The sequence below is a fragment of the Moschus berezovskii genome, chromosome 20 (assembly GCF_049115385.1).
Source record: "Moschus berezovskii isolate FMDL1 chromosome 20, NW_MosBer_1.0, whole genome shotgun sequence".
Taxonomy (NCBI): domain Eukaryota; kingdom Metazoa; phylum Chordata; class Mammalia; order Artiodactyla; family Moschidae; genus Moschus; species Moschus berezovskii.
Genome location: NC_142479.1, coordinates 5,093,606 through 5,165,694, shown reverse-complemented (window position 1 = coordinate 5,165,694; position 72,089 = coordinate 5,093,606). Strand labels below are relative to the sequence as shown.

General features: G+C 43.6%; 1 long non-coding RNA gene and 2 pseudogenes across 2 annotated transcripts; 1 reads left to right on the top strand and 2 right to left on the bottom strand.

Annotated features, from left to right (window-relative positions):
- Positions 1 to 18,517: 18,517 nt before the first annotated feature.
- Positions 18,518 to 26,430, bottom strand: LOC148774608 (uncharacterized). The gene is made up of 3 exons (XR_016035427.1): positions 24,615 to 26,430; positions 21,056 to 23,605; positions 18,518 to 19,905 (listed from the first exon to the last, which is right to left on the bottom strand). It is a non-coding gene; the product is annotated as an uncharacterized LOC148774608 (long non-coding RNA).
- Positions 26,431 to 29,382: 2,952 nt separating this feature from the next.
- On the bottom strand, positions 29,383 to 67,746 carry LOC129560655 (ankyrin repeat domain-containing protein 26-like; annotated as a pseudogene). Its single transcript, XR_016035425.1, has 13 exons — positions 67,199 to 67,746; positions 66,549 to 67,109; positions 63,478 to 63,574; positions 60,880 to 60,908; positions 60,712 to 60,784; positions 50,248 to 50,464; positions 48,889 to 49,072; positions 44,556 to 45,511; positions 37,298 to 37,467; positions 35,598 to 35,824; positions 32,740 to 32,844; positions 30,793 to 30,902; positions 29,383 to 29,788 (listed from the first exon to the last, which is right to left on the bottom strand). The product of XR_016035425.1 is annotated as an ankyrin repeat domain-containing protein 26-like (transcript).
- A 2,306-nt stretch (positions 67,747 to 70,052) lies between these two features.
- Positions 70,053 to 71,481, top strand: LOC148774607 (U5 small nuclear ribonucleoprotein 40 kDa protein pseudogene; annotated as a pseudogene).
- Positions 71,482 to 72,089: the final 608 nt, after the last annotated feature.

Sequence of the window (72,089 nt, the reverse complement as noted above, 5' to 3'; positions counted from 1 at the left end):
GACAGATTGACACAGATTTTTGTGTTAGTCTCTCTTCTGTCCACAGTGTTACCTTATATCTGTCCTAAAGACATTGTTTGGAGAGCTTTCTTTTTTGAAGAATAACATCAGTCTGTCAAAGTATTGTTTTTGGTCTGTAGGGTTGCTATCTTACACTTAGTATTTTGTTATCTAGGATAGTGAATGACAGCCGACAGGTCCTCCAGGAACCTGACTTTGCTCAGTCCCTCCTGAGGGATCCAGATACTCCTACCATAAGCAAATCCAGAGGAACTTCCACTCAAGGGATATCCACACATGCTCCTTCAACTCAGCTGGCCGTGGCTGATGACCAGAGAAGCACAGCAGGGAGTGTCCACAGCAAAGTGAGCAGCTACCATGGCAGCCTGCACAGGTCCCGTGATGGCAGGTGAGTTTTATCGGCAGCTTAGTTTATCTCATGTGCTAAGTTCGAGTCATACGGTGTCCAAAGGAAAAGCAGCCAATTCTGAAACAGGAGTTGATCTTGATTGACCTTTCTGAACTTTGCTAGGTTCAGTTGTCCCACCCAGATTATGGTCAGACTTAATGCCAGCCAGAGTTTAGACGCGATACAGCGAGCAACGTGGAGTCATTGCTCATGAGAGAGAAGGCAGAGTAAAAGTGGTTATTTTAGTGAGATTACCTTAGCAAACAATTATGGAATACCTATTATGTCAGACACTGTGTGAGTCTCTGGGGATACAAAACTGATTTAGACATGATCTTTGTTCTTAATAAGCTCAAGAAAAATAGGGTAGTCATTATTTGTGTTGTAGTTGAAAGCATGGGGTCTAGAATAATAAGCCTCAGTTTCCTCATCTGTAAAATGGAAATAGTAATAATATCTGTCCCTTAGCAATGTTGTAAAAAATAAATGAGCTAATATACCTAATGGCTCAGAACAGTGCCTATCTCAGTAAGTGCCTGTTATCAACTTTTATGATCAATAGGATAAGGTAATAAAGTAAAATGCAAATATCATGGTATAGTCCAGAGGTTGTCAAATTTTTCTATAAAGAGAAAAATAACTAATATAATAAATATTGTAAGTGAAATAACATAACAAATAACTTTAGGCTTTGTGGGTCACATGGTCTTTGTTGCCACCATTCATTTCTGCTGTTAATACCGTGAAAGCAGCCATAGACCGTATGCAGTCAAAATAGGAGTGGCTGTGTTCCAGTAAAACTGTTTACAGAAACAGGAAGGGGCCCGATTTGACCAGCTGGCCACAGTTGGCCAACCCCTGTTTGGTAGCATGGACGAGGAGGGGGTGATTAAATCTGGTGGGCAGGAGGAGGGAGAAAGCTTCACAGAGACTGTCTGAGCGTGGGCAGGATGTGCCTTCTTGTTATATTTGATGGTAGAGACAACATCTTAGGAGCTCTGCAGTAATTCAGTTAAGAGATGATGGAGGTTTATGAAAGAACAGTGACAGTGCCAAGAGAGTAATAGCTGATCTGAAAGATATTCAAAAAGAAGAAATGAAAAGATAGGAGTTGGTGATGGATTCAAAGCAGTGGGAGAGAAGAAATGTGCCAAAAGAAATTTTTCTTAACATTTCTAAGCCTGGGATACTGAAAGAATGAAAATTATGTTGCCCGAAATTCTCTCTTCTGTGTTTCCGTGGCTGTGCTGTATCCTTCCAGGCTCATTCCAGCCTTTCTTTCCGTCTTCCCTGTCCTTGTCATGTAGGATACGATTCCTCGACGTACTCTCTTTTTAGACCTTCTTGTTTGTCCTCTCAACTTGCTTGCTTTTGCCTTGTAACTTGGTCAGCGACTCTAGGTTTTGAAAAGGAGCCGCCTTTGACCTGTTTTCTATCTTGTATCCGTTACCTTTACACGTTTGCTAACTTTGATGTGTTTTCTCTCTTGTATCCATCCATTTCTTTTTATTTTCCTTGCGAGATTTTTGAAATATTTTGAATATTTCCTTTCTACCAGTTCCATCCTTCATTCTTTGTATTTCTGGTCTTTTTCACCTTCTTCCCCAACTGCTAACATAACCAATGACCTGTCTTAAAACCACCATCAAAGATCCTTTCTCTTTCCTGCCTTTTCCTTTCATTCAGCACTCCTAAGTGAAAAGCGTTCTTCTAGGTGCTAGGAACGCAGAGATGGAAGACAAAAGAGTAGTAGGTATGGTAAAATCATACACAGTGTGCTTTGGGTTTCCAAAGAAGAAAGCCTTTTAAGTCACTCTGGAAAGTCTCGTTCACAAACAAGGTAGTACTTTGATTTGACTAGGGTACAGAGGCGGCAGTTGGAAATCTCAGACAAGGAAAGAGCACGTGCAGAGGCAAGGAGGACGAAAAGGCATTTAGGTACCAGGGCCACCGAAGGAGATGAAACATGCTGAGGAGTTTGGGGTTTTTTTCCCCTAGAGCGATGAGAAACTATTAAAAGACTTTGAGCATTGGGGTGATAAAATCACATCTGCATTTTAGGAAGATCACTTTGACAACAGCACAGGAGAGGAGGTTGTAAGGAAGCCCAGTTGGGAAGTTTCTAGAGTAAAACTAGAGCTCTCAAGTTAAAACACTCATAGAGAGAGAGGAAACCAGAGAATGTTTCAGAATACCTGCCTCCATGAACTGCTAGCTCCAGCTGGCACGAGTGGTAAAGAAGCCACCTGCCAGTGCAGGAGATGTAAGAGACATGAGTTCGATCCCTGGGTTGAGAAGATTCCCCGGAGGACGAAATGGCAACCCATTCTTGCCTGGAGAATCCCATGGACAGAGGAGCCTGCCATGGGGTCACAAAGAATTGGACATGACTGACGTGACAGCATAGCATGGCTCCATGAACTGACTTTCAGCAGTATTTGATATTTGACATTATTAGCCTCATCCTTTTCAATAAGGAATGAACAGTTATACGACAGCTCTTATGCCTGTGGCATTCTGTGTGTTTAGAGATACACAGAAGAAAGCTCAAGTATAATTTCTGCTTTCCAGGAGAATAGAACCTTACGGGAAAGGTAGGACATAGACATGATAACCAATTAAAAATAGTTCAAGCTAGCATATAATTAAAACTGTGCGTGTTCGAGACGGTCAGTGTTATAGAACTTCAAATGATCAGATTGGCTCCCCTGAAAATATCTCAGGAGATAAATAGAGTGAGCAAATGGTAGTACAAGTTATGAGTTCATACTGAGCAGAGTTTCTGAAGGGAGTTAAATGTAGGAGAATTTTAGCTTCTGTAATCTAAATGAAATTCCAGTTTAGGTAAGAAAACTTTTAATCTTTAATGTAAAAGTAGTGGTAATTAAAAAGCTGCGGGATGGAATTCCTTGAAGCTGAATCAGAAAGGGCATACCAAGAACAAGATCATCAGTCATCATCAGTTCAGTTGCTCCGTCATATCCAGCTCTTTGTGACCTCCATGGACCGCAGCATGCCAGGCCTCCCTGTCCATCACCAACTCTCGGAGCTTGCTCAAACTCATGTCCATCGAGTCAGGGATGCCATCCAACCATCTCATCCTCTGTCGTCCCCTGCTAGGAGAAGAACAAGATAGAGTAATGAAAACAATCCAGTAAGAATAGCCTAGCATGTGATTCAGAGAAAATGCTTATAAACACATGAGGGTCTCTTTGAAAGTTTAGTGTCATGGAAACTAGGGGATCGCGTATGACCTCCTGTGATGGCCTTTCTTATCTCTCTGCTTAATTAAAATCACACTCATCCTTGAAGTCCTGCTTAATTCCCATACCATGGCAGCTAATTAATTGCTTTTTAAACATTCTTTGAGTGGGACCTATTTTCAGTACAGTTTGTTTTTCCCTCAGCTAAGTTTACCGTTTCTGGAGAATGTGAACTTGCTGACAGATATCTGTATATCCCCTGACAGTATCTAGCCCTCTGTTGTTCTTTAGTTGCTACGTCGTGTGGGGTCTTTGCGACCCCATGGACTGTAGCCTGCCAGGCTCCTGTCTGTGGGATTTCCCAGGCAAGAATACTCGCGTGGGTTGCCATGTCCTTCTCCAGAGGATCTTCCCAACCCGGGGATCGAACCCACGTCTTCTGCATTGGCAGGCAGTCAGATTTTTTATCACTGAGCCACGAGGGAGGAAGCAAATAAATCTGTCAAGCAACTTTAGAAATAATTTGGGCATGCCATCTCATGGATATTTCTGTCTGCGTCAGTCAGTGTTTAAGTGTACACGTTAGCACTATATTTGACCGTGGTTTTCTCATCATCTCATGTTATCTTGGCTGTAAGATTACACATATGCACACATATCTGCTTCTCAGTACTCACTCTGGTCCAGATTGCTTGATGGATAGTTACTGATCTCAGTGCTATGCAAAATAAAATAGACTTAGGTAAATATACCTACACATATATATCGACTTCAGAGAATAAGGAGTTGGTAGTTAGATGAGACGGAGAAGGCAATGGCAAGCCACTCCAGTACTCTTGCCTGGAAAATCCCATGGATGGAGGAGCCTGGTGGGCTGCAGTCCATGGGGTCGCTAGGGGTCAGACATGACTGAGCGACTTCACTTTCACTTTTCACTTTCGCACATTGGAGAAGGAAATGGCAACCCACTCCAGTGTTCTTTCCTGGAGAATCCCAGGGACAGGGGAGCCTGGTGGACTTCCATCTTTGGGGTCACACAGAGTCGGACACGACTGAAGTGACTTAGCAGCAGCAGCAGCAGTTAGATGAGAGGATATGGAAAAGGAAATGGATGAGTAACTGGGTGGAATTTGAGAATGAGTGGTCAGTTTGGTACGTGGGTGACATTTTCCTGTGTAGTCAAGTCCTAATTATCCACCTCAGATAAGGCAGCTCTCCACCTGAGGGGTGTCTACTGACCCCGCTCCCTGCAGCTGAGAGGCTCATCCTTCTGTGAAGGGGATCTGGTTGTGCATCCCCACAAGAGTTTTACATGGTACAGAATTCTGGTTGAAAGGCTTTTTTTCTCTCAACATTTAAAATATATCGTTTTCTGGCTTTTGGTATTGTTAAGGACTCTGCTGTCATTCTAACCGTTGGTCTCTTTTAGATCTGTCCCCTTTTCTGAGACTGTTTTTCATGACTCCTGTCTTTGGAGTTCTGCAGTTTCATTGAAGTGTGTATTTCTTTGTACTTCTCCTGCTAGTGGTATACAGTGCCTCCTTGGTCTGTGAATTCACGTGTTTAGCAGCTGTGGAAAACTTGTAGTCATTCTCTCTTGAAATATTGAGATTCTCTCAATTCCCTCCCTCCTGGGAATCTAATTATTGGGTTGGCTACAAAGTTCATTCAGGTGCAGAAAAGCCATACCGTCTTTCGGCCAACCCAGTATACTCCTATTCGACCTTCTCATTCTGCCCTCCATTTCTCTTGACATCACTTTCACATTTTCCTTGTCTCTCTTATGGCATTCTGGATAGTTTTATTTTCACCTACTACCAGTTCATGAAATTTCTCTTCAAACAGCAGCCTGAATTGCTGTTTCGTATTAAATATTTCAGGAGTTCTATCGAATGAGTTTCCATTTCAAAAATTATGTTTGTAGATTTTTTTAATCTGTTATTTCAAGTAATTTCTTGTAGATTGGTAACCTGTGACTGTATTTCCTATTTCTGTAATCATTACATACTTACCTATTCTGTCATTCAGTATTTGACCATTTCAGTATCTGCAGTTGTAAGTTTGATGCTGTGACTCTGTCATAGTGGCTTGTTTTCTCATGTGTTTGGTGGCTTTATATTTTGAGCTCTTTGGTGAATCAGTTAGTGGGAATCCTGGAGAAAGTATTGTTCTAGCTGATTGATAGGAGGCACAGCTAACCTGCAAACACGTCAGCCTATGGGCCTGGTGATTTAGGCTAGCGAGGGAGTTCCTGGCTCCCTGTCTCAACTTCCCAACTGGCCCAAGGCTCACCTTTCCCAAATAAATAGCAACCACACTTGTGTGACCTTTCCCATCTCATCCACCTAATAGCCCCTGCTTGATGAGCCCTAGCTCCTTATTGGGCTGGTCCCAATTCATAATAATTTTTGAAGTGGGGGACTCTTTGGAGATCTCCCCTCAGTCATGCAAGACCTGTGATATCTCAAATAGTGAGTTCTTTCCAGATTTAACTGGTTCGGACTTTGCTGTCGCTCCTACTCAGACGTATTGTCGGAAGTCATACTGTTGGAAGAAACCTGAGCATATTTATTTTCCTAATGCTCTACTTTAAGACAAACTGCTTAGCTCTTTAACAGCCTGAACAGTATGAATGAACTCAATGACCTTAACCAGTTACAGTGCGTGCAGTCACGTCAACCTCTTTGCCACCCCATGGACTGTAGCCTGTCAGGCACCTCTGTCCATGGAATTTCTCAGGAAAGAATCCTGGAGTGAGTTGCCATTTCCTCCTCCAGGGAATCTTCCCGACCCAGGGACTGAACCCATATCTCTTGCGTCTCCTGCACTGCAGGTGGATTCTTTACCACTAGTGCCATCTGGGAAGCCAAATTACCTTAACACATTTTATAAAATCACTGATAAAATATTTGTGATTCACTAGAGGGGTTTCTGGAGAAGGGAATGGCAACCCACTCCAGTGTTCTTGCCTGGAGAATCCCAGGGACGGGGGAGCCTGCTGGGCTGCCATCTCTGGGGTCGCACAGAGTCGGACACGACTGAAGTGACTTAGCAGCAGCAGCAGCAGAGGGGTTTCCCCAGTGGCTCAGCAGTAAAGAATCTGCCTGCAATGCAGAGGATGCAAGAGACCCAGGTTCAATCCCTGGTTTGGGAAGATCCCCAACCCAGTCCAGCATTCTTACCTGAAGACTCCCATGGATACAGCAGCCTGGCGGGCTGCGGTCCATGGGGTCACAGAGAGTCAGACACAACTGAAGCGACTGAACAGCCAGGCAGGCAGAGGAAATAAAATGGAAGGTTTCATATTCGACATGATCAGGTAGGTGGTTAGTAGTCTTTGGAATCATAAATACAATTCACACCTTAGCTTTATCACTTACTGTAAGAATCTAGATAAGTTGTATTTAATTATAAGACTCAGTTCCTCCTTTGTAAAGCAGAATACAACTTATTGTGTTATTTTGAGAAATAAAGGAGATGATGTGTGTACATTCACTGAGGACAGTACCTGAGGCACAGTACATACTTAGTAACTAGAAGCTTCTATGACTGTTACATTATGTTGTTTCTATTTTACTATTCCCATAAACTACTCAAATTTTTCCTTGAACTGGTGTGGTGTGACTTCAGAGACAACTAGAAATAAGATTTGTTGGCATATCTTTACTATAGTGATGCGCTAGAATTTACTTTATTGAGTATTTTTAATACCATTATTTGATAGAGTAAAATGATGATCCTCGAAAGCAGTAACGAGAATGAAACAGTGACAGTTTCCATGGGACCGAAAAGTGCCATAGGTCACCAACCACTGTAATGAAAGAATTATCAAAGGCGATAGAGACTAATGCTTGCTATAGTTCAGAAGCTGGCAGACTACAACCTACAGAGCAAATCTGCCCCAATTATGTCCCTGCACACAAAGTCATACTGAAACACTTCCAAGTTGTTCATGTATTGTCTGTGGCTGCTTTTCTGTGATTGTGGTTTCCATTGCGCCCAGCCTCTGACAGATAAGGATAAGAGGCTTATGGAAGCTTCCTGATGGGAGGGACTGACTGTGGGGGACACTGGGTCTTGTTCCCATTGGTGGGGCCATACTCAGCAAATCTTTAACCCACTTTTCTGTTGATGGGTGGGGCTGTGTTCCCTCCCTGTTGTTTCACCTGAGACCAAACAGTGGTGGAGGTAATGAAGACAGTGTCGACCTCCTTCCAAAGGTCTCGTGCATGCACTGGCACACTCAGCGCCTCCCCGTCCTGCAGCAGGCCACTGCTGACTCACCCCTCCACCAGAGACTCGTGGACACTCACAGGCACGTCTGGGTCAACTGTCTTGTGGGGTCACTGCTCAAAGCTATGGTTTTTCTGAGAGTCATGTATGGGTGTGCAAGTTGGACTATAAAGAAAGCTTAGGAATTGATGCTTTTGAACTGTGGTGTTGGAGAAGACTCTTGAGAGTCCCTTGGACTGCAAGGAGATCAAAGCAGTTAATCCTAAAGGAAATCAGTCCTGAATACTCAACTGGAAGAACTGATGCTGAAGCTGAAGCTCCAATACTTCGGTCACCTGAAGCAAAGAACAGACTCACTAGAAAAGACCGTGATGCCAGGAAAGATTGAAGGCGGGAGGAGAAGGGAACGACAGAGGATGAGATGGCTGGATGGCATCACCGACGCGATGGACATGAGTTTGAGCAAGCTCCGGTAGTTGGTGAAGGACAGGGAAGCCTGGGGTGCTGCAGTCCACGGGTTTGCAAAGAATTGGACCTGACTGATCACACGGACCACAGCCTTGTCTAACTCAGTGAAACTAAGCCATGCCGTGTGGGGCCACCCAAGACGGGCGGGTCATGCTGGAGATAGGAAAGGCTACCCACTCCAGTATTGTGGTATGGACTGTCCCAAACAGTCAGACTTTACAAAGAGACTGAGCGACTTTCACTTCACTAATTGAGAGGCTTCCCCACTAATTAAGGGGCTTCCCTCACAGCTCAGTCGGGCTTCCCTCACAGCTCAAGACTCTGCCTGCAATGCAGGAAACCCGGGTTCGATTCTTGGGTTGGGAAGATCCCCTGGAGAAGGAAATGGCAGCCCACTCCAGTATTCCTGCCTGGAGAATCCCATGGACAGAGGCGCCTGGCAGTCTTCAGTCCATGGGATTGCAAGAGTCGGACATGATTTAGGGACTAAACCACCACGCAGGACTTTGGGGAATGGATCGGATAGAAGAACGGCTGGTTCTGAGAGGGTTATAAGAGACAGCAGGAGAGATGGATGTGGTCAACAGCCCGGTCGAGGGTCACTGAGCACTGTGACCTGAGACGACAGGACTTGTAGGTACAAGGACAGGGGTGGAGGGGAGAGGAGCAGCGGGGGAGGGGAGGGAACTGGAGGGGAGGGGTCGCATCTCTGGAGGCTTCTCTCAGGAGCAGAGTCAACATCTGGCGGTCAGCAGGAAGAGCCTTTGGGTAAGGTGAGTTTTGTTTTGAACATTCAAGAGCACTTAGTCTGACACGTGGGCCTTTTAACAGATGGGGAAGCTGAGCCACTGGAATTAGGGATCAAATTAAAGGGCTTGTCTGAACTTGCAGCTGTTGGAAGCGGAGCCCCCAGTTGAACAGTTTCTTTGGTTGCAGTCTTGTATTCTTCCAACTTCAGGCAGTTACCTTACCTAAAAAGTTAGGAGACCACAGTGGTCTTTAAATTTCATGGCTGCAGTCACCATCCGCAATGATTTAGGAGCCCACGAAAATAAATTCTGCCACTGTTTCCATTTTTTCCCCATCTATTTGCCATGAAGCGATGGGACCGGATCCCATGATCTTCGTTTTTGAATGCTGAGTTTTAAGCCAGATGTTTGAGAGGGGTGGAGGCTTTCCATTATGGCCCCACGGGAAGAAAGAAAGGAGCCCGCAGGCACAGACACTGCCCACAGGTGCTGGCTTTTCAGACTGTGAGTCCATCTGTCTGTGTTGCTCAGACTTGAAGTGTTGGGTTTCCACTTTGGAAAGCGGCATAGTGGGGGTGCAGGAATCAGGCGTGAACTTAGAAGTGTAAAATCACTGGCTTTTCTGGGTCTTAGAGGGCGTCAGTGCACCTCTTCTTGCAGTCCTGGCTGCCTTTGGGGGCTGGCCACTGGGACAGCTGAGCTGGGTTAGACTAAGAATTGGTCTTGATCTGATTGACCCCTCACACCCTGGACGCACACATGCTTTCGAGAATCATTCTTCTCTGGCAAATGGTAGCTGGTTTAGAGCAGGGACTCCGCCTTCTTCATTCCAGAATCCCTCATGGTTAGGTGCTGTGTTTGGCAAATTGGAATGATGCACTTTATATCTTCAAAAGTCATCGTTTGAGTCTTTAGGAAAATTATCTTGAGTTCCCAGGGGCTTACAGCTGGAGGTGGGAGCACAAAATGATGCAATTCCCAGTGTGAATTTAAAAAATTTAAGTCTTAAAAAAATACATAAAAATTTAAATCTGAAAACTCGGTTGTATCTTTACAAGTTTATTTCATACTTGTCTTTTGTATCCCTGCTTATCTCCTAATCATGCAAGTTTCAGCTGTCCTTTAAAATGATATTTGTGATAAAAGGAATATTTAAGTGAATTCTAGTAAATCAGACTTTTCCATGATATCTTTTTAACCAGTTGATGAAAGAATAGGTAGAAGTCATGCTTTCGTTTTTCATTAGAAATCATTTCTTACATCCAAGCAGCATTGAATAGTGCAATTTTGTAGTTATACCCATAGCGCTAAAGCATTTTTTTGCTAATGCATTTATTTTGGCTTTAACAGTAGATGGGTCGCTTATTGTTGTTTTGTTTTGAGGTGGGTTTTTTTTTTTTTTTTTTTTTTTGGTTGTCATTGTTATAGCATTATTGGGGTTTTTTTGGTAAAATTTTTAATTGAAGTATAGTTTATTTACAGTGTTTCAGGTGTAGGGGTTGCTTGTTGACAGACATTGTGTAGCATTTATAAAATTTATAATTCTCATGCTTTTATCGTTCCAAGGGAATTTTTTTTAGAAATTTGCCAAAGTAGATAGCAGAAAAACTCTTTGACCTCTCTATTTTCTAGCCTAGCAATGTGTAGGTTTTTGGTTTTTTTGGGTTTTAAGATCCTTTTCCAATAAATAATAAGTAATTTACATGCTTTTGCCATGTGTTATGGCTTCTGTAGACTGTTGTTTTTTTTTTTGTCATTAGTTTTATGGAGGTATAATTTATGTACAACACAATACACATGTTAATAGAGTTTTCACATGTATACAATCCTTGTAACCAGTAACCCAACCAAGATTTCTGCTACCTCAAGGATTCCCTTTTCTCTTCTGTGGCATTGGCTACCTCCCGTCTGCAGCCTTAGGCAGTCAAGGATTTTCTTTCCCCTACGGATTATATTTGTCTTTTTTATTGTATTTCTGGAGTCAGCATGCCAGCAATTGCAAACTTTTCTGTACAGGACCAGTTAGAAGCAGACAGTGTGTACTCCTTTGTGTTTGACTTCTCGGTACAGTGTCTTTAAGATTATCCTTGATGATTATGTTGATTGTGTATTTTGTTTGTAATTCATTCCTTTTTATTTTTTTTAATTGTGGTAAACGATACAAAACTTAAGCGTTACCATTTCTAACCATTCTTCTGTGTCCACTTCTGTGGCATTAATTATATTTGCATTGTTGTGCAACCATCACCCGTTTCCAAAGGTCTTTCATCACCCCAGATAAACTCTATAGCTTTTAAGCAGTAACTACCCACTCTTCTCCCCACCTCAGCCTGGTAGCCTCTAATCTGCTTTGTTTCTATGAGTTTGCCTATTCTAGACATTTCAGCTAAGTGGCGTCATACAGTATTTGTCCTTTTGTGTCTGGCTTGTTTCACTAAGCAGTGTTTTCAAAGTTCATGTTGTTGTTATGTATCAGCACTTTTTTTGACTAATATTCCATTGAATGGACATACTTTGTATGAACATAGGTTTCCTGTTCTCTTGAGTGTGCACCTAGAAGAGGAATTGCTGGATAATATGGAAATTCGAAATTTGATTTTTTTGTGGACCCACAAGGCTGTTTTCTATAGGGCTGTGCCATTTTACATTCCTCCCTGCATTGGACAAGGGTTCCAGTTTCTCCTCATCCTCTCCAACACTTGTCATTCTAGCCATCTTAGTAGGTGTGGAAGGACCATTGGTTTTTCATAAGGTACATAAGCATAGAGTATTGCTAAAAACTTGGTGGGAGAATTAATGAGTGTAATTTTAAATGTTCCAGGAGGATGGATTGAGGCAAGTTCTGGAGGAGATGAAAGCTTTGTATGAGCAAAACCTACCTGATGTGTAAGTTGGTAAGTTGCTATTTTAAAACAGCGTAAGAAATATGATATTGATGTCAGGTCATCTTAACATTAGTTTTTAGGTATGGTTTTGTTGTTTTTTTTAATTCTCTGTGAGCCTGATCATACCCTAGCTATACAGAAGTAGGATTTGTGTTAATGATTGTTATGTCTCTAGGGACCAAATAGTGCTTGGCACATGGTAGGTGTTCCATAAATACTTCTTGTTTCACTGGTATGACTTGAATTAGGGTGGCTCCAAAAGAGATGACCCAGGAGCAAGTAACAGACCTAACGAGCGAAGTGTATTGTTTCCACTGCTTGTTTTCATCAGGTGAGGCCTTAGTGTGTTTAAAGGGAGAACAGGCAGTTTGCAAATTTAGCAGGAGCAGCAGTGACTTCCGAAAGCTTGAGTGAAGTTGGCTGGGAACTAGTGCTGCAGAACACTACAGCTTGGTAGGTTGGAGGGTTCTGGAGTTGCAGAGTGTTTTGAGCCAAGCATGATAGTTGGCACAGAGGAGAATTTGAGCTGAACTGCAGACTTCAGAGGACCTGTGACTGGGTGAAGCGTAAGACGCAAGTCTACTGACTGCTGGAGGAAAAATGAGTTATTGAGAGCTCATCCTGGAGAGAAGTATGTCTGCAACGTGAGATTTCGTCCCTGGCATTGTTAGGTAGTGTTTTCATCAGTTAGTTGGGCATAAAAATCAGTAGCGTGTTGTTAGGGTGTGTGGAGTGCACAGAACAGTAGGAACATTTTGCAGTGACTGTGCTGAAGGACAGATACTGATGAACGAGGAACTGATGCGCAAGAGGTCTGCAGTAAATGTAAGGGAAATGGAAAAGTCCTGCACTCTGGTTCCCAAGTCCTTCATTTGTTCATGCAGCAGATATGCACTCGGCAGTTATGAGCTAATAAAGGGCTCTGCTGTTTCAATTGTGAACAGCAGAATCAAGAGGTTTGCCCCTGTGGCCCTCAACCATACCATGCAGAAGGCAGGTGTTAAATGCAGGTAAAGCGGGTCAGAGTACGTGCCGTGAAGGAAACCGCCACACTGGGGGAGAGAGTCATGCACTGAAAATACTGGTAGATTGAGAAATCCTTGGAATTCTCTCCGAGGAAGAGACTCTTGAGCTGGAGCCTGAGGAAGTGGGTTTTAGCGAGGAAGTAACTGTGGGAAGAGAGCATTCTAGTTGGAGAAAACAGCACGTGCAAAGGCCCTGAGTCTTGAAAGAGGGTGGGATGCCCAGGGACCTGGTCATCCCCAAAGACCGGTGTGGCTGGAACTCAGTGAGCAGGCAGAGGGCGACACCAGGGGAGATTTCTCAGCGTTGGGGGCCAGCGGTGACATGTTTGTGTTCTGAGGACCACCCTGGCCCCGCCTGGATAGTGGATGGGATGGTGGTACTGAGAGGAAGGGTGGTGGTCATGCAGGTGACAGGAGGGGGAGCCAGGCTAGGGGAAAGGAGAGCAGTTTACACACCTGTTTAGGAGGTGACTGAACAGGCCTTGGTCCGGTAAGGGAATGATTTTCCTGTATTCGTTCAGTTCAGTTCAGTCGCTCGGTCATGTCCAACTCTTCGCGACCCCACAAATCGCAGCACGTCAGGCCTCCCTGTCCATCACCAACTCCCGGAGTTCACTCAAACTCATGTCTGTCGAGTCAGTGAAGCCATCCAGCCATCTCATCCTCTGTTGTACCACGGGGAAATTCAGGATCCAAAATTCTGAGCCCTGTCCTCCTGGTTTGGTTCTGGGCAGGACTGTCACTATTACCAGTTTCTGGCTCAAATTCTTTGTCAGGAGAAATCTATTCTTATTTAATTGCTCACATGGAAATGTGAATTTTTTAAGGAAGTTCTTGTGTGCTTAATCAAGATCTTTGATGTTGAGTTGGCTGTATTTTATTTGTGCTATTTCATTATAGTCAAGAGAACATTGTAAGCAGTGTGGAGAATAAATCTAACATTTGTAGATTGGCAGAAGTGTCCAGAACAGATCTAGAAGACATGGTACATCTATGTACATGGAACATGTACATCTGTACATGGTACAGATCCAGAAGACAGGGGACATATATTTTGCCTATATTTTCAGGGCCTACGACAGAGAATGAGATGGCTGGATGGCATCACCAACTCGATGGACATGAGTTTGAGTGAACTCTGGGAGTTGGTGATGGACAGGGAGGGTGGCGTGCTGTGATTCATGGGGTCGCAAAGAGTCGGACACGACTGTGCAACTGAACTGAACTGAGAGCAGGAACATACATTTTGTATTTATCTGTTTCCTTTTAAAACTCCAAAGTAGATAATTAGTAATTCTGTACATCTGGTTTTGTTTTGGTTCCTTTTTTTTTTTCTTTTAAATTGTGGTTAAGATACACACCAGGTAGCTCAGTGGTGAAGAATCTGACTGCCAACACCGGAAATGCATTCCCTGGGTCAGGAAGATCCCCTGGAGAAGGAACTGGTTGACCCACCCCAGTTCTCTTGCCTGGAAAATTCCATGGACAGACGAGCCTGCCAGGCTACAGTCCATGGGGTCAGAAGGAGTTGGACACGACTGAGCACACATACCATTGAGTGTATTCAAAACATTCATGGTGTCATATAGCCATCACCACCACCACCTTCTCCAGAACTCTTCATTTTACAAAACTGAAACACCATACCCAGTAAACAATTGTACATCTGATTGGAAAGGGTGATGCTTGTCTGATATCTAAGGAGACATATATTTTATAGGCGTCCAGGCCTCTATTTTCATGAATATGGAGCCTGCTCTTTTACGTGAACAAAATGTAAATCCTAGAGTGTGGCCTGATGGAAAAATTGTGGGTTGAGCACAAAATTCTGTTGCTGTTGTTATCAGGCTCAAAACCCCTCACCTGTTTTCACATCAAAAGCAGTATCCACTAAAGCCTGAGGTTAAGGAATGGGCAAAACCTTACTGTACTGACTTCTCATGATGTAAGTGGGATTGTAAACCCTAAGATTTAGAGCAACAATGTTCCGTCTTAAAGCTACTGTAACTCAAGGGGTGTCAAACGTTCCAGGAATAGAATGTTACTTACACTGTTCCTGGAGACCGCGATCTTCAGGAAAGGTTGAAAAGGCTAATGCCATTATTAAAGGACATCCATGTAAGCTAACTCAGGAGACATAAGAGAGTTGGTTTAAAGTTTTCCCCATGACTTCAACGAGGGCTTGAACTGCCCTTAAGAAGAAGGGTGACAATATACAACCTTGACGTACTCCTTTTCCTATTTGGAACCAGTCTGTTGTTCCATGTCCAGTTCTAACTGTTGCTTCCTGACCTGCACACAGGTTTCTCAAGAGGCAGGTCAGGTGGTCTGGTATTCCGATCTCTTTCAGAATTTTCCAGTTTGTTGCGATCCACACAGTCAAAGGCTTTGGCATAGTCAATGAAGCAGAAATAGATGTTTCTCTGGAACTCTCTTGCTTTTTCCATGATCCAGTGGATGTTGGCAATTTGATCTTTGGTTCCTCTGCCTTGTCTAAAACCTGCTTGAACATCTGGAAGTTCACGGTTCACGTATTGCTGAAGCCTGGCTCAGAGAATTTTGAGCATAACTTTACTAGCGTGTGAGATGAGTACAATTGTGCGGTAGTCTGAGCATTCTTTGGCATTGCCTTTCTTTGGGATTGGAATGAAGACTGACCTTTTCCAGTCCTGTGGCCACTGCTGAGTTTTCCAAATTTGCTGACATATTGAGTGCAGCACTGCAGTGGCATCATCTTTTAGGATTTGAAATAGCTCAACTGGAATTTCATCACCTCCACTAGCTTTGTTCGTAGTGATGCTTCCTAAGGCCGTGACTTCACATTCCAGGATATCTGGCTCTAGATGAGTGATCACGTCTGTGATTATCTGGGTCATGAAGATCTTTTTCGTACAGTTCTTCTGTGTTTTTGCCACCTTTTCTTAATACATTCTGCTCTGTTAGGTCCATACAATTTCTGTCCTTTATTGTGCCCATCTTTGCATGAAATGTTCCCTTGGTATCTCTAATTTTCTTGAAGAGATGTGTAGTCTTTCCTGTTCTATTGTTTTCCTCTATTTCTTTGCCTTGATCACCGAGGAAGACTTTCTTCTCTCTCCGTGCTATTCTTTGGAACTCTCTATTCAGGAGGGTATATCTTTCCTTTTTTCCTTTGCCTTTAGCTTCTCTTCTTTCCTCAGCTATTGGTAAGTCCTCCTCAGACAACCATTTTGCCTTTTTGCATTTCTTTTTCTTGGGGATGGTCTTGATCACTTCCTCCTATACAATGTCATGAACCTCAGTCCATAGTTCTACAGTGACTCTATCGGACCTAATCACTTGAATCTATTTGTCACTTCTACTGTATAATCATAAGGTATTTGATTTAGGTCATACCTGAATGGCTGCAAAGCATGTAATCAATCTGATTTCAGTCTTGACCATCTGGTGATGTCCACGTGTAGCATCTTCTCTTATGTATGTGGAAGTGGGTGTTTGCTATGACCAGTGCATTCCCTTGGCAAAACTCTGTTAGCCTTTGCCCTGCTTCGTTCTGGACTCCACGGCCAAATTTGCCTGTTACTCCAGGTATCTCGTGACTTCCTACTTTTTCATTCCGGTCCCCTAAAATGAAAAGGACATTTTTTTTTGGATGTTCGTTCCACAAGGTCTCGTAGGTCTTCATAGAATGTTCCACATCAGCTTCTTCAGCATTAATGGGATTACTGGGAGTTGATATACTCCTTAATAAATGATAGGGAGTAGGAGAAAAAGGCATCTTCTGAAAAACAGGTGACTTGGGCGAGGCACTTACAGGAGAACAAATCACATTTAGGAAAGATAAATGGTACCTTAGGAGGATATATGGGAGATAGGGGAGTTTTGTGATAATGTCTGTTTGTCTGGTGCTTTTTCCAAAAAAAAAAAAAAAAAAGGCTTTTCCCAGACTGTTTCCAAAAAGTAAAGCTAAAATAGATAGATTGGTAGGAAGGTATAGATAAGGTGAAAAGTCTTAGGCAAACCATATTTATCCATGAGGAACTTTCTCTAATTTTAACACTGTCTCCAAAAGTAAATGAAAAGTCAATTAAAATGGGCTCAAATGCATTCCTTTCTATAGTTGAATAATACACAGCTTCTTTATCCATTCATCTGTTGACGGACATCTGGGTTGCTTCCATGTCCTAGCCATTGTTAAGTAGTGCTGCAGTGAACACTGGGGAACGTGTGTCTTTGGGAATTTGCTGTATGATGCAGGGAACCCAAAGCTGGTGCTTTGTGACAACCTAGAGGGGTGGAACGGGGAGGGAGGTGGGAGGGAGGTTCAACAGGGAGGGGCCATACGCACACCTATGGCCAATTCAAGTCAATGTTTGGCAGAAACCATCACGATATTGTAAAGTAATTATCCTCTAATTAAAAATAAAAATTATAAAAAGTTAATTCATTTAAAAGGCAAAAACGCAGGCAAATCTTATTTCTCCCTGAGGAAAGGCCTATGAATCTGAGTTTAAAGTTACATATAGTAAGGCTTCAGCAGTATGTAAACCGTGAACTCCCAGATGTTCAAGCAGGTTTTAGAAAAGGCAGAGGCACCAGAGATCAAATTGCCAACATCCGCTGGATCATGGAGAAAGCAAGAGAGTTTCAGAAAAACATCTATTTCTGCTTCATTGACTATGCCAAAGCCTTTGACTGTGTGGATCACAATAAACTGTGGAACATTCTGAAAGAGATGGGAATCCCAGACCACCTGACCTGCCTCTTGAGAAACCTGTATGCAGGTCAGGAAGCAACAGTTAGAACCGGTCATGGAACAACAGACTGGTTCCAAATAGGAAAAGGAGTGCGTCAAGGTTGTATATTGTCACCTTGCTTATTTAACTTATATGCAGAGTACATCATGAGGAACGCTGGGCTGGAAGAAGCACAAGCTGGAATCAAGATTGCTGGGAGAAATATCAATAACCTCAGATATGCAGATGACACTACCCTTATGGCAGAAAGTGAAGAGGAACTCAAAAGCCTCTTGATGAAAGTGAAAGAGGAGAGTGAAAAGGTTGGCTTGAAGCTCAACATTCAGAAAACAAAGATCATGGCATCTGGTCCCATCACTTCATGGGAAATAGATGGAAAAACAGTGGAAACAGTGTCAGACTTTGTTTTTTTGGGCTCCAAAATCACTGCAGATGCTGATTGCAGCCATGAAATTAAAAGACGCTTGCTCCTTGGAAGGAAAGTTATGACCAACCTTGATAGTATATTAAAAAGCAGAGACATTACTTTGCCGACCAAGGTCCGTCTAGTCAAGGCAATGGTTTTTCCCGTGGTCATGTATGGATGTGAGAGTTGGACTGTGAAGAAAGCTGATCGCCGAAGAATCGATGCTTTTGAACTGTGGTGTTGGAGAAGACTCTTGAGAGTCCCTTATACTGCAAGGAGATCCAACCAGTCCATTCTAGAGGAGATCAATCCTGGATGTTCATTGGAGGGACTGATGCTAAAGCTGAAACTCCAATACTTTGGCCACCTCATGCGACGAGTTGACTCACTGGAAAAGACTCTGATGCTGGGAAAGGTTGGGGGCGGGAGGAGAAGGGGACGACGGAGAATGAGATGGCTGGATGGCATCACCGACTCTGTGGACATGAGTTTGAGTGTACTCCGGGAGTTGGTGATGGACAGGGAGGCCTGGCGTGCTGTGATTCATGGGGTCGCGGAGAGTCGGACACGACTGAGCGACTGAACTGAACTGAACTGAACTGATAGTAAGTTTTCAGAGAAGGCAATGGCACCCCACTCCAGTACTCTTGCCTGGAAAATCCCATGGACAGAGGAGCCTGGTGGGCTGCAGCTTATGGGGTCGCTAAGAGTCGGACACGGCTGGGCAACTTCACTTTCACGCATTTGAGAAGGAAATGGCAACCCACTCCAGTGTTCTTGCCTGGAGAATCCCAGGGATAGGGGAGCCTGGTGGGCTGCCATCTACTGGGTTGCACGGAGTCGGACACGACTGAGCGACTTCACTTTCACTTTCCTGCATTGGAGAAGGAAATGGCAACCCACTCCAGTGTTCTTGCCTGGAGAATCCCAGGGACAGGGGAGCCTGGTGGGCTGCCGTCTATGGGGTCGCACGGAGTCGGACACGACTGAAGCGACTTACTATGCTGCCGCTGCTGCTAAGTTTTATGCCACTATTAACAAATGTAATACATCAAAACTTTGATGGGAGCCATACAGCAGTATCTAAATCTTTGGGTCTATATATAGTGATAAAAACTGGAAAATTAAAAAAAAAAAAATGCTACCAGTCAACACCACTAAATATTCATGACAAGTCTGGTTGGGTGGGTGCTGTTTAAACAGCTGGTATTAGGGCTCAGTTTGAGTTTGTAAAGGGCGTCCCGAGTGGATAAAATGGTAAAGAATCCACCTGCAATGCTGGTGACCTGGGTTTGATCCCAGAGTCTGGAAGATCCCCTGGAGAAGGGAATGGCTTCCCACTCCAGTATTCTTGCCTGAAGAATTCCATGGACAGAGGAACCTGGTGGGCTACAGTCCACGGGGTCGCACAGAGTCAGACATGATTGTCTAACACTACCACTTAGCCTATGGAAACTCAACAGTGCTGATGCTTAAATCTGCTAAAACGTAAGTTAGATGCAGAGAAACATCACTTAAAATGCTATATAAAGTTTCATCATGCGCACATAATACAAAAATATTTTCCTTTAAGAAAGATTTGCTCATCATGTTTAATGGGAAATAATGAAACGTCCTGGAAACAGGCCAGTAGGGAAACTTTTACTATTTATCTTTCTAAATCATGTGTTTTTCCTTCCAAATCTGTGTATCTTGTTCTTCTGTTTACAAAACTGGGTCATCACGCATTTGACCCATCTGTAGATCCTCGAGAAGACACTCTAAAGGCATCAGATGCAAACTGAGCATCAACTGAAAGAGAAGGAAAGAATTATATTTTTAAACTAAAATACTTGGGCTAACTAAGATTAGTAAAAGAAAAGAAAAGAAAAAAAAAAAAAAAAACCCTGAGACCTTTCCTAGTATCCTGAAAAATGAAATATATCTACAGATGACACAACACAAAATACTGATCACGATTACAATTTTATAATCTGCTCATGGTCGCATGTGGGGCTGAGTATCAGAGCTCCTGGTTTTCTCACTCTTCATTCATTCACTCAATAACTATGTGCAAATGTTCTGTGACAAGCACTGGAATTACAAGATGAAGGTGACCCAGTCATTTTCATGATATAAAAAATGATATGCCCTTAACTGGAAAAACAGACAAACAGGCAATTTCCACACAGAGTCACAAATGCGAAGATATAAAAGATGGCACAAGGAACGCTGGGAAGGGGCAGCCGGCTTTGTGTCAATACTGCCAGCTTTTTGGTGGAGGTGATATGTATGTAGCTGCCTGAAGGACAGGAGGAAGTGCAGGAGATGAAGGGGAGAAGCACGGACAAAGACCGGAGGTGAGGAAAGGAATCTGTGGGTCCCACACAGTCTGGCTGGTCAGATGCGGAGCTGAGGGGCAGAGTAAGGGGGGAAAGAGATAAGGCCGACTACTTGGGCAGGACCCAAATTGATGTGGGTGTTTGGAGCACTTCCTGAGGGGAAAAGATAAACTGGTGACGTATTCAGTGACAGAGAAACTTTAAAGTCACCCACCAAGTTATAGCCACATAAACGTGACTGCTTGAGTCTGGGTTTCCTAGCCTTACCCACTACCAGACACTTGAGAAGTTGATGAACTCCACGTTTTCTGAGAATAGTGTCAGGGTGTAGGAAGATAGCTCTAGGGATGGAGGAAGTAGAAGGATACAGCTAGAAATAAAAAGAAATACAAAGACCTTCAGAGATTGCTTTTCAAGCTATGGTACATGATGAATAAATGAGGAAGAAGGATATTTTTCACTATGACTGCTCATGCTTTCACATTTTTCATTAGCTATGTATAAAAAAAAATATTTAACATAGCATGTTATCCAAGCAATGGAAAGAGATGCCATTTATTGTTTACAGTGTATTTCAGAAATCAATGTCTAAATTTAATTCATATGTTTTGGCAACATACCTTCGCTTAGTTCTCTAGCTATCCTGTCCATCACCTATCGCATCTGAAATAAGTATTTATCTTTAAGATAAACAAGTTATATGTTTATGACTTATTAAATGTGACTTTTAAATAATACTTTTAGAGACTTGACCTAATTTGAAGATTACTTCAGAAGAAAAAAATCACGTAAATAAAAGAAAATGAATTCCTACTTATTCTGCTTATAGATAACAGAGAACATATATACGGAATGCTATTTAGATTATTCTGATCAAAGTACAGTAAATAGCAGTCTATCGAGTACACATAATTTCAGAGAATTAGGGAATGACCTATAATCCTTGGAATGACCCACAAGATTACTATCTTCTCCCCTAAAAGCTCCTGGCCTACAGATGTACTTCCGAGACTTTATTTCGATTTCTAGGGGAGGATCCTGTTCAAATGGAGGAAGTAGTTTGACTCGAATGTTAATAAGGAGAACACATCTGTGATTTTCTTTAAACTTGTCCATTTAACGAAAACACAGAAAGTGAGAAAATTATACACAAGAAAACAATGTACCAGCAAGATTTAATTCTAAAGGTGTTAGTGAGAAGGATTCTCTCGAAAGTGTTGGTTTCCGAATTATGTCCCATAGAAGCGGAAGTTCTCACAGGGGTCACTGCAGGGTTGAGGAACAGAGAAGTCACAGCTGCAAGGGCTCTGGCCACTCTTTAGCTAAACGGTTCTATACCTGTCTCCATTTTATAGAACACGGTTCCACGCAGAGGTTTCTTTTTTTAAGAAAGGTTGTTTTCTTTGACGAAAAAGCTTTTTGTAAGGTATGAGAGTCATTGATTTACTCCAACAACTGTGAGGAAACAAACTTCTGTAGTGTAAACCCCTCAGTCTGTGTTGCTTTGTTATGGCAGCCCTGGCAAACTAACACAGATACTATACTACTGCTGCTGCTAAAGTTTCATAAAACGTGACCACTGGGGGAAACTGGAGCAAGTGAATTTCTCTGTAATATATTCTTATAAACACATGTGAGCCTGCAATTATCAATAATAATTTCAATTTAAAAAAATTTTTAAAATAAAATGACACATCCAAGCTGTGTGAAGTGAAGTGAAAGAAGCTCAGTCGTGTCCAACTCCTTGCGACCCCATGGACTATACACAGTCCATGAAATTCTCCAGGCCAGAATACTGGAGTGGGTAGCCTTTCCTTTCTCGAGGGGATCTTCACAACCCAGGGACCAAACCCAGGTCTCCCGCACTGCAGGTGGATTCTTTACTAGCTGAGTCACAAGGGAAGCCCTTCAAGCTGTGTGCTTGGGTACAAAAGCCAGCCAGTGAGACCAAGTGCAGAAAGCATTTTATTCATGGGGCAGAGGGAGACCAGTGTGGTGGGCAGTGCTGAAACACAGTGACAAGGGCATTCACGTGCAGGCTAAAGGGGACTGATCACGTAGTAATTTCATCCACTGAGGATGATGGAAACCAGGGTTTTCACTGCGAGAGGCGTAAGTTATAAATACAGAAAGAGAGAAAACTAGAATCATCCCTGTGATATGGGAATTGTAGAGTTTGAATTTATGATTTTTGGTAAAGAGGTGTAGAAACAAATTTACCTGAAACCACATGCATGTGAGCATAATAAATACACATTCCCTAATTCTATGCACTAACTACATTTGGACTCACTGATGCCCCAGGAGCTGTGAGCACTCCCAGTACCCAAATAGTGGTCTCCAAGTACCATTCCGAGCTAAAAGTCACCAAGGATTCCTTGGAGATGTGGTTGCTTCCAGGGCTGGGGCAAGGGAAGTACCAGATGAACCTGGACTATCGTGGGACACTAGAAAGTAAGGAAGTGCTCAGATAATGACCAGGGCCCAGAACTCACACCGAGGGGCTCTTTTTAGCCAAATCTGGAACAACTGAGCATGGAAATAAATACCGATGGTAACATATGACAACCCATTGAATAAAACAGGGAGGACAACTGGGTGAGAGTTAGCTGAAGAGCAGGACACTCACATCCTATCAAGGGATTTTCCCATAAAATGCTCAGGAATCACCAAGGGGAAAGTAACTCTGTGAAGAAGCCTGGCCAACACCACCTGACCACGAATTGAAGGACGTCACTAAAGCTTGCATTCCCCGGACAGGATGGAATGAGAAGGGGATATTCCCACATAATCTGAATCCAATTATAAGGAAGTTCTAGACACACCAAAACAACTGCATATAACCTTCAAAAGCGCCAGGTCCTAAGAACAAGGATAGGCAGACTGAAACCACACAAGGTTCCGGTTGTGGCTGAGGGGGCCACAACCCATCATATCCACACTGATTTCCCAACTTGGAGTGGGAGGGAGCTGATGGGCCAGCAACTCTTGTAACTTTCATTAAAATGGTCTCTGTTTCCTTTCTGTAAGTTTGAGATTATTTCCAAACAATGGAAAAGGGAGGGTGGCCTCAGTTTCACGCCAGGGGTCAATACTTAACCTGGGTTCAGAGCCCTTGCATCTCAGAGCAGGCCTTTTCCTTGTCTCTCATTAAAACCTCCATTTCCTTCCTGTTAAAGAAGCAAAGTTAACAGTATCACTGATGAGTCTTTGCTCAGGGTCACCGTGGTGGCTGGTTTGCACACCTGTTCTTGATACCCTACAGCCTCTGGTCTGTCAGTGTCCTCTGTTACTGCTACTGGTCCAGTTGGATCCCAGCCTGGGAACCAGAGGAACCCTGCCAGCACTAAGAACAAACCCTCCACAACATTCCTCAGCCGCAGAGCACATGTTAATCTCTCTCCAGCACGTGGGAGTGCTCTTCACACCCAGAAGCATAACGATCAACACAGCCTTACATTTGCTGACGTCTGCTGTCAAAAGGGTCCCAGCACCAAACTTAGGGGAAATGGTTCCTGGAGGGAAGAAACCTTTCGGATTTCAGAATTGCTGTAACGTAGTAAGTGATCGCTGGGTGACCATCCATTCTGGATTCTGCACTTTAATCGTCAGGCCTTTTTATCAAATCAATCCCACAGCCTCGGCAGTTTAGAGCTGAGCTCATTTAAATTAAAAAAGAGAAAAGAAAAGAAAATCCAAACCCTTCTGAGATGAGGCCCTGATGGTGAAAGCTGAAATCCACTGACAGATAATCCTCCACAATATACACAGCTCCTGCCTCAGTGCCCTGCCCTAGACCCCTGACGCTGACACACTGAAATCAACAGACCAGGAATGAACCTTGGACAAAAGCACAGCTGGAACCATTATCAGGACAAGAACAAACAGATTCTACTGGCCCAGGAAGGTTTTAAGAGGCCCTCTTGCCCCTACAGGGATGCAGGATGCCTCCTCTGACCGTTGAACACGCTCTGGAGTATTCTGTAGGATGCCTGAGCCCACCCGTGCCCATTAATGCTGGTCGGAGGGCAGCACAGGTCTCTGCTGACTGTTCCTGGAACGTAGGTTATCTGTGAACACATCCCACTTTCTACAGTAATGCCCTCTGAGCTGCTTCTGCGATGAGCAAACCGTGTCCGGAATGGGTGGTTGGGGTGGGACCACTGAGACGGCCCTTACCTCTGTGCAGCCTCCATCCTTTCTGAAGCTTCAAGCTCTTGTCGGCCCCTCCCCAGTTCATTTTTCAAGAGCGTGCATTCTTCAGAAATCTCTTCCAACTTGATTCCGGATAACAAATTTTAAAAAGAAAGAAGAATGGGAATTCCAAGAGCTGGTCACCTGACAGAGTCTGGTCTTGTAATGACCCACAGCCACACTTTCCTGGATGAGGACACAGAGCACCAGTTCCTTCCCTGTGTCCAGTGTGAGCCTGCTCTGGTTTGCACCTCCCAAGAGATAAGGTACAGGAAAACAAAACTTTCTTAGCTCCTAAAAGAGCCATTGACTAGCGTATTCGGCACCATGGTTCTCTGTTTACAGCTGTCCTGTTCCTGCATCTACTTACCTTCACTGAAATGTCAGCGTGCTCACAGCTGGCACCAATGCAAGATGCTGGATGAGAGTCCGCATGAGATTTTGCAGGGAAATCCCCGCCAGGGACTCTGAGCACAAAGCTGAAGAACACAAGGACTCGGGAAGCTGAATCCTATGGGGAGCGCCCCCTATCCTACACCCTGAGGTCAGCACCGGAGCAAACTGGAAAGACGCCCACACTAGCAGACGGAGGGTGATCTGATGCAGTGTGGAACCTTCAGGAGGGGAAAGCAAGTACTGACAGAGGCTGCCCAGGCCAAGTCTGCCTGGAGTCTGGGCTTCCGGTGCTCTTAGAGTCTCCCTGGAAGGTAACTCCATTGATGTGCAACGGATGAGCAACTGTTCAGGGAAGGTTACGGGGAGGCAGCTTGAAACGCACACCTGCTGCCCAGAAAATCTATCCTCACTGACATTTATTCCCCTAAACATTAGGTCTCTACCTGGCATTAGCTTCTAGGTTTTTCAATCTAAAAGTACTCAAAGCACATGACCTCATATGTTTAATGTATTATTCTTAAAATATCAAGCATAAGTATCTCCTTCATAGGCACAAGTAGGATTTCATTTTTCTCATGAGGAACTAAAGAGAAAAATGAAGACATAGAAGTCAATGGAATTTCAAAAGACTTGAAGGGTTTCGAGGAGGAGAGTGATCACAAATCAGGTCAATTTGGAAAACCAAATTGATTCGAGGCAGGTGTGAGTGTGTATGTGTGTGGCGGGGCGGGGGGAGTTCAGTTTCCAGCTTCCTGGACCTCGAATAAGATGGTGGTTGCCTTATTCCAGCCGTCCACATTCACCAGATAACCAGAGCGTGTGCAAAGCTGATCATTTAACGTGTGGTGTCCTCACAGAAGGTTATAGAAACCTCCAGTGGCCCTTAAACAAAAACCCGGATGCTGAAACCAAAGCTGTGAGCATTAAGCAACACAAACATGGGGTTACCCTGAGGCCAACACCTACATCAGTGTGGAGAAACCACACCAGGGGCGCGTGTCCTGGGCTGGTTCCCTGGAATAGGTTAAAGTGGTCTCAGATTAAGAGGCTCCCAAGACATTGGAGAAGAAATGGCAACCCACTCCAGTGTTCTTGCCTGGAGAATCCCAGGGAAGGGGAACCTGGTGGGCTTCCGTCTATGGGATCACACAGAGTTGGACACGACTGAAGTGACTTAGCAGCAGCAAGTCATTTTGGCAAAAGCAAAACACACATTTCTGCAGGGAGAATCCTCTACGACAGCTCTCAGGATTCCCAGAGATAAACTTCATGTGAACATGAGCTCACAATCAAAGGTCACCACAACGTATGTGGGAAAGGACCACTTATGACAGTCAGAAGCCAAAACAAACAGAATTAGATCCCAGATATTGGAACTGTCCGCCACAGACTTGGGATAAATATTATTAAATGTTTACTTAAATAAGTGATGGGAATAAAAACTGGACAAGCAAGCAACAAGAAGCTATCAGAGACGATCAGGCAGGACCAAATAGAATGTTTGAAAATGGAAGAAAAAAAAAAAATCAATGTCAAAATAAAAGCTCGCTGGTAGATTAGATATAGCTGAAGAAAGAATCACTGACTTAGAACCCAGAGATATGAAAAAGTACCCAGAATGTTTCATGTACAGAAAAGAAGATGGAAGAAATGAAAGCGAGATGAAGAAAAGGAGGAAAAGTGAAAAGATCTAATATCATACATCCAACTGAAAAGGCCACTGAGGGAAGACGCAATATTTTACAAAGAAAGGCTGAAAGATTTTCATAGGACACAAATCTATATATTCAGCAGGCATTATATTTCTAAGTGCGGTGAGTAAAAAGAAAACCGTACTGTGCACTGCGTCCGAACAAGTCCATTCTTAGGTACGCCAGCATCGAGAACAAAAAAAATGGGGCTCCCCAGAGCCCCCCAGGGGTCAGCACTATCCTGACTTGGAAGAGTGACCCTGGGGGGCGGGTGCTGGGTGCTGGTGACACAGATGTGTCCAATGCATCAGCAATTCTTCCAACTGTATACACGCGTGTCTTTTGTTTGTGTGTGCACATAACACTTCGAAAACAAGTTAAAACGAAAGAAATACACATACCTAAACACCCCAAGAAAAACCACAAAAGATGGAGAAGCTAATAGCAACCAGAGGACACAACTCAGATCACCTACTGTGGGGACAGAATAACAGCCTCTAAAAGACGTCTGCACCCAGAACCTGCAAATGTTCTCTTTCATAGCAAAGGGGGACCAATGCAACAAACAGAATGAAAGCTGTTAATTCACTGCCCTTAGATGGAAAGAGCGTCCCAGACTGTGGGGCCCTCTACTGTGGAAGAACAGGCAGAAGACTGGGAGTCAGGTTGGAGCGCGAGGAGGATCAGCCAGTCACTGCTGACGTTAGAGGAGGAAGGTGTGGATCAAGAATGGGAGGCCTGCAGGTTTCCTCCCGAGCTTCCAGAAAGGCAGGTGGCTGCCAACACTGAGATTCCCGCCCAGTCGTAGCCACTTCTGATTTCCAGGCTCGAGCGCCATGAAATCCTAAGCTGTGATGCTTTAAGCCTCTGACTTCCTGGTCACTCATCACCGTAGCAAGAGAAAATGGATGCTCACACAGAGCAGCCTGCCCAGGGCAGAGGGCAGAGGGCAGCCTTCAGCTGCGCCACAAGGTTTGTGCTTCTAGGAAGACCAGCCTTCAGAAATGGGAGAGAAGCTGAGACATTTTCAGACAAACAAAAACTGAGGGAATGTACTCCAAAGACAGTTTCACGAAAGGCCACACATCAGAGTAAAGAAGATGATCCCATAAAGAAGGCATACCAGGCATCCAAGCTGAGGACCGACCATTCAGTAAAACTCCCGGCCTGGAGTTTTGAAAATCGTCCATGTCCAAATGCCTTGAAATGATCTACCAGGACAGACCCAGGAGGAAACATAAGACCTGAACAGGTCTGCAATAAGGGTTACAGATGCCGGACAATGGAGTCTTCTCCGCCCACCCACCTAGGGCTGAAAGCTGAAAACAACTGTCTCACTCCTGGCTGAAAACCCAACCATGACAGCACTTGGCAGGTGCCCAGGAAATCCTGTCCAGTGATCCAGACACCACTGAGACTTGAACTGTGACATTAGCCGCGGGGCCAACAAGCCAAGGTGTGCTGCAAGTCAGGAGAAGCAGAGAGGACCAGCACAGCCCGCTGGGCCCGGGGGCTGGGTGCAGGACTAACACAGCACTGGGCTCCTATGCCTGTCCACAGGGAAGTTCCCGAGACAGACGGCAGAGAGGGTGTGTGGCCGCTGGGCTCTTGAAGGCCCCCGAGTGTGCCTGGGGCCCAATATGGACTCGCAGGTCCACTGGGCCCAAGCCCAGCCTGTGATCGCAGCTGCAATGGGAACGGCGGGTCCACACGTTCCCCTGAGGCTGCGTGCAACTCATGAGGCCCAGCGCCACCTCTGCTGCAGGGAGGAGGGGATTCCGAAGCCAGCCCACCACGACCAAGGCGCCACGTCATTGGGGGATCCCCGCGTCCGAGACTGAGCCCTAGAGCAAGGTCTAGAGGGTGATAAACAGTCCAGGCGCCTCGGAGAGGAGTGAAGGGGGTCTGGGAACAGCGCCTGGGGCTACTGGCTATGCTAATATTTTCTTTCTCAAGCTGGGAGGTGCACTGACATTTATTCCTTTTGGCTCATCTTAAATCCCACATGATGTGTTTTCCCGTGAAGCAACGTGCCATGGTCACCTAGTGGGCAGGAGGTGGCGCCTCAGCTGGACACACCTGCGTGTGCGGTGGGCCAGTGTCCTGTGCCCAGACAAGGGACACACCTCACGAAGCCTCTGTCTCCACAGGACGCAGGGACCTTGTGGGAGTGCTGTGTGGACGCTCACGGGGCCAAAAGACACAGTGCACAGAGCCACAACCACAACACACAGCTGTGCCTGGCTTGCAGTCACCCGGGTCATCTCCTGGGTGGTGCTGTGAGGTTCCTGGAAAAGACCTTCTAGCGTCCTGGGCTCCTGAGATGGAGTGGGTGCCGGCCTGAGCCCCAAGGGGACAGGGGAGGAGGGCCAGGCTGCATACCTGATGCCCCATCACTAGCTCACAGACCACCTCCCCACCTTTAGCCTCCTCTCAGGCCTCTCCAGTCCCCCAGCTTCCTGGTGGGGCCCAGAGGATGGGCGTGTGACACGAGATAACAGATGATGGACACTGTATTTTTAAAGTCAGACTCTTTGGGACTTCCCTGGCAGTCCAGTGGTGAAGACTCCATGCGTTCACCACAGGGGCACAGGTTCGATCCCTGGTGAGGGAACTAAGATCTCTCATGCCATGTGCACAGTGCGGCAGAAAGAAAAGTCAGAACCTTTGTAAAATAACCTGTTCTTTCAGGGCTCACCACTCAGGTAACAAGTACTTGTGACTCTGAACAATCTGCCCAAATTCAATTTCAAATCTGGGTTCTGAGCAACAAACCCTGGACCTGAGATCCTGCAAAGGTGGGGTGGCGGACCTGTGCAGCTGGAGCGCCTCCTGCAGCCGTGCTGTCTCCGGGCTCAGCCACTGCACATGGCCCCACTCCAGCTTCCCCCTCCTGTGCAGCTGCTCCTGCAGGCCTCGGTCCATCTCCTGCGACTCTGTGGGCAGCGTTGCCAGCTCGGCCTTCTGACCCTGCAGCACGCCAACCTCGAGCTGGAAGGCCCGCTCCAGCTTCCTCCTCTCCTCTGCAAAGGCCCTTTTCATCACCTCCATTTCCGTCTCGTGGTCATTAACCTGAGGAGAGAGGCATGAGTGACGTCGACTGGGGGCCCCCAAACACAATTTACTTGACGAATCAAGGCTGCCGGGCCCAGCATCCAAGCAGTGGGTGGCCCAGCTTCATAGTGCCGGGGCCCGTGAAAGGCTCCCCATGGCTTGTGTGGCCGCCTGCTTCCGTCACTTCCTGTTACCTCCGCTGCAGCCTTGGGGGGAGGCCCTGCAGGTGCAGAAGGGAGGCTGGCGGCGGCAGGAGGAGGGCAGGGGGGAGCAACACCCTCCGCGAGGCCTGGAAGACAAGGCCACAGCAGGAGCCCAGGGGCAGGACCACCCTGCTGCCGTGGTGACGCCTGGCAAGTCATGGGCACCATTCCTCCACAAAACCTACCACAACTGAGTGACAGAGCAAGAGACACATTCACCCAAGAAGACAGGCTTGGCCAGGGCGGCCTAGGAGCCCCTGCGTGCTAAATCGCTTCAGTCGTGTCCGACTCTGTGCCACCCTGTGGACTGTAGCCCACCAGGCTCCTTTGTCCATGGGATTCTCCAGATAAGTAGACTGGAGTGGTTGCCATGCTGTCCTCCAGGGGATCTTCCCGACCCAGGGATCAAACCTGCAGCTCTTATGTCTCCTGTACCGGCGACATAGCTCCTCTTTTCCACTAGCGCCACCTGGGGAGCCCCTGGCACAGGGCAATCCCAGGAACTACGATTCTGCTCCCAGAATCTGCTTCAGCTGCAACAGAGCCAGGAGCTGTGGCTTCCCAGCACAGGGCAAACAAGGAGGTCTGGCCTCTGCACCAGCCTCCGGACATGGGGAGGGACCCTGCTCCCTCCCGTTATTAGCTACTCCTTCCGTCCTGCCTCCTTCCGAAGGGGGTGGAGGCAGAAAGTCAAGGTCATGCACATTCCCTGCACACCTCTGTCCCGCTGAGCGTGCTCACTATGGGCAGATGTGTATGCAGATGTGTCTCAGCAGCAGGAAGTTCCCCGATCTCTGTGGCCTCCCTCAGTCCCTTGACCTTGGTCTCCAGCTGGATCTTGAGTTCTTGGTGATGCTCCTTCAGCTGTTCCAACGTGATCTCTGTTTTTATACTCGCTGGGGCGGAATCACCCACGAACGTGACGGTGACTGAAAATAAGAAGACGTGTCCATTGATGTTCTGCCCAGGACACCACGGGACCCGATCCAACCTCCAAGCCGACCCTGGAGGAAGCACAGCCTTCTGTGGGCCCTTTCTAACAGAGGAAGGCGGCACTGGTGCTCAGAGGCCACGGGCCGGGGACTGTCTGCTGTGCCAAGTTCTCCAAGTTGGCATTTTTACAGATCAGCATTTCGAGTCTTTGCCAGAACACAGGTCACTCAAAGGTAGAAACGAGGAGGAGGCCTCCTGCCAGACATGTGAAGCTACATGGGGCCCACGCCTGTCCCTTTGACCACGGCAGGCACACAGAGGGGCAGGGACCACAGGAAAATGTGACCAGGGCTCAGACAGCACTTCAGGACGAGGCGTGACAAAGACACGTCTTCAAGCTCTGTTTCAGCGTCCTCCTTTTTTCAGAGGCCCTCGCCGCTCACTGTTACATCACATAAAACACGAGGGGGTCTCAAGGAAAATGTCACACAAACTAAGCTGTCGTGGACTGAGGCTCCGACAGATCATAGGGAGGGGGTGGGAGCTACACCTGGTCCCGAAGATCCTCCCCACCAGCAACATCACCTGTCTTTACAGCTTATCGAAAAGAGGTGCCCGTGGACCCACAGCACGTGTGGCCAGCCCTCCTGGGCCCAGGTGACCCCACGCCACACGTGGTAGGGGGCACACTCAAGGCTTGATTCAGAATGCGAGTGTGGCCACTGCTGGGGTTTCATCCATGCCAGAGGATGGGCTCGAAAGTGAAAGGCACAGACACATCCTGACCTCTTGCCTGCTCTTTTCAGTTCCCTAATTGTTTTCCATGAAAAAGAAGCACAGACTTGGCAACATCTGGCCGAGAGAACTCGGGATAAGCATCTTAGGAAAGATAGCATCCCATCGCCCTGACAACAGGAAGCTGCCGCCTGGGTCAGGAGTGGCCCCGGTTGGATGCACGGCCAGCCGGGTCTCCACCACCCACGTGACCCCTGCACCACAGTGCTGCTGTCCTGACCACCCCTCCTCCCTAGAAGGGGCTGATAGACGCGCCACGGCCAGATGGGGGCGAGGGGAAGAGAAAAGGCCCAGCTGCGAGAGCGCTCTGGCTGCATCGGCGCCAACACAAAGCTCAGGGCTCCCTCCAGTGCTACGACCCAGAGCCTTCTGGCCACCGCACCCGGGGCGCAGGTCCTGGCTCTCAACAAGGGCCACACACTCCTTGCAGCTCAGGCCAGTTCAGAGAAAAAGACAATCGCCCCCTTCCCGGTGGCCACATGGGCCCCTGACACTCATCGAGGGATGCGATGACATCAGCCACACGCCAACAACCCCTGGCTGAGGGCAGCAGAGCTGTGGCTCGGGGGCCAGCAGAGTCCACTGCTGCAGGTGCAGGTGAGGACCTCCCTGAGCGACCAGGTGCACAGGAGACCCACCCGTCTTCCCTCAGAGGCCCCCGAGGAAAGCTGACACGGCCTGCCCTTGTCAAAGCCATCACAGGCAGTCCCCCATCACCCCCCACCCGTATCTCCTTCCATCCCCCCTGCCTTAGGAGGCTCACAGGGGACACACCTGCCCTGAGGTCACAGCAAGGTCATCGTAACCTTCACCACTTACTCTGTCCAGGCAGTAGGACCTTCATCCTCCTCCATCTCCCTTGGGGCTCTGGGTTGCCAAAACACATGGCCTCAGATGGGATCCTTCTCCCACACCAGTGGTCCAAAGGACTTGTGACCCCCTTGGCAGTGGCCTGGCCCACCACCCCGTCCCTGGGGCAGGAGCACTCTACCCACCACCTCCCAACAGACCCACCATCTCCAAGCACCCAGCGCCTACCTGCCGGGCCGTGTCCTGGGGGCAGGTGGCCATGCCGACTCAGGCCGTCTGTGCCTGCAGGCCTTCCCGGGCCGCCTGCAGCTCGTCGTTGCGGTCCTGCAGGTCCTGTGGGCAGAGCCAGACAATTCCTCCAGACACTGCGGCCACCAGACCCAGGAGTGGGGCATGGGGCCGGCGCCCGGGGAACAGTTTAGGCCCCAGCAGATCGTATCCCGACTTCCAGGACGGGGCACCGACACTACACCCGGGCACCAAACGGCTCCGTGAGCGACAAGGAGCGAGAGTCATTTCCCAACGTCTTATGCCTGGCACCACCTTCCATCCCTGGATACACAGAAGGGACTCGGGGTGGGGGGGAAGTGCAGTGAAAGTGAGACATGGAGAAAATACAGAGACCTTTTAACACCTGAAACCACAAGAGTTTGGGGGAAAATGCTCATAAGGTGTAGGGGAGATTCGGGGGAACGGGAGACTTAAGAGGAAGGGTCTCTGGGACCTTCCTGGTGGCACAGCGGTTAGGACTGAGTGCTTTCCCTACAGGGGACTCGGGTTTGCTCCCTCGTTAGGGAACTAAGATCCTGCAAGCTGCATAGCACAGAGGGAAAAATAAAAGAGAAAGGGTCTCGTTTGTAACAAGCATCATTTATCCACCCAAAGAATCAAATAGAACTCAACAAGCCCACTTGGTCACCTGGCTTTTACAGGCCAGCGTTGAGGAACAGACAAGTCACAGCTGCAGGGCCTCTGGCCACTCTTTAGCTAAACAGTTGTCTCCATTTTATAGAACACAGTTCCACGCAGAAGTTTTTTTTTTTTAAAGAAAAGTTGCTTTCTTTGAAGAAAATACTTTTTGTAAGGTAATAAGAGTCATTGATTTACTCAAAGTTCCTCATTCTACAAAAGAAGTAACAAAGCCAATGGCCTTCTTACTGAGTCCTATGCCAGCTACTTCCTCAGATTAAGAGAAAACACACAGATTTTTAACTATAACAGAGACAAAATGAATATGTAAATCCTTCTTATATATTTAAACAATGCTTGTGGCATGGCATGACATTACTTTCTAACTAAATTATGTGCTTTAAGTGAAAAAATAAGAATAAATCAATATCAAACTCCTATCTGTAGCAGTTGATACAGTTAATTTAGAAAGGATATTTTTAAAAAACAGGACAGGGGACTTGAAGGAGAAAATCTTTATTTGAATCAAGCAGGCCAAAACTGAAGAGATTCATCCCTAAAAGGATGTTCATTTCCTCCAGATGAAAACTGGTTAACTAAAATCAGTCAAGAATGAATTATCCACATTTTGGGTTATTTAGAACAAAATTTAAAACACAGAACAGACCTCTCTTTACTGTCTAATATACTTCTATCCAAGCTCTCATCATTAGTTGGTATATACAAAAAGTATGAGTGTAATCTCAATTATAATCTAAATCTGGTCAGAAATTACAGCTGAACTTCATTTCCTCAGCCTGAAGTTTCAAGAGGAGACTTATACTCCTACCCTCCACATGAGAAGAGAGGAGATTTATCTAACAGGTGCGTTTGGGACAAGGAACTAAGAAGTGCTTGCTTGGTTCCAAATCTCTTCTTTGAAAAGAGGTTATGTGCCCACAGCACCGTGAACTTGGGTTCTGCAGCAGGCAGCCTGCTCCTGGGATAGGGGTCAAGCATTTGCTTCCTCCTCTTAGGCCTGCGTGGGCAAGTATCTGACATGGGATGAAGTGTCTGGAGGTCCGCGGTGACTGCACAGCTAAAGCACATCCTCCAGGTTCATGGCTCTCAAGTACTAAGACCCAACGTAGCTCCAGTGCCATCGAAGAAATCTTAGATTGCTCTTCTATGATGGTAAGAAGCCAAATGAGAAAACAGGTTAAGACTGCATTTAACAAGGGCTACTTTTCTCTGCATCACCAACATCATGAAAACACCATCAAAACCATAAACCCGTGTGCACTGACTGAAATGGATATTTTAATCACAGTGATTACACAACGGAAACTAGTTGCAATTTAAAGACTCCCCATCATTGCTATCTCAGTCATCATTCAGCCAGGTCATGTCAAGACAGGGACAAAAGTGAGCTTCATTTACAGGTTTTAAATATTTAACTACTAACTTATAAACATTCTACAAATGCTCGGCAAGATATGTTTCAGAAATGTAAATCAAAATTCTCTAAAGTAAAATAGCAATTAAAGATGTGCTCTAGTATAAGAAAATAACAAAAAAGTTAGCCTAAAACCAGAAATTAATCTTTTGATTAAGTATTACAAGTTTGTTTAATTCATAAAAAGGATTTATCTAGGATTCCTTCAAATAAAAAACATCCATATGTTGTTAGTGTTTAGATGCCAGTTGGTCACTTATGCTTGCTGCTGCTGCTGCTAAGTCACTTCAGTCGTGTCTGACTCTGTGTGACCCCATAGACGGAAGCTCACCAGGCTTCCTGGGATTCTCCAGGCAAGAACACTGGTTAGGGGTAGAAAAACTGTGGTGGGAGCAGCAGAACCTGAAAATGATTATGAACCACTGCCAAAGTGAAATCAATTAGAAAGTTAATCAAACTTCTGAAAGTATACTTTCGGTTACTAGACAATCAGATTTCATTTCTAAAGTAGAATTTCAATGCAGCTTTTCAAGAAATTTAAGATTTTAAGAAGTATCTTTTAAAAACGAGACATCTAGGACAAAAACATCATTAAATGTCTCCTTGATCATCACGGTTGATTATGGTTTTACTTAGGGCGCATAAGTCAAAAAAGAACAACTCAGAAGTTCACCAAATTAAAAACAAGGATCATTTATATCACAAATCTGAAACCCAATGAAAAAAACAAAATAGAACTAACCTTGGTCAAGTAAGTCTCCATGCTGTCATTTGAAGGGCGTGGAATTGAGGTAGAAAACCCCACGTTTGCTCTAGAAATAAGATTTGCATTGAACCCTGAAGTAGGATTGAAATTTCCAACAGAAGAGGGCTCCAGGACCGGCCTCCTGCTAAGAGTGCTGAATAAAGATCTGTTCTGCTGCTTCTCCACCTCGTTTGGTGCTGATCTCTTCCAGCTTCTCATTAGTCCTCGGGAAGATGGAAAGCAACGATTTCATTCATGTTTCCCTAAATGACTGGCATTTTTAAAGTTGCCATATAGTAAATGGAATTCTCATTAAACTGTTTGAACACCGAAGACACAGAGCACACCTGTAATCAATGACAGTTGTAATCCTGTTCTAAACAAGTACCCATGAGTCTGGGGCTCCTCAAGTAACAAGTCACAGTTGGGAGAGAGGAAGGGCATCAAGAGAGAAAGGGAGGTGGCCTCACAGTGACACTTGCTGCCTCTGGGACACACCTGCCTCCAGGAAACAGTTCAGGGATGAAGAAACACACTATCCCAAGAAGCCATTTTCAAGTGCTTCCTTTCACCACCCTTGTACAAACGTTCCACTCATGACCTCTGAGAAATTAAGCATTTGGCTCTGAGGTATCACCTAGAGCCACAATCTCAAGGCGGGGATGAGAAAGTCAATGGGTGAGACTGAAGAGAGCTAAAACAGCCCCAGGAACAATGACAAGTATCCCGTGCTTTTCCAAAGTTCACTTTATGTTACTTCACTTCTACGAAGAGCCTATGTCAGCACCTCTTTCTGATGGTCCAAAAAAAAAAAAAACCAATTTCTGGTCTCATTTAAAAAGCCAAAACTCTAAACAGTGTTCAGTGTATGTTTTACAGGGAGAGGCATCGCGCTCCTCAAGCAGGGAGACCAGCCCCACCGAGCTCCTTCCCCGGAAGCCACAGCCCACATCCCAACATCAAGTCTCCACAGCCCTGAACCCTGTCTGAGCACCTGTGCTTCCCTTGTGCAATATTCACTTTATGCATCAACTAGCAGAACGTGCCCTCGGGTATCTGCTTCTTTGCTGTATGCTGTTTTGGCTTAGGCTTCCTAGTAATGCTCTGCTTTCAGCCCTGGACTAGGCACTGCAGGTGCGATCTGCCCTTTCCATTCTCCACACATTCCCTCAGTCAGGTCACTACATTACTTTTAGCCACTTTGTGATTTACCCTGCCTTTAATCCATGTGTTGCTGCTAAGTCACTTCAGTCGTGTCCGACTCTGTGCGACCCCATAGACGGCAGCCGACCTGGCTCCGCCATCCCTGGGATTCTCCAGGCAAGAACACTGGAGTGGGTTGCCGTTTCCTTCTCCAATGTGTGAAAGCAAAAAGTGAAAGTGAAGTAGCTCAGTCGTGTCCGACTAGTAGCGAGCCCATGGACTGTAGCCCACCAGGCTCCTCTTTCCATGCGATTTTCTAGGCAAGAGTACTGGAGTGGCTTGCCATTTCCCCCTATTTCATAAGTATGCTTTGACATAGCGTGGAAAAACTTGATACAGTACTAATAGTTTGTCTTCAGGCGCCCCCTTAGCAGTGACCATCTAGTTAGCTTTCACTTCCTATTAATCTCATGTACCCCACTCTATAACAATTAGGCTTTAGAGACAAATTAATGAACTAAATTTAGTTTTTGTGATTCTGTGTTTTGACTTACTTGTCTAGTTTATCTTGCAATGACTTTCTAACTTCACATTCTACTAGGTAGAGTTGCTTATATTTTTCCAACTCAGCTTTATTAGAATCTTCTTGCAAAGTTTTCATTTTGGAGAGTTCAGATTCCAAGTCTTTAATTCTGAGTTTTATCTGTTGAGATCCAGCTTGTGTCTAAGGCAAATTGAAAAAGAAAACAGTTTTAAAATAATCATTAACCTGGAAAATTATACTTGTTCCCTTTAGTTTTGAGTCAGTGATTCAGAGAGCGATTTTAAAGGTGAAAGAAAAAAAAAAAAAAGCAGGAGTTTAAAACAATTATTGTCAATGTGAAGTGAATTAAATCTGAATTATAAAATTAAAGTGGAATCACTGTCATAGTAGTACTTATATAATCTGATAATTCAAAGAATAAGAGGATCAACTTAAAATTTTAAAAATTGAACAAAACAACTTAAGAATAATTCAAGAGGATGGTGCCAGTTTTAAACCACAATATTTTCTTTTCTTCCTGATGGTCTTGTGTTATATCAATTGGTCTTCTAAGTAAAAGGATTCTCCAGTGAGATTCATTCTGATAGGTCAATTTAGTGATAACTGTGATGGAAACTGTAATATTTAAAGGGAAAACAAGTGTCCCCCTTCCCTCCAGAAATCTACAAAACTAACTGCTCTAAGGGAGGTAAACACATAAACTGTATACATCCAAAATGTAGTATACAGTGAAAGTGAATTCAAGCACATGACAGATCAACAAATTAACCTGCAAAAACAGGTTGACTTTTAATTTCTCTACGAGATTCTGTCTCTCTCTTTCTTCAATCTCCTGTTGATACTGCTCTACTGGACTGTGTTCTATCATATCCATTTCTATATGACTTTTGAGGGTCACGACTTCTTGCTCCAACTTCTTTTTCTTCTCTCTAGTTCTTTACATTTCTTTTGCATTAGCTTCATAGATAGTAACTCCTGTTGAAAAACTTGACTTTTTGCATCCAGGTGCAGACATCTTGAAGATGCAGTTTCCAGCTCTGCTGGAAGGCCAGCAGTCTTCAAGAATAAAATGATGCCATTTGCTAATGAAGAAAGTAGACTGAGTACAGCCTAACCCAAACCCAGGATCAAATAAATACGATGGTATCTGTATTGTAGAGTGTAGGACCAGGGATTACTCAGAGGATCAAGAAAGAAGTTCAAACCACCAAGAGTCACAAAATATATTCTTCACTGTCATCTTTGGCACACAGCAATTGCACTAGATTTTACACTCTTTTATTGTTCTACAATAATATTTTTCTATCTTTCCTCATAAAATGAGTACAAGTCACCTCTCAGTAGAATGCCTCTTACTCCTTCCCCCATCTTAATGTCCCAGGATTTTAAAGAAGTTTGAGGGATACTGCATTGAGTTATCAAGGGCTAAGTTAATAAATGCCTCCCAAAAGAAGACTGTGAGAAGAAGACTCTAAGTAATAAATCTTATAAATATGGACTCTAATCCCATAAGCCTTTTTCTGAAGTACAAAGACTTTTTGCTAATTTGAATTGCATTCCAAAGAGAAATTATTTGCAAAGTGAAAGAAATCCCATTTCCTAACAGTTTACAGAGATGATCATTTTTCTGAACAGCAACAAAAATGCCTCATTCCTGTAATCCTTTTTTACTGTCCATTTATGCAAGACAAGTGCTGTGTATATCAATAAATATTCCCTGGTACACCGATGTATACCTAGCCAAGATTCCCCCTCATGTCAACAGTGTAAAATTAGGGGCTAAACTGTTCCTCACAGACTAGGTAACAAGGGCCGATGTGAAAAAGCTCAATGAGAGCTGGACAGTCAGGAAAGCTCCATGAAGGAGGAGAGACTGGGTGCCAGGTCAACTGTAAAGACAGAAAGGACAGTCTGAGCAAGAGCCAGGAAAAGGTGAAATCAGTCAGCTAACTCTGAGGATAAGATTCAACCACAGGGAAATACAAACATGTCCACACAGAATCATGTAAATCAGTGTTCACAACAGCATTGTTACTAGCCCCATCAAGTGGCTTAGCTTACTGCTGACAACCAACAGAAATGGAAGAGCTGATGCATGCTATCACGTGGATGAACTGTGAAAACATGACGTCAAACGAGAAAAGCTAATCCCAAAGGAGCACAGACTGCATGATTCCATTTATATAAAATACTGAGAACAGGCATGTCTACAGAGACAGATATGAGACTGCGGGTGGCTCGGGGCTGAGGGAGATGGGGGGCCACGGGTGGTGGCTAAGGGATGCAGGGTTTCCTTTAGGGGGTGATGGAAATGCTCTAAAATTGACTGTGGTCACGGGTTACACCTCTCTAGACTAAGAGATACTGAACTACACATGTTGAGTGGGTGAATTCTATGATATGTCAATTATATCTCAATAGCTTTTCAAAAAAAATCCAATGGCAGGATGCAGATAATCTTAATTCTCTAGTTTGGATGTATGTATTCTACACCATCTGAGTGCCTCCATGCTTTTACCATATATTCAAAATGAAAAGGAAAGAATGCAGTGCCTAAACTTCAACTGGTTTGCATAATACCCTTTCTGCACAAGTTATTCTGAAATCCATGAAATAAATATATACAGAACTCTACAGCCATTCACAAAAGGGAAGATAAGAAATGATACTTTTTCTGAACGTTCCATTAAGCTCCTATTATCCTCTGATTTTATTCTGGCTTACCTCGTCATGGTAATGCAGCTACCACTTTAAAAAGCATTGTTTCAAAGAAAAAAAGAAAGGCTCTCAACTTGTGAACAATGAGGCACAATTCTCAACTTTCCTAAGGGTAAAAAACATGAGAAAAAAATAATGCAAATGGCAGGATGAAAGAGTTTAAGAAACTAGTGCATTATAAAGATAAGAAAAGTGTAGTAAGTTACTTGTAACAAAAATACAGAAGAAAGCTGACCATGAAAATGGGTGTCCTAAAACACTTTATTCTACATATTAACTGTCAACATGTTCAATTTCGTACACACCTGACTTATGAGTTGACGGAGCTGTAGTAGTTTAACATTGTTCTTTAAATCCTGGGCTGCAGCTTCTAAGTGAGCGCAGTAACATGCCAGGACTTTCAGTGACGCCTCCAACATAGACTGCTTTGCCACAGTGTCAGCCAGCTCTTGCAGAAGTTGTCTCACAACTGCCTAAGAAGATGCTCTGTCACTGAGTTTATCAAGTCACTCTATTATTATGTTAATAGATAACTCCAACATGTGTACTTTGAAAATTATCACCACAGACAGCAACTCACCTTCTTTTTCCTCCTCACTGAATCTGGTTACAGACACAGAAGGGGCCACCCTCCAGCCTTCCTGATATTAAGTTACTCAGACAAAGGATGCAGCCCCACTGGCCACTCCCTGCCCCTCCCAATATGTCTGCAGAGCTTCAACACCTCGTGTCCAGAAAGAAATGAGTGTGTAGTTCGGACAAGTGGTGGAAAAATTTTCCACACTGTGGAAACATTTTCCCTTTTCTTTTTTTCATTAGAAGCTTTGATTAACTCAGAGATCGTCACATATTCCAACCAGTGCTCAGATCTTTCGAATAGAGTCCCACCTCAGCAGAAAAATGAGGCCATTCCCATGTTGCTTATCTATTTTATATCTAGTAGTATGTCTATGTTAATCCCAAACCCTAATTTATCCCTCCTCCCCACCTTTGCCCTTGGCTAACCGAGAGGCCCTCCTGGAGAGGACAGGGAACTCTACTCAATATTCTGTAGTCACCTACTTGGGAAAAGGAAATGAAAAAGAATGGATATATGTGTATGTATAACTGAATCAATTTCCTGTGCAACTGAAACTAACACAAAATTGTAAATCAACTATATTTCAATATACAGTTCAGTTCAGTCACTTAGTTGTGTCCGACTCTTTGCTACCCCATGAACCACAGCACGCCAGGCCTCCCTGTCCATCACCAATTCCCGGAGTTCACTCAAACTCATGTCCATCGAGTTGGTGATGCCATCCAGCCATCTCATCTCTGTCGTCCCCGTCTCCTCCTACCCCAGTCCCTTCTAGCATCAGACTCTTTTCCAGTGAGTCAACTCGTCGCATGAGGTGGCCAAAGTATTGGCGTTTCAGGTTTAGCATCAGTCCTTCCGATGAACACCCAGGATTGATCTCCTTTAGAATGGACTGGTTGGATCTCCTCGCAGTCCAAGGGACTCTCAAGAGTCTTCTCCAGCACCACAGTTCAAAAGCATCAATTCTTTGGGGATCAGCTTTCTTCACTGTCCAACTCTCACATCCATACATGACCACGGGAAAAACCATAGCCTTGACTAGATGGACCTTGGTTGGCAAAGTAATGTCTCTGCTTTTTAATATGCTATCTGGGCTGGTCATAAATTCCCTTCCAAGGAGTAAGCGTCTTTAAATTTCCTGGCTGCAATCAGCATCCGCAATGATTTTGGAGCCCCCCCAAAAATAAAGTCTGACACTGTTTCCAGTGTTTTTCCATCTATTTCCCAAGAAGTGATGGGGCAAGATGCCATGATCTTAGTTTTCTGAATGTTGAGCTTCAAGCTGACCTTTTCACTCTCCTCTTTCACTTTCATCAAGAGGCCTTTGAGTTCCTCTTTACTCTCTGCCATAAGGGTGGTGTCATCTGTATATCTGAGGTTATTGATATTTCTCCCGGCAATCTTGATTCCGGCTTGTTCTTCTTCCAGCCCAGCGTTCCTCATTATGTATTCTGCATATAAGTTAAATAAGCAGGGTGACAATATACAACTTTGACATACTCCTTTTCCTATTTGGAACCAGTCTGTTGTTCCATGTCCAGTTCTAACTGTTTGCTTCCTGACCTGCATACAGGTTTCTCAAGAGGCAGGTCAGGTGGTCTGGGATTCCCATCTCTTTCAGAATGTTCCACAGTTTATTGTGATCCACACAGTCAAAGGCTTTGGCATAGTCAATGAAGCAGAAATAGATGTTTTTCTGGAACTCTCTTGCTTTCTCCATGATCCAGCGGATGTTGGCAATTTGATCTCTAGTGCCTCTGCCTTGTCTAAAACCTGCTTGAACATCTGGAATTTCACGATTCACATATTGCTGAAGCCTAGCTTGGAGAATTTTGAGTATGACTTTACTAGCGTGTGAGATGAGTGCAATTGTGCAGTAGTTTGAGCATTCTTTGGCATTCCCTTTCTTTGGGATTGGAATGAAGACTGACCTTTTCCAGTCCTGTAGCCATTGCTGAGTTTTCCAAATTTGCTGGCATATTGAGTGCAGCACTTTCACTGAAATCAGATTGATTATATTCTTTGCAGCCAAAGATGCAGAAGCTCTATACAGTTAGCAAAAACAAGACCAGGAACTGACTGTGGCTCAGATCATGAACTCCTTATTGCCAAATTCAGACTTCAATTGAAGAAAGTAGGGCAAACCATTAGACCATTCAGATATGACCTAAATCAAATCCCTTATGATTATACAGTGGAAGTAAGAAATAGATTTAAGGGTCTAGATCTGATAGAGTGCCTGATGAACTCTGGACGGAGCTTCGTGACATTATACAGGAGACAGGGACCAAGACCATCCCCATGGAAAAGAAATGCAAAAAAGCAAAATGGCTGTCTGAGGAGGCCTTACAAATAGCTGTGAAAAGAAGAGAAGCGAAAAGCAAAGGAGGAAAGTAAAGATATAAGCATCTGAGTAGCAAGGAGAGATAAGAAATCCTTCCTCGGTGATCAATGGAAAGAAATAGAGGAAAACAACAGAATAGGAAAAACGAGATCTTTTCAAGAATATGAGAGATATCAAGGGAACATTTCATGCAAAGATGGGCTCGATAAAGGACAGAAATGGTATGGACCTAACAGAAGCAGAAGATATTAAGAAGAGATGGCAAGAATACACAGAAGAACTGTACAAAAAAAGATCTTCACGACGAAGATAATCATGATTGCGTGATCACTCACCTGGAACCAGACATCTTGGAATGTCAAGTCAAGTGGGCCTTAGAGAGCATCACTACGAACACAGCTAGTGGAGGTGATGGAATTCCAATTGAGCTATCTCAATATACAAGGAAAATGAAATTTAAACATTGAGGTTGCTCCCATGGCCTTCAAGGAGCCTTGATAACCTGGCCTCTACCTGCCTCCAGACCTCAGCCCCTACAACCCTCTCTCTAACTCACTCCATTCCTGCTGCTCATGAATCCTGTCACCCTTCATTTTCAGAGGACACACTTGGATTCAAATGGTAGTAATTGATCCTTAAAATGAGAATTATGTGCAAATTGTTTGTAAAAATGTTCTAGTTCAGTTCAGTCGTTCAGTCGTGTCTGTCTCTTTGCGACCCCACGAATCACAGCACGCCAGGCCTCCCTGTCTATCACCAACTCCCGGAGTTCACTCAAACTCATGTCCATCGAGTTGGTGATGCCATCCAGCCATCTCATTCTCCGTCGTCCCCTTCTCCTCCTGCCCCCAATCCCTCCCAGCATCAGAGTCTTTTCCAGTGAGTCCACTCTTCGCATGAGGTGGCCAAAGTATTGGAGTTTCAGCTTTAGCATCAGTCCTTCCAGTGAACACCCAGGACTGATAGCAGTGGGAAGATTAAATCAAGAATAGTTTTGCTAAAGCTCACCCTCTGAGTCCCAAATTATGAGTTAATAATAAGCAGATACATCTGAAGAGTTGAGAGGATTTAAGAATAAATTATTCAAGGCTGAAATGTTTCCAACATTAACTCAAACTGACCTGAACTAAAATAAAATTGTACCAACAAATATAACAAAAAGCTATGAAAAGCTACTGAAGCCAAAGGAAGAGATTTAAAATATAGCCTGGGGGAAACCTGGAATTGACTGTCAAGGTAATCCATGTAACTGAAGCTGAATTTGGAAATATTCATTTCAGGTTTGAGCATTTCATTTATCTGCTTCATCATGATACTGACATGTGGCAACATAAAGATTGAAATTATTACCTTAATAGTAAGGTCTATGTCTATGTTAGCAATTTAGAACCGAATCTCTTAACATTTCATAAACGACACGATGTCCCTACTCAAAGTGAAGCATTTCTTCGGTCTAATTTTTATTTGCTGGATACATGGTATGCTTTTAGGCTGGTTGAGAGACCATAGATTCACAGCCTGTGTATTTTTTATATTCAACTAGATTCAACATTTCGCCAGAATCAAGAATCACTTTGAACTTTCTTTCAGGAAGGCTGAGAATTATTTCTCCTTCTGGATACTCACTTCTCCTTCTGCTTTCTCGTTTTCGTACTGATCCATTCTCTCTTTTAAATGATTCCATTCGTTGATTAACTCCCTGTTTCTTTCCTCCAGCATCAGACCTCGTTTCTCACGTTTGTCCTGAAGCTTTCTCACGATCCGCTGAAACTGGTCTTGGATGCTGATGACCGTCTTCTCTTTCCTGTCGGCTCTGTTTCGTGCATCATCGAGCTGCTGTCAGAGCAACATGTTTCACTCTGGAGTTGACATAATCTCTCCTCTAAGGATTCCTGCTATCCAAGGTATGTATTCACTTTGCCTTGTTCGTTCGGATACATGTGTTCAGTTTCCTGCTTTTGACACTCTGCTTGACTTAGGTCTCTCTGGACACGTTCTAACATCAAAGTCTTTTCTCGAAGATCATCTCTCGTGTGATGCAGCTTGATTTTCAGCTTATTGAACTTACTTTCCGCTGTAGATAGTTGCTGGGAAAGCATCTCGTTGTTATCTTTAAGATGAGCCACATCGGACTTCATTTTGTCCTGCAAGCATAACCACTCTTCTTTTGCTCTCTGGAAGGCCAGTTCCAGACCTCTCTTTGATGTCTGACCATGCTCATGATCGTGTAAGGCAGCAGCCAGTCTAGAACGGCAGGATTTCATTTCCGTTTCCAGCCTTTGTTTGCTTTCTTTTTCGTTCTCCAGCTTCGAGTTTAGCTTTGTATTCTCAGCTCTCAGAGCATTAAGCTGGCCTGGAAAGTGGGATATAGTCTTTGTTAACATTTCCTCATGCAGTTTTATTGCCTTTTGAAGATCCTCATAGTTTACTTTGAGCATTTCAATGTACTCCAAATAGTTTTCTTCCTTTTCCCGGTGCTGAGTTTTCAGTGCGTCTCTTTCCAGTCTTAGCACAGCAGTTTCATCCTGCAGCATGTGGTTTTTGCGCAACAGGTCTTTTGCTTCTTCACAACTATCAGAAACCTGAGTGAAACAAAGGAGATTTTTAGCTAGTACTCAATAAATTGACATTTCATGATTTCCTCTGAAATGAAAGACTAACCTCTATGTTTATACAATGAAAAGACACCAAGGGTGTCTCCAACAGGAAAAAAATAAGGTTCAATACAATCCTCAGACTTTATACAAGCAGAAATTCCCAAAGGTTCAAAAATTTAATGGACGACAATGAATCCACGAAAGTCACAAAGAAATCCCAAGAGACTTTTCAAGAAGCTCCGACCTGGAGAGGATTCCTCTCTGAACTACAACAAACCCAGAAGGCTTAAAAGATTCATAGATCTGACTACACTTAGAAATTGCATCTGATGTGGAATATTTATATAATGGAAAACTAGCAAGCCATAAAAAAGAATGAAATAATGAGATTTGCAGCAACAGGGATGGACCTAGACACTATCACCCTAAGTGATGTAAGTCAGTCAAGACAAGTATATCATACTGCTTATATGTAGAATCTAAAATGAACCTATTCACACAGCAGCAAGAGACTCATAGACACAGAAAACAAACTTATGGTGATCACAGGGGAAAGAGGGGTAGGGGAAGGGATACATTAGGATGTTGGGATTAACATATACACACTAGTAGAGATAAAATAACCAACAGAGATCTACTGTACAACATAAGGAACGACACTTAATATTCTGCAAGAAGAATCTGAAAAGGAATACGTGTTATGAATGTGTGTGTGAGTGTGTATGTGTATTAGTCACTCAGTCATGTCCGACTCTTTCGACCCCACAGACTAGCCTGCCAGGCTCCTCTGTCCACGGAATTTCCCAGGCAAGAATACTGGAGTGGGTAGCCATTTCCTTCTCCAGGCTGCTGCTAAGTCGCTTCAGTCGTGTCCGACTCTGTGCGACCCCAGAGACGGCAGCCCACCAGGTTCCCCGGTCCCTGGGATTCTCCAGGCAAGAACACTGGAGTGGGTTTCCATTTCCTTCTCCAATGCGTGAAAGTGAAAAATGAAAGTGAAGTCGCTCAGTCGTGTCTGACTCTTAGAGACCCCATGGACTGCAGCCTACCAGGCTGATCCATCCATGGGATTTTCCGGGCAAGAGTACTGGAGTGGGTTGCCATTGCCTTCTCCACCTTCTCCAGGGATCCTCCCAACCCAAGGATTGAACCCAGGTCTCCTGCATTGCAGGCAGATTCTTTACAGTCTGAGCCAGCAGGGAAGCCCCATTTATATAATATACACACACATATCCATATATCTCTGAATCACTGTGCTGTACACCTGAAACTAACAGAATATTGTTAATCAACTATAATTCAATAAACAGCACCACTTGCTAGGTTTATAAACACTGCATCCGATACCTCCTATACAGCTACTTCACAGTAAGAGGCTTAACTCTGTATAAATAGACTAAATTTTGTACAAGAAGTTTTTCCTTGAGAATATGCTACCTTCTAACATTTTAACAGGCAGTTACAAGAATTACACCTATTGACAACTGTACTAAGCACTTTGACAAACATCACTTAACTCATTAGCTGTAATGATTCTGGAAAGGAAAGACTTAAACATATGAGGAAGCTGCAGCTTTTCTGCCAGGTCTGTGGACTCTACTAGGCCTCTTACATCCAACCACGTGTCTCTAGGACAAACACATCAATACAAAACAAGCCTCCTATTTCATTCATGGTACAGACACTAACGGTAAATAAGGTAAAATTTAGAGAGCTCTTAGAAAACTATGAGATTATTTGCTGCTGCAGTAACTTTCATTATCTCTCTATAATGTTTAAAATATTAAGATGGGGAAAATACAATGAAAAACACTTAATAACTATCACTAAATATATATTATGCGTATCTATCACTGTTTTCAAAAGTTCCCTGTACCGAAATAGGACAATAACAGAGCAGAGTGCTCATTTTCTCACAAGTAGAAGAATGACATCCAAAATGTGGTCTCTGAATTGCCTATAGTTTCCTCCTTACCATCAGGGGAAGTGATAAACTAACCTAATGAGCACCTGAGGAAGTGAAATGATTACCAAAACCCAGAATATCTATTATTAGTAGCAAGAGTTCATCCGCCTTGGTGTGAGGGGGCACTTTTATAAGTTTATTTTAAAGAAACAACTTTTTAAAGTGTTCAAAAGTGTTTTCACAACGGATGTCGCAGTTTTTACAAAATGAAAAACAGTACGTGATGTGAAAAGGTCATTGATAGGGTACTGGTTAAAGAAATGACAGTGGAGCCAAGAACAGACTCTGATTTAGACACTGAAGGTGACAACGTGCATGGAGTGACAGACACGTTCACCCCAAAGCAGAGGGACTTTGTCAGGTAGTGTAGTTGATGGTGGACCACACACGGTCTTCCTTGCCTAAACCACCATCAGGGTCCCAGCTCCTCCGAGAGAGTCACAAAAGATTTGAGATCAATTTCTATGGAACATATTAAAGGCCTCTCCTTGGATGAGACCATCGCATGTCACTACCTGACTGCTCTAGACAAATGGATTTGAATGACAAATACTACTTTCCTGAGCTCTTCAAGAGAGCTTTTCGTTGTGGGAGATCTGCTGCTAGGACCTCGGGGATGGGACCCAGTCCGTGTTTGAGAGGGACATCGGGTGTGGGAGCAAATTCCTCTCCTCTAAGATGCCCCTCGAGAACTCTGCAGAATGAAGGACAACCAACTTCAAGAGTGTCTGGTTTCTACCAACTGCTGGAAAAAAATCCCTGCACCTCTCGAGGATGCCAGTTAACACCTGTCCTTGAGGACTCTACTGTGAGGGAGAAGGCAGCTGGGAAAGCTGGAACCAGCTCTGAGCTGTTCATGGGGCAGGTGGACTGGAGGGCTGAAAGACACAGAGGGAGGGGGGTCCACGACCCTTAGCCACCTGCCAGATTGAAGGCCAGAGGCAACCTGATGTAAAATTAGGCACGATGGTCCCCCACAGTGCCCCTTCTCTTCTAGACCTATTTACTCACAAATGGTCCGTCAAGGCTGAAGGATCTGTTGCCTGAGGTGGGCTGAGAGCTTAACCTCCAGTTTCTAGACCATTCTCAACCCTGTGGTTTCTCAGTTTTCTATTCTGTGAGCTACTGACATGACCTCTTCTTCCCTCTGCTCGAAAAGGTGCACCCAGCATGTCAGGATCATACAATTCTTATTTCCGGCCTTGTTACTTTGGGAATTTTGAATTTCTTTTGTTTTTAACAAGTAACCTAAGATTTCCTATAACACTAAATGAAATGACACTAAATAAATGGTACAACACTAAATAAAGTGGTATTTTTTTAAAAGGGGGATATTATAAATAATACTGATGAAATAGTGTTAGAAATTTGAAATTTTCACCAAAGCTTTCTCTACCTGATTCAGATTATTTCTCTCAGTCTTCAGTTTCATTTCCACTGCTCGGAAAGTGAGTTCTAGTTGCTGTTTCACTTCAGCTACTTTACTATATTCGTCTTCTTTCCTTCTTAAGTGCTCCCTCTCTTTTTCGTATGACATATCAGCATTTCTTCTAGTCTCTTCTTCTTGCTTTAAGGCGACTCTGCAAAATTTAAAGCTCTTCTTAGAAAATCATGAGATTATTCACTGCTACAATAACTTTCGTTCCCTCTTCACAGTGTTTAAAATAGTAAACGTGGGGGGAATACAATGAAAAACACATAATAATCGTCACTGTGTTCAGACAGAGGGTAAGAATAAAACTGCATAGAATTTTGTTTTCATCTTCTCTTGAGAAAAATTGCTACTTCATACATCTGCGGGTGGGAATGTAAAGTAATATAAGCCTTCCTAAAGGTCCGTCTAGTCAAGGCTATGTTTTTTCCCGTGGTCATGTATGGATGTGAGAGTTGGACTGTGAAGAAAGCTGATCGCCGAAGAATCGATGCTTTTGAACTGTGGTGTTGGAGAAGACTCTTGAGAGTCCCTTATACTGCAAGGAGATCCAACCAGTCCATTCTAGAGGAGATCAATCCTGGATGTTCATTGGAGGGACTGATGCTAAAGCTGAAGCTGCAATACTTTGGCCACCTCATGCGATGAGTTGACTCACTGGAAAAGACTCTGATGCTGGGAAAGGTTGGGGGCGGGAGGAGAAGGGGACGACAGAGAATGAGATGGCCGGATGGCATCACCGACTCTGTGGACATGAGTTTGAGTGAACTCCGGGAGTTGGTGATGGACAGGGAGGCCTGGCGTGCTGTGATTCATGGGGTCGCGGAGAGTCGGACACGACTGAGCGACTGAACTGAACTGAACTGAAGAATAGTTTAGAAATATAGATCACAGACCTTTTTTAAATTCTCATACTTTAACCAAATAATACGATATTATTAAAGAAAATGTATTCAAAATAATTAGAAAAGTAGAAATCAATTTATAGAAAAGGTGTTCCTTGCAGTATTAAACAGAAAACAGAAAAGTGAAAAACAACTGAAAGTCAATTTGGTAAATATTTAACGGGGTTTCCATTATGGTAGACTTCTGTATGGTCATAAAAATGATGATTTGGAAAAATATACATTAAGTCATTAGAAGCATTCAGTATTAAGAACCTGCTATATTATTTCCAAGAATTTCACACTCCACAATACTTGTGACACTTTCTCCCCTGTAAAATCCGAGAGGATAAGTTAGTCCTTATAACACGTCCACGTCTCTGCAGTATTAAAGGAAACAGCAGTTCAAATATTTCTTTAAAAGCGAGATGTACAGTACCTCAAGCTGATGAGCTCTTGTTTCCGTTCTACTTTCTGATGCTCTGACTGTGATTTCACTTCTTGTGTTTCTTTTGTTCGGAGCCCAGGAATCTGACTTTTCATTTTATAAAATTCTCCTCTAAGTAGTTCAGAGTGGCTTCTTTGGATTCTTTGAAAAGCTACTAATCTTTCATGCTAAAGAATTGTATCCTGAGTGTTGAACAAGCTAACAGAATCTGCATGATGAAGAATACAAAGACAGAAACAAACAAAAAATTGATGTGAGTAATTTTTGAGTATAAAGGACTGTGCCTTTCACGTTCACGCATCCACGCAATGAACAAGTATTCAGTTCAGTTCAGTTCAGTCACTCAGTCGTGTCTGACTCTTAGCGACCCCATGAACCACAGCACGCCAGGCCTCCCTGTCCATCACCAACTCCCGGAGTTCACTCAAACTCATGTCCATCCAGTCGGTGATGCCATCCAGCCACCTCATTCTCTGTCGTCCCCGTCTCCTCCTACCCCCAATCGCTCCCAGAATCAGAGTCTTTTCCACTGAGTCAACTCGTCGCATGAGGTGGCCAAAGTATTGGAGTTTCAGCTTTAGCATCAGTCCTTCCGATGAACACCCAGGATTGATCTCCTTTAGAATGGACTGGTTGGATCTCCTTGCAGTCCAAGTATTAAGTGTCTATAATGTGGAAGACATTATTCTAAGCTCTGCAGATAAAACAGATGCCCCTGGCTCCTGTTTATCTTGAAGTCTAGTAGAAGAGAAAGACAAATAAAATAATTATGAACTCAGATACTCTATGAAGAGACAGTTCTATGATCACATAACAGAACTTGACATAGATTGGGTCCAGGAAACACTTTCCTGGGGAAGAGATGTCACACTGAGAAATGAAGGATGAGCAGGAAGTAGTAAGTAGAGTAGGAAGAACAACACTGTGGACAGTCTCCAGCTGCCGTATGTTGCTAACCAAGACAGAGTGAACAGCTACTGATTGACCTTCCTGAGGGGAGCGAGCAAAAACAAGGCCAAAGACAAAGTACATTAAACAATGATTTTCATGACAAAGGACTTCAGGGAATGAAAGACAATGATCCTGGAAACACAGGAGGATAGCCTAAGGAATGTCCCAGCTCACTGCCTGGAGAGAATTTCCAGGCCCCAACATGGGGAGAAGGAACAGAAGCTGAGTCAGCCAGACTCCCTGACAGGAGGTGATGAAGCTGACAGTCTGGTGAAACCAAAGTGGGCAGAGATCACAGATCAGACCCGAGGAGAGGAGAGAGTGGGACAGAGAGAAAAAGGACCCTGGAGATCTGAGGACGAGCCCCTCGGATATTCAGCAGAGGACCGAACAGCGCCCATCTGGGAGAAACCACCTGAGACCAGGGAGAAACCATCTGAAAAGACTATAGGAGCCTGTGCTCATTCAGTCCCAGGAATTCCATCTATTCTCATGAGCCAGGCTGGAAAAACTTCTCCTTACAGTAGAATGAACGGGGTAGTCAGTAAGGTCTTGCCTCCAAGGCAGGAAATAATCAGCCCTAGCCCCAGCCCCAGGGTCCCTCTGGATACACCTAACAAATCAGAAGAAGCAGGAGCACAGAAGGATCTCTGGAAAACTCTCCATATTTGGAAACAAAATCACACGGATCGAAATAACCCTCGGATCAAAGAGGGAATGAAAAGAAGAATTACAAAGTATTTTGAACTGAAGGAAAATGAGAACGTTAAGACCAGCAGACACTGTAGGAAACTGACAAGCTGATTCTAACATTCATGTAGAAAGAAGGGTAAAAATTAAAACCAGATGAAGCTAGACAACTGTGACCTTTAACCATGCAGCAAAGAGAAATAACTCTTGGGTTACATGATGAGACCTGAAGTTTTAAAAATAGTAAAGAATTAAAGTTGCTGCGCAGACCGAAGTTCCTCAAGGTGGAGTGGCAGGGAAGGAATTTCTGAGATTATTTCAGCTATTCTAGGAGGAAAATGATGCTAACATGACCTTGAGTGAAGGCACAGGAAAGAAGAGTCAGCAGAAGATACAGTGAGTGAGAATGATCATAGGCCTGTGGCTCAGAGTATACATGCACTTTCATGTTCTTTTAATGCAAAACATACTTCTGAGGTGCACAGCACTATAACAGATCCCTGGCTCTAGAGCAGTACTAGAGAAGATGTGCGTATATCACTCTATACGCAAACAGGCTTTCTGTTAATATTTGCACTGCACTCCTACCTTTACGCCCCAAGCCAAGTGGTTCTACTTGCAACACGGAATTTGTAGAGTAAAGCACATCATCATCCTCAGAAACAGTCTCAGAAGACTGAGTTAAGTCAACCAGGTAGTTCACATAATTAATTTGTTCTTTGACCTACACATAAATAATACTGTCTCACAATGTCCTTAAAATATGTGTAAAATAGATTAAGTGTACAGAGATGATAAATCTCTTTATCAAAGCAAAAACAGACACTTCTTAAAAGAACAGGTTTTTATCAAAAGGATAACTTTATCAGTAGTGTTTCTAAATGATGTGTTCAAAGTACAGTTCTCTACAACAAAGGAAGATTTTCTATTTTGCCACTCTTCCTTTTACAAAGTATTTTTTACGAGGATAATATTTTTTAAAGTTCATTTTTTTTGTTTGTCTTTTTACGATACCTTCTTTTCACACGGTGTTTTTCTTGCAGGCCTAAAAAAACAAATGATTCTTTTCAGGCTGATAGTAAATACTCAAAAATGCAAACAATACCTAAACTTTTCTTTTTTAGATAAGCTTTTTACATTGGTAAGTAATTTTCTATAAAAGGATGCAACAGTTAGTAAGAGGAGCATTAAAGGACAAAGAAAATATATCAGTAATAGTAATAAAGCATTACATTTAGATCCAAGGAAAAGGAAAAACATAACGTTACTTGCGTTATGTGATAGAAAGCAGTATACCAGGGTTTTTTGCACCTGTCATTTTCAATAAGAGCTAACTTTTATGGCAATAAAACCTATCTGGGAGATAGTCCTTAAGTCCTTCTAAGAAAGAAACCCATTTTGAATAACTACGATATTAGCTTTCTGAGGACTTCCTAGGCACCTGCTATGCATTATTATAAGCACTTGACATGTCTTAAAGGCATTTTAATCCTCACAGTCATTCTGGGAGATAGGTATAAGAAGAGATGGAGCACAGAAAGGCTGAGGAACTCGCCCAAGCCCACACAGCACATCACCAACAGACCCAGAATTCAAAACCCAGGAAATCTGGCTTCAACACTGCTCTTCCAAAATATGCTGAGAAAGTAATATTGAAAAGTCGTTTTAAGTAACATGATGGCGAATGAATCTACAGCATTATTCCATGTCTAGCTATAACTATAAATAATAATTTCTGAACCTTAAAACATATTTCTCAAAAAATAAAAAGACCAGATGTAGAAACTCCAATACTTTGGCCACCTCATGCAACAAGCTGACTCACTGGAAAAGACTCTGATGCTGGGAGGGATTGGGGGCAGGAGGAGAAGGGACGACAGAGAATGAGATGGCTGGATGGCATCACTGACTCTGTGGACATGAATTTGAGTGAACTCCGGGAGTTGGTGATGGACAAGGAGGCCTGGTGTGCTATGATTCATGGGGTCACAAAGAGTTGGACATGACTGAGCAACTGAACTGAACTGAACTGATAGCTCACTTGGTAAAGAATCTGCCTGCAATGCAGGAGACCTCTGTTTCAGAGGGAGAATGCAGACATCTTGCTAAGAGGTATTTATTGGTATTGGCTGTAGGTTGCATGACAGGAGTAAGCACAAGGTAGATTTTGCCACAAAATCTCAAATTTGGAACCGTCAGAATGATGGTAAGGTCGTGCCCAGGTGGCCCACACCTGAGTGCTCTGGGCTTCTGCATTACCTTCTTTGCTTTCTCTGTTTTCTGGCAGTTGAGACTGGCACAGGTTATGGAGCATGGAATTCCCTACCAGAAACACTGCCGCAATATTCCTCCTTACTTTTATCTATTACGGTCATCTGTCCCAATTCTGTAGATGTTAACTGATTTTTGGTCATTGATTGTGACATCAATGGACACAGATCATCAACTTTCAAATGCCCAGCTCTCTGACAAGTCTCATTACTGAGGCTCAAAGCAGTAGAAGCCCAAGCCGAAAAATGTGAAAACAAAGTCTCTATTTATTAGAATGTGAGTAAGAATACAACTCTGGCTAACCTGCACAAAGTCTTTCTTCAGCGAATCAGCTCCAAGTCCTCCTCTCCCCTGTAACTCACTAGTCTTTCACAGCTTACAGTATCTCACATGTCACTGTCAGTCATGAAGAGATGTAAACTAGTGTGTCTCATTTCTTCTACTTTTCGATTTTCTAGTATTACTGATTTTGATTCACTCCATTTCTGTTACATATTCTGTATTCCATAAGAACTTTTCCAATAATTATTGTTTCAACATACAAATATATTATTCAGAAAATTTATATCTACCTTATTTTACACTTAATTATGCCTTATAATACTGTGTGTTCTAGAGACCTTGGTTTTAAAAACACTTTTAACGAATGCTACTACTTTAATTAATGTTACAAACCTAGACAACATTAAAAAGCAAAGATATCACGTTGTTGACAAAGGCCCATACAGCCCAAGCCATGGTTTTTTCAGCAGTCACGTACGGAAGTGAGAGTTGGACCATAAAGAAGGCTGAGCGCCAAAGAATTGATGCTTTCAAAGAGTGGTGCTGGAGAAGACATCTGAGAGTCCCTTGGACAGCAAAGGGATCAAGCCAGTCAGTCCTAAGGGAAAAATCAACTTTGAATGTTCACTGGAAGGACTGCTGCTGAACCTAAAGCTCCAGTACTTTGGGTGCCTGATATGAAGACCCGACTCACTGGAAAAGACCCTGATGCTGGGAAAGATTGAGGGCAGGCGGAGAAGGGGACAGCAGAGGATGAGATGGTGGGACAGCATCGCTGATGCAATGGATGTGAACTAGGGCAAACTCCGGGAGATGGTGAGGCACAGGGAGGCCGGGCGTGCTGCAGTCCATGGGCTCACAAAGAATCGGACCTGACTTAGCAACTGAACACCACCACCAACGACAACTTCTTCAATTACAATGAGGTGGTCTTTCCTCAAATTATCACTATCTCCAGAACTGATTTTTTAAGCCCTGGACAGACATCATAAACTTATATAAGAAATGATAGTCTTGTGGGTGACTAATTGTTTCCACGTGAAAATAGGATAAGTCTCCATTCTGTTCCATTCCATCACTCAGTCGTGTCCGACTCTCTGCGACCCCATGAATCACAGCACACCGGGCCTTCTTGTCCATCACCAACTCCCGGAGTTCACTCAAACTCATGTCCATCGAGGTGGTGATGCCATCCAGCCATCTCATTCTCTGTCATCCCCATCTCCTCCCGCCCCCAATCCCTCCCGGCATGAGAGTCTTTTCCAATGAGTCAACTCATCACATGAGGTGGCCAAAGTATTGGAGTTTCAGCTTTAGCATCAGTCCTTCCAGTGAACACCCAGGATTGATCTCCTGGAGAAGGGAATGGCAAACCACTTCAGTATACTTGCCTTGAGAACCCCATGAACAGTATCAAAAGGATAAGTCTAGGACCACACTGGATCCAAAGAGCACAGAGCACCATGAGGCAAGAATGAACGCAACACAGACATATTTGCTTTAAAAAAAAAAGGAACTGTCAGGTCTAAATTTCTTAAGAGAAACCAAAGAAACAAGCAAGAAATGTAAAAGTGAAACTTTAAGCCCCATGTCAACACAAGGGCCCCTTTATCATTTCGCATCCAACCATGCCAATGGTTTAACACGGTGGTTCTGTAGTGTGCCCTAAGAATTCCTGAAGTCCAGAGACCCACTAAGCCAGGGGGTCCAAGAGGTCAAAACTATTTTCACAACAACTCTAAACGTTACTTCCATGCTCAATTATGTTCTGAGTGCACACAGGACTTCTCCAGAGACAGGATATGTGATATCAGAACTCTAATGACTAATGGAATTAGCCATTATGATTGTGTGTGCCTGTATTTTTATGTTTTTCAGTTTTATTTTCCAGGAGTCTCTGGCGGAGGCGAGGGTTGGAGGTGGCCTGCCTCAAGGTCAGGGGCACTGAGTGCAGCAGTGCAAGCATGGGACCTGTTGGAGGAGGTGCCCTTATCTTCATGATCTCCACCAGAGTTTGGCTTCAGGTCGAACAGGGAGGGAACACAGACCCACCCATTCACAGACAATTGCATGAAAAATTTACTGAGCATGGCCTCGCCCATCGCCCTCAGTCAGTCTCTCCCATCAGGAAGTTTACATAAGCCTCTTATCCTTCATCAGAGGGCAGACAGACTGAAAACCACAACCAAGGAAAACTAGCCAAACTGATCACATGGACCACAGCCTTGTCTAACTCAATGAAACTCTGAGCGAGCCATGCCGTGAAGGGCCACCCAAGACAGACGGGTCATGTTGGAACGTTCTGACAAAACATGGTCCACTGGAGAAGGAAATGGCAAACCACTTCAGTATTCTTGCCTTGAGAACACCATGAACGGCAAAAAGATAGGACACTCACTAAAAGATGAACTCCCCAGGTCAGTAGGTGTCCAATATGCTACTAGAGATCTGTGGAGAAATAGCTCCAGAAAGAATGAAGAGAAGGAGCCAAAGCAAAAACAACACCTAGCTGTGGATGTGACTGGTGATAGGAGTCAAGTCCAAGGCTGTAAAGAGCAATACTACATGGGAACCTGGAATGTTAGGTCCATGAATCAAGGCAAATTGGAAGTGGGCAAACAGGAGATGGCAAGAGTGAACATCGACATTTTACGACTTAGTGAACTAAAATGGACGGGTTTGTGGTTTAGTCCGTAAGTCGTGTCCGACGCTTCTGACCCCTGGGCTATTTGGAGCTCACCAGACTCCTCTGGCGATAGGATTTCTCTAGCAAGAATGCTGGAGTGGGTTGCCATTTCCTTCCCCAGGAGATCTTCCTGACTCAGGCCTTGAACCCGGGTCTCCTGCACTGCAGGTAGCTTCTTTACAGACTGAGCTACCAGGGAAGCCCCCAAATGGACTGGAAGGGGCGAATTTAACTCAGATGACCATTGTATCTACTACTGTGGGAAAGAATCCCTTAGAGGAAATGGTGTAGCCATCACAGTCAACAAGAGTCACAAATGCAGTACCTGGATGCAATCTCAGAAATGACACAATGATGTCTGTTCGTTTCCATGGCAAACCATTCAGTATCACAGTCATTCAAGTCTATGCTCCGACCAGTTACGCTGTAGACGCTAAAGTTGAATGATTCTATGATGACCGACAAGACCTTCTAGCACTAACACCCAAAAAAGACGTTCTTTTCATTATAGGGGACTGGAATGCAAAAAGAGGAAGTCAGGAGATACCTGGAGTAACGGGCAAATTTGGCCTTGGAGTACAGAATGAAGCAGGACAAAGGCGAACAGAGCTTTGCCAAGAGAACGCACTGGTTACAGCAAACACCCTCTTCTAACAACACAAGAGGAGACTCTACACATGGACATCACCAGATGCTCAATGACGAAATCAGACTGATTCTATTCTCTGCAGCCAAAGATGCAGAATCTCTATACAGTCAGCAAAAACAAGACCAGGAGCTGACCGTGGCTCAGATCATGAACTCCTTATTGCCAAATGCAGACTGAAATCGAAGAAAGTAGGGAACACCACTAGACCATTCATGTATGACCTAAATCAAATCGCTTAGGATTATACAGTGGACGTGACAAATAGATTCAAGGGATTAGATTTGATACAGTGCCTGAATAACCATGGGCGGAGGTTCGTGACATTGTACAGGAGGCATTGATCAAGACCATCCCAGAGAAAAAGAAATGCAAAAAGGCAAAACGGTTGTCTGAGGAGGCCTTATCAATAGCTGAGAAAACAAGAGATACTAAAGGCAAGGGAGAAAAGGAAAGATACACCCATTTGAATGCAGAGTTCCACAGAACAGCAAGGAGAGATAAGAAAGCCTTTCTCAGTGATCAATGCAAAGCAATAGAGGGAAATAATAGAATGGGAAAGACTAGAGTTCTCCTCAAGAAAGTAAGAGATACTAAGGGAACATTTCATGCAAAAATGGGCACAATAAAGGACACAAGTGGTATGGACCTAACAGATGAGGAAGATATTAAGAAGAGGTGGTAAGAACACACACAGAAAAAACTCTACAGAAAAGATCTTCATGATCCAGATAAGCACGATGGTGTGATCCCTCACTTAGAGCCAGTCATCCCGGAATGTGAAGTTAAGTAGGCCTTAGGAAGCATCACGATGAACAAAGCTAGTGGAGATGACGGAATTGCAGCTGAGCTATTTCAAATCCTGAAAGATGATGCTGTGAAAGTGCTGCACTCAACATGCCAACAAATCTGGAAAACTCACCAGTGGCCACAGGACTGGAAATGGTCAGTTTTCATTCCAATCCCAACGAAAGGCAATGCCAAAGAATGTTCAAACTAACGCACAATTGCACTCATTTCACAGGCTAGCAAAGTAATACTCAAAATTCTCCAGGCCCGGCCTCAACAGTATATGAAATGTGAACTTCCAGATATTCCAGCTGGATTTAGAAAAGGCAGAGGAACCAGAGATCAAATTGCCAACATCCACTGGATCATCGAAAAACCAAGAGAGTTCCAGAAAAACATCTACTTCTGCTTTATTGATCACCCCCAAGCTTTTAATTGTGTGGATCACAGCAAGCTGGGAAATTCTGAAAGAGATGGGAATACCAGACCACCTGACCTGCCTCCTGAGAAATCTGTATGCAAGTCAAGAGGCAACAGTTAGAACTGGACATGGAACAACAGACTGATTCCAAATAGGGGAAGGAGTACATCAAGGCTGTATATTGTCACCCTGCTTATTTAACTAACACGCACAGTACATCATGCAAAATGCTGGGCTGGATGAAGCACAAGCTCAAATCAAGATAGCCGGGAGAAACATCAATAACCATAGATATGCTGATGACACCACCCTTATGGTATAAATTGAAGAAGAACTAAAGAGTCTTTGGATGAAAGTGAAAGAGGAGAGTCAAAAAGTTGGTTTTGAATGTTCTAACGAAGATCATGGCATCCGGTCCCATCCCTTCATGGCAAATAGGTGGGGAAAGAATGGAAACAGTGACAGACTATATTTTGGGGGGCTCCAAAATCACTGCAGATGGTGACTGCACCCATGAAACTAAAAGACGAAAAGCTATGACTAACCTTGACAGCATATTCAAAAGCAGAGACATTACTTTGCCAACATCGATCTGTCTCGTCAAAGCTATGGTTTTTCCAGTGGTCATGTATGGCTGTGAGAGTTGGACTGTACAGAAAGCTGCACACCGAAGAATTGCTGCTATTGAACTGTAGTGTTGGGAGAAGACTCTTGAGAGTCCCTTGGACTGCAAGGAGATCCAACCAGTCCATCCTAAGGGAATTCAGTCCTGAATAGTCTTTGAAAGGACTGATGCTGAAGCTGAAACTCCAATACTTTGGGCACCTGATGTGAAGAACTGACTCACTGGAAAAGACCCTGATGCTGGCAAAGACTGAAGGTGGGAAGAGAAGGGGAAGACAGAGGATGAGATGGTTGGATGGCATTACCTACTCGATGGACTTGAGTCTGAGTAAAGTCCGGGCGTTCTGAGGAACAGCGAGGCCTGGTTTGCTGCAGGCCATGGGATCGCAGAGTCGGATATGACTGAGCAACTGAACTCAACTGACCTCCCATAGAGTAAACATCAATAGACATAAACAAAATTCCTTGAAATTCTCAATAATTTTCCGAAGTAGAATATGATCCTAAAGCCAACAGCTTTCAGGATCACTGTTTCCAAAGATTATGCCTATCAAATAGTCATTAAAGTATGATTACTTCCCCTACTTCTAATAATCAAAGACACCACAACCTCACACACACACAAACACACACAGTCTGCTAATGAAAACATCTGATTGGTCTACAGTCATCTGTGTGACAACATTATAACGAAATAATTACAAGCTGAAATACAACTGACATATTAGCAAGTGAAGTTTTACTTAGGGAAAGGTAAGAGTTCAAACAAGCATTTTGGGCTTGGAAAAAGCTTTGAGTCTAAAATTTAATCTCTGAGATTTCCTAAGAATTACACAGATTCCAAACTCAGAACTTCAGAGTGTCAAAATATATACAGAAACATCTTGCGTTGAAGCTTACAATGTAAAAATTTCTTGCTCTTATGCTTGTAAATATCTTTTGTTTCAAAACACAGGTATCAACAGTAACATTTGCCTTATGTATGTCCAGTTCTTCAATTAAATTTGCAAAGAAACGTTAGAAGTATGAAGACCGAGCATTTCAAATATTTCAGTGTCCCTTTTTCCAGAGTTAACTGTGTCCTGCAAAATTTACCTGAACTGGATGCTTGTAAATCCTTCATTCTGACTGTTCTATTAGGAACAGAATCTCTCATTCTGACTGCTGGCTGAATGGGGTTTGGAAACAAGTTGATTACTAAATGATGGACATATGAGACAATCCACAGTTCAGAATTCAAGATAAAATCATAAACGCTTTTACCTTCACGTTAGGATATTTCCCAGGAGAATCTAAAAGGCAAAAGGGACATAGATTTAATTACACATAAATATGAAAGCCAGCTGTACATTCGTGCAGAGTTAGTACCGAACAGAATCCTCACACCCAGCCTTGGCACTGAATACATTCAGTTTTACTCTCTTGTTTTTAGGGGGATCTTAGGACACTGGTAAGACAGACATAGGAATCCACTAAAGACAGTGAAGAAAAAATTGGAATACAGGTTCACCAAAACATGCTGTTAAGATTTCAAAAGTAACATTACGTTTGCAATGGCTTTATAAAACACTAAAGTGCACATAGACCAGTGTGAACATGCTGACTGATGAGGAGAAAATGGATCTTAATCCGAGGAGCAAATCATGAACCCAAGAAGATAAACGTGAAAGCTGATGGTTAAAATGCAACAGCACATCTTCAATGCAACACAGCAGGTTATCATTTCCACCATTATATGATAAGTATTTATCATGTTCTTCAATCTGTCCAGTCATTTAAGAAGTGCACAGTGGGATGACAGTTCACCAGCATGTATAATTCATTTCTCATCAAAGACAAACTAATGAACTGATTAGCCTAAATATGCACTTGTAGAAAACTGGCTCATAAAAATATTCATTTTTCCCCCCATATCCATGTGGGCTACTGGTATGCCTACATGTCTTGGCTCCTCTAGTCTAGCCATCTCAAAGTTTCTCAATCCACTCATGCAAGAAGGTATATAAGACACATCTAGGAAATAATGTAAAATAAATTCTCAATATTGAAATACAATCATCAAAAAGGAAATAGTACATTTAATTGCTACACAATTATTAGAAATTAAAAAGCTTGCATGTTTCAGAGTCAGTGTAGTATTTATTAAAAGTATTTCTAGCATTTAGGGAATGAACCCTGTTGATCTGTTTGGCTTCAAATTTTAGTTTGCTTTGGTACATCATGCAAACGCTTCAAAGGATTTCTATGAAACAACTTTCAAAAAATCAGCTATCTTAAAAAAAAAAGTCAATGTCTCCTTTTTCAAATTAATCTAATTTGAACAACAAATACCGGTACAACATATATGAGTTACTTGGAGGGGCTGCGGTTTCCCCCACTTCTGGCACCCACTCCCACCTCCAGGATTCTCTGGGGGCAATAATGGTCTTATTTCTTTTCAGGGTACGCACACTGAAGTCATCTAGAAAGAGTTCTCTCAAGTGTCCTCATCAACTCCACACTCTCCTCCCTGAGGCCTTCCTCTCCCTCCCTGTGTCCTTCCACTAGATTCGCTCCTCTCTGAATGGTCATCTCTGGATCCATGGACTTAAATCTTCCCCCTTGACATCCTTTCCATGGATCATGCCTGCCATTTCTTTCTCCCTCTTACACCTATAACTGCTACTTAAACTCTTTGCTTCCCTCTGGCTATAAACATGCTCAGAAAGAAACAGAAAATAATGCTTTGCCTTGATCCTGTTAGGTCCTGCACTATCCAATGCTCTTCTTCCAGATTTTTCTGTATGCAAGGCTACACCCTTGCTACCCGGAGAGCTTGTTAGAAACACAGAATCTCAGACCTCCTGCTCAGCATGTGCTTCACACATAGTCCCCAAGTGACTAATTAAAATTTGAGAAACGCTGGTCTACAGGGAGTCTGCTTCTACATGACTTCGACTTAATTCATTCTCCTGAAATCTCAGCCTCCGTTTCCTCACGCGAACACATCCCCCCCAAACTGAAATGGCATTAGAAGTTGGAAACCTTCCAGTGGACTCTCTATGAGGCTGTAGGTTCCTTGGTCTCCCATCACGCCCCCTGCTCTCTCCTTCTTTCTAGTTCTCTTGTTTTGTCCCACGTGACACTATCCTGGAAAGCGGCAACACTTCATATGACACCAACTTGCACACATTTACAGCTGAGCACCTATGCCCACGCTCCCCCAGAGGATGACACACTGCTCTGCACGACCGGGGACCGCAGTTTTGAATGTCTTCCTAATAATGAGCAAAACAGGAAGAGGGGAGAACTTTGCTCTTCTTCTCTGACAAGTTTTGGTGCCGGAAGCTCACTTCAAATTCATCGTCCATGTCAAATACTCTCCCTTTATCTAAAGACCTTCATTACTTATTGCCCCCTTCCCCCACAGATTTGTGCTTCCTTTTCTTCATTCCCTCCCTGTACCCTCTGCCTCTCTCATCCTTCGTTCCCTCTCGCCTCTTATTTCTTGACCTCCTTTACGTTGCAGAGTATCTTGAAACAGAACTAATAATTTGTTTTCGGTCATGTGTCACATGGAATTTTAATTCCCTGAGCAGGGATCGAAACTGCACCACCTGCATTGGAGAGGCTTTACCGGACAAAGTCTTAAGCAATGGACTGCAAAGTAAGTCTAAGAACTAATAATTTAGCTCCTTAAACTGGATTCTCAATGTAATCTGTGGTAGACACCTGATAAGATGCATAGTTGCCCTCTTTTTCTCGTCTTTTTTCTCACTACCCATCCACCAGGTGATTTTCTTTGCCTATTAGAATATATCAGCATGCCCATTTTCAATCAACGTTCTGTCAAATGATTTTTCTGTAAAACACAGTTCTTACCTTCTACTTGTGCATTTAATGTCTTTTGTCCTCTTTGACCAGCAGTTCCAGGTAAATGATCCACATACTTCTGTGGAAGGGCCTCAGAGACACTCCGCTAGAATGAATGATAACCATGAGTTGCATGAAGAGTTCCTAATCCCTTTTGAAGAAAGTACCCTACTTTTAACCCGGTTAAGACAGGTTTTGCCAAGATCCCACAGTTGCTGTGTGACAGAACCGGGATGCTGAATTCAAACACGGTGCTGCATCACCAAGCAGTGGCTGCCGCATCTAAGAGATCAGGCCCTTCTTATCTCCTTCGATAGCTGCCTCCTTCAAACAGGGCACCGTTACTTTATGTTACTTCAAGTACAGCTGCCATTAAGGTACTCTGCACCTGCTACTTAAGCTGTCCAAAATGGTTTGCACTTACTAAAACATCACTAAAGCTAAGCGCTGTTATTACAGTCCCACATATTCATTACTATTTCCCATGCTTTTGCTTCTCTTGAAATGTTCCTTGCAGATCAACCAGACAACCCAAATGTGGTCATACCCTCAAGCTCCAAGCACTATCTGGTCAACGTCAATGTGGTAAAAAACCACAATTGAAATGAAAACCAAAACTACAACGAGGTACTACCTCACACCAGTCAGAATGGCCATCATCCAAAAGTCTGCTACTGCTGCTGCTGCTTATTCGCTTCAGTCGTGTCCGACTCTGTGTGACCCTATGGACTGAAGCCTGCCAGGCTCCCCTGTCCATTGGAGTCTCCAGGCAAGAATACTGGAGTGGGTTGCCATGCCCTCCTTCCCGACTCAGGGATCAAACCCAGGCCTCCCACTGAAGGCAGATTCTTTACCGCTCAGCCACAACGAGGTGCCACCTCACCCCAGTCAGAATGGCCATCATCAAAAAGTCTACAACCAATGAATCCTGGAGAGGGTGTGGGGGAAAGGGAACCCTCTTGCACGGCTGGTGGGAAGGTAAATTGATACAACCACTATGGAAGACGGTATGCGGATTCCTTAAGAAACTAGGAATAAAACCGCCATATGACCCAGCAATCCCACTCCTAGGAGTATACCCTGAGGAAACCAAAATGGAAAAAGACACATGCACCCCGATGCTCATTGCAGGGCTATTTATGATAGCTAGGACATGGAAGCACCCTAGATGGCCATCGAACCGATGAATGGGTGAAGATGGGTGGTACATATATACAAAGGAACACAACTCAGCTGTAAAAAGGAACGCATCTGAGTCCGTTCTAATGTGGTGGATAAACCTAGAGCCTATCATACATACTGAAGTCAGTCAGAAAGAGAAATATAAATATCATATACTAACGCATATGTATGGAATCTAGAAAGATGGTACTGACGAATTTATTTGCAGGGCAGCAATGGAGACACAGACAGACAGAACAGACTTAGAGACACGGGGGAAGGGGGAGGGGGAGAGGTTGAGATGGACGGAAAGAGTAACACGGAAACTTACAATTCCATATGTAAAATAGATAGCCACGGGGAATTTGCTCGATCACTCAGGGAACTCAAAGAGGGGCTCTGCAACAATCTAGAAGGCTGGGATGGAGAGGGAGATTGGAGGTGGGTTGGGAGGGAGGGCACATGGGTGAACCTATGACTGATTCTTTTTGATGTCTGACAGAAAACAACAAAATTCTGGAAAGCAATTATCCTTCAATGAGGAATACATTTTCTACAGCCCTATTTGAACATGCACATGGTTTACTGCTTCTTTCCCTGTAAACAGCACACTAACGACTCTAATTTCTTATCTATGTCTTCTGGAATGGCAGGTAAAGATGAAAAGAATGATGTAGATATAAACAAAGGAGTAAAACTATGATTATCCAAGGTGAAGATTTAAAAGTTTTCAAATACATTTATGATGATCAAGCAGGACTCAGTATTCACATCGGGAAAGAAAAAACAAACTAAAAAAATCAAGTAACCACAATGACTAACTTTTCGATATGGAAGAACTTACATGTTAGTTTCTCATGCATAACAAAGAATTGACATGGTAATTTAACACCTATAAACACTGCAATTAATAAAGTTTCTTAAAAATAATATAGAATGTACATGCTGCTAGAGATATTTTTAAAAGAAAAAATGTCTTCCACAGATAATTTTATAAACTATGGTGGTATTTTTTCTTCTCTTATAATTTTATAATAGCAAGTAGTCTATATAAGAAAAAAAGCATAAATCATGATTTCATTCATTTAATATATGTAATTACCCATTATTTGCTGACATTCGGAAAAAAGAAATCAGAATCTCTCCAGAGGAAAGAATATAGTTCTACATTTTTTCTTTCAGATTGTTGCAGCCGAAAATTTTCTCATTTAATGAAGAGAGATTAAGAATCTCATTTATAAAATGATAAATTATAATTTTAGTAAAAAGAATAGATAAAATGCTTATTTATTCCCTCTTTATTTTCAGAAAGATCTAAAACACCCACCAAGATTATAGCAAACAGTCAGATAAATTAGAGAACTACATTAAGTATTCAGCGTCAGACAAGACTGAGCGACTGAACTGAACCGAAGTTAGAAACCACAAGAAACAGAAGGACCAAAACTTCTTAATTCATAATACATCTCCTAAGGCCTAAAACACGGCTCATCTTGAATTGCCTCTAAACGAGAGTTTGGCTAGATTAAATAGAAGACATCGCTTCATTAATTTCAAAGTGAGAATTTCTTTAAAACGAGAAATCACTTCAAATTTAAATGAACATCCAGAGGGAACTATGTTCAAAAAACATATATACATACACAAGTATAAACAAATCACGTTGCTGTACACCTGAAACTTACACAGTATTTCAAACTGACTACACGTCAACTGAAGGAAAAATCAAGAACCACCACCAACGTCAAAAACAGCCACCAAAAAAAATAAGGAACACACTTCCTTTCAGTTCTTAATAAAAATCGGCTATGTCATTCAAAAGAGTATGAGCATTGTTTTGTCATGACCTCACTTTCTCTTAAGTGGAACTGAAATAATGTCTCGCATATTTATAATATAGAGTTCCTGGTCTGATTTACCCCCACTATTTCTGTTGTGTTTGTATAATAATCTGCCTCATCGTCACCCTCATTCCATCTTATATTCATCTTGTCCTTCTTAAAGGAATTCTTCCCCTTCATCCTCCTCCCCATCTTCATATTCATCTAGTTGTTTTTCCTCAGTGCTTTGTAATTCTTTTCTTTCAGAACGGCATACTTAGTACGCCAATATTTATAAATCTGAATCACGCACATGTGTGGCTCTTACTATCACACCACTTCGTATCGTGACTTTGAGGGTTTCTGTTTCTGTGGTGGGATCCTTTTTGTCATCATAAGGATCAGGGGAATGGTATGTGAAAAAGTACAGGGAAAGAACAGTTACAAACAGAACAATGTATCTTTATACGACCGAGGCCTGTTACAGACTTGAGAAGTTTTGGAACAGGCTCAGGCGATGGGAAGGCAAGATGACAGATGCCCTCAAACCAGGGTGATGGTTGAGAAATGTTTCAACCACATCTTCAATGTTACTATCGGAATTATTGTCCCCAGAGAAAGTTGTACTCTCCAGTCTCAAAATGCCACATTTTGCTTCTACTACCGTGAAAACAGGAGAGAGTACATGAGAACACGTGTCATTTCAAATCATGGAAGAACACCAGGAGGACAGTCTTCAAATGAGTTACTGTTTCTCTTCGACTGCTGAGAAGGCTTCACTGGCTTTGTTAACTTTGATTTCACGACATGCTGGAGAAGAAAGTAAGAGCTTGAAGACTATAACAAGTATCAACCTGAATAAAAGAATTATAACAGGCCCCATTCTTCTAGGATCTAACACAAAGAGCACAGGCTCTGGAGTCATTCAGATGTGGATTCAAATCCCAGTTCTGCCACTGACTGACCTTCTCACGGGGAAAGGATTATGACAGATGACATCAGAAGCCCCTGATGTTCCTCTCCTTACCCCTAATTGACTGCTATGCAAATACTATGACACCCGCTAGATTACTTTCTCTACCAAAATGTTCTAGAGTAATAATTTATCCACGGTAGTTTTTGCACTACTGAAAAACTAAGACATTTGAATTGCTACATTTTGAAATTTGCTTCCACAATTAATATGTATATGAATTATCACTTGGGAAGGGAAAATATGAAAGTTTGGGTTTTAGCAGAACCTTATTTAGATGGGCTAGAACTGCAAACAGGATAAGCTACTTCTATTCTGTTTGTCAAACAGCTAGGGACAAATGAAACAGGGAAAAATATTCAGTTGCTTTTAAGAAACGGGAAAAAAAAAAAAAAAAACAAGGTTAAAGCAGCAGGGCAAGGATCATGAATGAAAGCCACAAACACTCTAAACAGAAAGCCATAAGCAGACTGTTCACAAGAGAGGCAGAGAGAGATGGACTGAAAGAACAGACCCCGAAGAAATGTGTTCTGCAAGGAAAAATTAGGTTAACAGTAAATATTAAAAGAAAAGAAAAGGTAGAGGAGGAAGAAGAAAGTAAAAAGTGAGATATTCCTAATCAAGAACAAATTTTACAGAAGGAAAACATAAGTATTATCATAAGGTATGTGGAGAAAAACATATTTAGAATTTATATACAAGAGATCAGTAATATATCAGTATTCTTAAGGATATACGATGAGCAAAACCTCTGTTTCATACGATTTTATTAATATATTTTCATGCATCTGCATGTTCTTCAAATTTTATGAAAATATCAACATCAGTTCAGTTCAGTTGCTCAGCTGTATGCGACTCTTTGCGACCCCATGGACTGCAACACAACAGGCTTCCCTGTCCATCACCAACTCCTGGAGGTTTTACAAACTCATGTCCATTGAGTCGGTGATGCCTTCCAACCATCTCATCCTGTGTTGTCCCCTTCTCCTCCCGCATTCAAACTTTTCCAGAATCGGTATTTTCCAATGAGTCGGTTCTTCGCATCAGATGGCCAAAGTATTGGAGCTTCAGCTTCAGCATCAGTCCTTGCAATGAATATTTAGGGCTGATTTCCTTTTGGATTTACTGGTTGGATCTCCTTGCAGTCCAAGGGACTCTCAACAGTCTTCTCCAACACCACAGTTCAAAAGCATCAATTCTTCGGCACTCAGCCTTCTTTATAGCCAACTCTCGCATCCGAACATGACTACTGGACAGCGATAGCTTAGATGAGGCAGAACTTTGCTGGCAAAGTAATGTCCCTGCTTCTCAATACGCTGTCTAGGTTGGTCATAGCTTCTCATCCAAGGAGCAAGCGTCTTTTAATTTCATGGGTGCAGTCACCATCTGCGGTGATTTTGAAGCCCAAAAAAATAGTCTGGGTCACTGTTTCCATTCTTTCCCTGTCTCTTTGCCACGAAGTGGTGGGACCAGATGCTATGATCTTAGTTTTCTGAATGCTGAGTTATAAGTCAACTTTTTCACTCTCCTCTTTCACTTTCGTCACGAGGCTCTTTAGTTCCTCTTCAATTTCTGCCATCACGGTGGTGTCAACTGCGTATCTGAGTTTATTGATATTTCTTCACGCTATCTTGATTCCAGCTTGTGATTCATCCAGCCCGGCATTTCGCATGATGTACTCTGCATATAAGTTAAATAAACAGGGGGACAATTTCCATCCTTGCTGTGCTCCTTTCCTGATTGGGAGCCAGGCTGTTGCTCTGTGCCCAGTTCTAACTGTTGCTTCTTGTCCTGTATACAGATTTCTCAGGAGGCGGGTCAGGTGGTCTGGTATTCCCATCTCTTGAAGAACTTTCTACAGTTTGTTGTGATCCACAGAGTCAAATGGTCTGGCACAGTCAATAAAGCATAAGTACATGCTTTTCTGGAACTCGCTTGCTTTTTCTACCATCCAGAGGATGCTGGCAATTTGATCTCTGGTTCCTCTGCCTTTTCTAAATCCAGCTTGAACATCTGGACTTTCATGGTTCACGTACCCTTGAAGCCTGGCTCAGTGAATTTTGAACATTATTTTGCTAGCATTTGAGATGAGTGCAATTATGCGGTAGTTTGAACATTCTTTGGCATTGCCTTTTGTTGGGATTGGAATGAAAACTGACCTTTTCAGTCCTGGGGCCACTGCTGAGTTATCCAGATTTACTGGCATACTGAGTGCAGCCTTTCACAGCATCAGCTGCCATTCCATCACCTCCACTAGCTTTGTTTGTAGTGATGCTTCCTAAGGCCCACTTGACTTCGCATTCCAGGATGTTTGGCTCCATGTGAGGGATCACACTACCCTGGTTATCTGCGTCATGAAGATCTGTTTTTTAGAGTTCTGTGTATTCTTGCCACTTCATCTTAATGTAGTCTGCTTCGGTTAGGTCCCCACCATTTCGTCCTTTATGGTGCCCATCTTTGCATGAAAGGTTCCCAGGGTATCTCATTTTCTTGAAGAGATCTCTAGTCTTTCATCACTGAGAAAGGCTTTCTTACCTCTCCTTGCTCTTCTTTGGAACTCTGCATTCAAATGCTATCTTTCGGAGTGTGTCGGCGCGGTCAGTGGCGGTCTGAGGAGAGTGGCTGCCACCATGATAGAACAGCAGAAGTGTAAGGACCCAGAGTTGCCACTGGTCCCAGTCAAGCGGCAGCGACATGAATTACTGTTGGGAGTGGCAGGGTCGGGCCCTGGAGCCGGGCAGCAGCAGGCAGCGCCGAGAGCTTTGCTGCAAGCGGGTCCTCCAAGATGTTCCTCCCTTCAAGCCCCAATCATGCTTCTCTCAGGACATGAAGGGAAAGTGTATTGCTGCAAGTTTCACCCCAACGGATCCACCTTAGCATCTGCAGGATTTGACCGACTGATATTGTTGTGGAATGTCTATGGTGACTGCGATAACTATGCTACCTTGAAGGGACACAGTGGAGCAGTGATGGAACTTCATTATAACACAGACGGCAATATGCTCTTCTCAGCATCCACAGATAAAACTGTGGCAGTGTGGGATAGTGAAACAGGCGAGAGGGTAAAAAGACTGAAGCGGCATACTTCCTTTGTGAATTCCTGTTACCCAGCCAGGAGGGGCCCCCAGCTTGTTTGCACTGGCAGTGACGACGGTACAGTTAAGCTTTGGGATATCCGCAAGAAAGCGGCCATCCAGACATTTCAGAACACCTACCAAGTTTTAGCTATGACTTTCAATGATACAAGTGATCAGATTATTTCAGGTGGAATAGACAACGATATCAAGGTCTGGGACCTGCGCCAAAATAAACTGACCTACACAATGAGAGGTCATGCAGATTCAGTGACTGGCCTGAGTTTAAGTTCTGAAGGCTCTTACCTCTTGTCCAATGCAATGCACAACACAGTGCGGGTCTGGGATGTCCGGCCATTTACTCCCAAAGAGCGGTGTGTGAAGATATTTCAAGGAAATGTGCACAACTTTGAAAAGAATCTTCTGAGATGTTCTTGGTCACCTGATGGAAGCAAGATAGCAGGTGGCTCAGCTGACAGGTTTGTTTACGTCTGGGATACCACAAGCAGGAGGATTTTGTATAAGCTCCCGGGCCACGCTGGCTCCATCAATGAAGTGGCTTTCCACCCCGATGAACCCATCATTCTCTCAGCATCCAGTGACAAGAGACTATATATGGGGAAGATTCAGTGAAGATATGGAATGGAAGACTCCACAAGACTGCTTGACCCTGAGACCTCAGACAGCATAAGTGGCATCAAATGATGTCCAAGCCAGCATCCTCCCTTCAGATGAAGATTGTTAGTAGCAAGAAATGAGGAGGAGGTAGCCATGTTCCAAACCACCAGTGTCCCAGTTCACCAGGATGAATAAGGCAAGCTTCCAGTGGCCTCTTAAAACCACCTGCCAGATTTTAGGGATTGTTTTATTTTTTTCCTCTTTTTTTTTTTTAAATAATGTTTCTTCAAAAGGACAGACATTGGTTGGTTCATCATTTCCTGTTTCCTAATCCAGGCTGAAGACAGGGAATGTGACTGAATGTATTTGTCAGTTTTTTTTTTTTTTGTTGTTGTTTTTTAGTTCAATAACTTGTATATTTTCTTTCTTTGTTTCTCTGACTCATTTTGTATTAAAAGCCAACTAGATGCCTTTAAAAAAAAACAAAAAAACAAATGCTATCTTTCCTTCTCTCCTTTGCTTTTGGCTTCTCTTCTTTTCTCAGCTATTTGGAAGGCCTAATCAGACAACCATTTTGCCTTTTTGATTTCTTTTTCTCCGGGATGGTCTTGATCACTGCCTCCTGTACAATGTCACAAATCTACATCCATAGTTCTTCACGCACTCTGTTTATCAAATCTAATCCCTTGAATCTATCTGTCACTTCCACTGTCTAATCAGAAGAGTAAATACTACACGAAACTAAATTAGGAGCAGGAAAACTAATTTCACAACCGAACACTTTACCTTGGTTTTAAAATCTACGACTTTATCGTCTGATGTAGGTCCTAAATCGACTCCAGGTTTGCTGGGAAACCTTTAAAGCAAAAACATACAATAAAAATGAATGAGTTCATTTCTTTGAACAAAAGAAAAAAAAAAAAAACAAGTGAAAGTTTGTCTATTTATTAAATGAACTTTCTTGATTTGAATAAA